The 72,089-nt window shown below is 37.9% G+C and overlaps 1 protein-coding gene, 1 long non-coding RNA gene and 1 pseudogene across 3 annotated transcripts; all 3 read left to right on the top strand.

The window, feature by feature from the left end:
- The first annotated feature begins 20,629 nt into the window (after positions 1-20,629).
- LOC149251520 (putative dolichyl-diphosphooligosaccharide--protein glycosyltransferase subunit 3B pseudogene) lies at positions 20,630-22,065 on the top strand (annotated as a pseudogene).
- A 10,576-nt stretch (positions 22,066-32,641) lies between these two features.
- Positions 32,642-60,973, top strand: LOC149251518 (putative dolichyl-diphosphooligosaccharide--protein glycosyltransferase subunit 3B). 2 transcript variants are annotated; one of them, XM_089459482.1, is made up of 2 exons: positions 32,642-33,771; positions 60,086-60,517. In XM_089459482.1, the coding sequence occupies exon 1, from the start codon at positions 32,717-32,719 to the stop codon at positions 33,746-33,748; it is 1,032 nt and encodes a 343-aa protein (XP_089315608.1). In that variant the 5' UTR covers positions 32,642-32,716; the 3' UTR covers positions 33,749-33,771; positions 60,086-60,517. The 2 variants fall into 2 exon arrangements, with proteins under 2 accessions (XP_089315608.1, XP_089315607.1); XM_089459481.1 differs by lacking the exon at positions 60,086-60,517 and adding an exon at positions 60,687-60,973 and having other exon boundaries at positions 32,643-33,771.
- LOC149251519 (uncharacterized) lies at positions 52,907-60,076 on the top strand. The gene is made up of 2 exons (XR_016266888.1): positions 52,907-53,673; positions 53,823-60,076. It is a non-coding gene; the product is annotated as an uncharacterized LOC149251519 (long non-coding RNA).
- Positions 60,974-72,089: the final 11,116 nt, after the last annotated feature.

Genomic DNA, 72,089 nt, shown 5'->3' with positions numbered 1-72,089 from the left:
GTAGCACCATAAGAAGTCTCAGACAATTGTGGAGGAGGCACAATTGGAGAAGTCAGCAGAGGGACAACATGCAACCATACCTCTAAGTGTGAGGTGGGGCGATGTGAAGTGATAGTCCCAAGAAGGTTGAAATAGGGGTAGGATCCTTGAGGTACCCAGCGTATTTTATTAGACCTTGCTACAGGAGCCCTGACGAGGAGTAGCAGGACTGGCTAAGTGGGTAGAGACGGATGTGGATGGAGCAGCTGAGGGAGCTTGAACATCAGAGGGTGTTTCTAGCCCAATAGGGAGGTCAGTTGGGAGATCAATTATTTACTTCTCAGTAAATGAGTTGCAGTGCAGTAGTGGGCAGTGCGATGCAACATGATGAGAGGAGGTGCAATGCGGATGCAGTGCTCGAAGAAAGGACCAGCAGTAGCACGAATGCAGTAGGAGGAATCAGTGTGATTGATGCAGTCAGAGATCAAAGTGACAGAGGCTAAAGCAGTCAGATACTGAAGAGCACAGAGGTGTAGAGTTTTTAGTCGACAGAGGCAATAGCAGTCAAAGACTTTGATGACAAAGGCATCATTCTGATTCAGGTTGGATACTTTTTTTGTTTCTGGAGTTGCTAGAGCAACAACACTTGAGAGAAGTGTTGCATGCAGAACATTCCAAAGGTCCAGGATTGGGATCGAGTTGAATTCCTTTCTTGCTGAGAGGGAGTTGAAAATAACAATAAGAAATGCTAAAAATAGCTTTGCTAAAGATAGCATTTTAGGATATATTCCAATTTTAATTTGTCCTTGAATTAAAATTTGAATTTAGTCTCAACAGTTGTTTGAAAAATAATTAATTAATTCATCTTGAGTTAATTAGTTGGAGAAATTCAAACATGAAGTCTTTGTGAAGACATGCAACAGTTATCCCTTTGATTGAGGAAATTATCCCTTAATTAAGGAGATAAGTGTGAGTTGTATTTGAGTTGTAATTAGTTAGCTCAGTTAACTGAGTTAAGTCCAGTTAGATTAGTTCCAAACAGTTTGTGGAACTAATTGTGAGTTCAGTCAGTTAATTCTTGCATGCATGCAACTAGTGTTCTCCAAATAATTGAATATTCTCTCATAAATAACTCATGCATGTCAGTTCAGACAAAGACCCAGTTGAGATTAAAGGCAGGGACAGTGTACTATCAGTTGCTAGGATTTTCCTATAAGAAAATCTCTTGCATGCAGAAGGAATTCATTCCTTCAGGATTGCGCAATTTCTACAGAGGTCAGAGCAGTGTATGAGGTGAGAATCACACAGGTTACAACTGGAGGACCCAGGGAAAACTGCACAAGGAAATAGGAGGCTTGGAGGACGGAGGAGAAGGCATATGTGTTGTCTATTTTGTCTATGAGTAGCAGTGAGGGATTGTACTGAGAGCTGGATAGTTGTGAGAGCTAAAGCTTTGTGTAATCCTGAGATATTTCCACTTGTATGATAATACATATACTGGGGTTTTTAGTTGAGGCTTTCCCCAGAGTATTCTTCTGTGCTTCATGTGTGATTGAATCTTCTTCTCTGTTATATGTGTTCTGTTTGATCTTGCTCAAAATCGATTAAGCTTCTGTAAGTTTGATTGTCGAAGTAGATTAAGTATTTTGCTTTAGTACATTGCATAATCAGTTTAATCTATAGTTATAATTTCTACACCATTATCTGAGCGAAACACCTTGATCTTCTTCCCTGTCACATTCTCCACGAGAGCTTTAAACTCTCTAAAATGATCAAATACCTCATCCTTGGTCTTCAAGAATTAGATCCAAGTTTTCCTAGAATGATCATCAATAAAGGTGATGAAATATTCGGCACTGCTGAGAGCTCTAGTGGACATCAGGCAACAAATATCTAAGTGTATAAATCCTAACACGCCATCAACTCTATTGTCACTTCTTGGAAATGTCGCCTTATCATACTTCCAGGTACACACCCTCTACACACATCATCGTGTTTAGTTCCAAGTTCAGGAACCCCTGTTACGGTTTCTTTGAGCACCTTGAGTGCTCCATGGTGTAGATGTCCCATTCTCCCGTACCATAATTCATTCAGCTCCTTCCCACTGTTACTGTTACTACCTATCAATGCCATTGGAGAATCGATTTGTAACTAGTACAACTTGTTACTTCGAACTCCAATTTGTCTTACCTTATTCCAGCTCGGGTGTTTGACATACACTTTCTTCCCCATGTAATGAATATCATACCCCTTATCCTATAACTGGGATACTGAAATTAGGTTCATACCCAATCTTAGAACATGCAATACATCTGAAGCGCTAGTGCTTACTCCTGAGTCCCCCAAAAAATCTATCGTACCTCTCCCTACTGGAGTACATTTCATTTTGTTTCCCATAGTAATATGGAAATCCATCTGCTCCTCTTTGTAGGTAGAGAAATATTCTTTAACCCTAGTCATGTAAGTTAAAGCTCCACTGTATATATACCAGACTCCCTGTGAAGTTGATCTTACTAAGTTAGCAAATTCGTCTTCCAATTTCGAAGACAAATCTGAAGTCTCCTGAATGTTACTTCTATCCATGGCAATACCTGAACAAATTTAGTGTGTTATTCCTCTTTTTCTCCTAACGCGTATTCTGCTCTACAGCCTGCGACAAAAACTCTCAGTGTCCAACCAGGATTCAACTCAGTGAAAATCTGAGCTAGAACTGCTCCCTCTAACTACTGGAATCAATAATCTGGGCAATTCGATTTCCCTGCCTCCTTTCAACTGAAAATTTGAACTATTGCCTTAGCAACTCGAACTGCCTGTTTTGGACTTTATGCAATTTCTCTAGGAATTTCGATAATCTACTCCCTCTAAATAGCAAAAATTCCTTTCTTTGCTTCTGAGCTTCCCGATTGATTAATTAAGCTCTGATACCATGTGAAATTTTATCTATTGCAACTATTGAAAATTATTCTTCTAACTCAAAAATTAATAATGCAGTTTATTTGCTAAAACAAATATCGAATAAAATCACAGCTACAATTTTCACCATAAAAATATTGCGGAAAATAAAATACTAGAAACTAAGAAATTCTGGAACACACACAATAAATTTGACCCAATTATTTTTGGACAATTGTACTCGGAAAAACCCCAACTTGGAAAAACCGATGTAGCAGATGAGGGTTTTACTATTAATGTTCAGCAATAATTCTGAGTACAATAATTTAGATGCCCACCTCACAATCTAATCTGAAGAAAATACTGGTAAAAATATTGTGAAAATTTTCTCACCCCATAACTGTTTTTTGCCTCTGAAATAGCTTACCCAACCTCTATGCTGAGATGCCTGCATCACCCTCTGCACAGTGCCTACGCTGGCCCTATGAAGATTTTAGCCTTCCCTCCTTCCACTCTTCTGGGAACAGAAAAACTTCCTCCTGGAATGATATTGCTCTCCTCTTCCACCTGCTACTCACCATCCAACTCTATCTTCTTTGTTGAGTTGCTGCTACTGAGAAAATCGAATTGCCTGGGCAACTGAGTATCTGCACTAGATGATCTCCATCACCACATCGACTTTCTTTTATAATCCACTATTGGAGCACCAACAACCAAGATTCAAACTTAATCAATGGCTAGGATAGTTTTGGGGTCGATCCATGTGAGTTTCTAGATGATTCATGCCTTATCTCAATTAATATTGATTAATTAACCATATTCCATAAGTTTAGACTTAGGAAATATTTAAAAATTGGTTAATAATCTAATTGAGACACTCCTAGGCGGAATTTCTAGAAATGATTTATGGGTTTTGGAGATCTCATGTATTCTAGCCTCTCCATAAAATTTTGTGGCTATATGACATCCGATGCTACAAAAACTAATACGATATCTACCAAAAGAGGTGATAGATTGCATAAACAATTATAGAAATGGAGCGTTCTCGAATAATGACAAAAGACAGACCCTAAACAAAGAGGGTGGGACTATGCAACTATCACCCTTGCTTTGTATGTTGTGTTATCCTTAGTTTGGATAATGTGTATGAAGCAAAACCTTACACTTGCACATGACATACAATGCTTGGATAGAATTTATACGTCTCCAAAAGCAAGATACATTGTTTGTTTAAAGTCGAGACTTAGGTTTATAGGGAAGATGGTTAATTGAGTCTGCGATAGTCCTTCAAAACTTCGTTTGTGATTCAAAACCAAAGTGTGTCAAGCTCACTATAAATACTCAGTTACATTGAGGTTTTTTTTTCTCAATGAAAAGTAATCTTTAAATATGAAGCTCACTACTGTAAATGTAGGAAACACAAAATTATACAGGGGATTTTTAGATCTCAACAAAAAATGATCTTTAAATAATGGCTTTACTAGGAAACTTAGATGAAATCACTAGGCAATATAGATGAATTGTGATAGGAAATTGTTCATTTATTTTTTCTTTTTTTTACCATGGGGAATTGGTAATTAGTTAGAGTAATTTGGGAAAGGCTCAAGATGAAACCTAGCGGCTGCTACTATAACGCAAAGAGTATATCCAACAACCCTTAAGCCAAATATAGAGAGAATTTATGACTTTAGAAGAGTTGAAACTCTACAAAAGTAAGGAAACCTACTACTCTTTGAACATTATTAATGTAAAATTATTCCATAACAAAGGCAAATAGGATCACAACCCTAGAATACCCATGATGAACCTTCTTCCTTTCAAATGTGCCATACATGTACTACATTGATTTAAACTATCAAATTTAGAAATGGTGCCACCGTTGGAACAAACACTCTAGAGCCCTTGAAGGATGTGGGTTGGGTTACTAGTTCTTAGAGCCCTAGAAAGCTTGCGTAGAGACTGATCTAGTTGGTGTTAGCGATTTCCAGGCCGTAGAGGTGGAATCACTGTGGTTGAGGGTTAAGGCGATTTGGCCTCTGGAAGCCCTGGTTGGTTTTGTTTTGGTTAAATCCATGAAATCCCACATTCATGCTTGGAATATGGTGCAGGCGTGATTGGTTGAAGAGAGATTTGGTTCAACCCAAACTATGGACGGGTGTTACATGTAAGTCCCTGACTTGGTTGGCATTTTCATATGTTAATAAGAGTTATTTTCCTATTGTGATTTATGAGCACTTGCACTGGTTATTTTGTTGTCATTGTGGCTGATTTGCCATAGATTCTATGTTGGTTATATGATGTATTTCATCTATTGATCTTGACATGTTTAGATAAGTTATTGGATGGTTGATGAATGCATGGGATAACAAGTGTTATTGCAGCTAGCTAGAGAGGGCTTAGAGCCTTCTTGGTGATTCTTAGATGAAGACTACTAGTTTATGATGAGATGTGCATTCATCACCTGTAGCTTACATGTTTGCCATATGTTTGACGAAATGTATATCATGAATTAAGCATGTCTAGGTCAAGTTATTGCTTCAAGTTTGAATCTTTGGTATTTTCGTCATGTTAACCATGATTCCGAAAGGTTACAGGCAGTTATGGGTAGTGGTCTTGAGGCTAGCTTGAAAAATTAGATTAGATCTCGGAACCGCTGGCACTAAACTAGAGGATTTAAGACCTAACCACATTGGACACAGACTTGTGCATGTGGTAGGGGCCTCATAACCACACTCTTGCCTTGTTATGCATGAAGTTGGGGGTTAATATTGTGAAAAAGTAGTTTCAACTCAGGATATGGTCATCATAGATTGTGCACTAGCTTCTCAGTGATCTAGTGAACCTGAGGGATGTCTTTAAGTGTCGTTGTGTCTATCCCACTTGCATAAATGGAACTTGGAGGTTGGGTCATGTCATAGTGACACTCGTGTCATGTTTTCCTTGGTGAGCTTGTGAAATTGGGTAAATGTGGGAGGAGGCGTTACAGGCGCGGAAGAAAAAACTAGGGGGTGGGGGAGGGGGGTGAACAAATCTCCATAATGTTTCTACATAGTGCGAAGTGCGGAGCTCCGAGGGAAGTTTTTTTGCTCTGCACCTCCACACTTTGCATAATGTATCAACGTTTCCTGTCGATAACGATAATTATTTTCAGTCAGTGTGTCATAGAAATGCCTTCGACCTTACTAATGAGAAGAGATCGAAGTCTGTTTATTTGTTTTAGTCGAATTATCGTGAGAAAGTAGTACATATAATATTATTTTACAAATTTACACTATGCCCAAATTTAAAATCGACATGCCTCAAATTCTAATATACGCATTGTTGTCTAGACAATCCTCTCTGTGGACAAAGACGATCCCTCTAGCCCAATGAGTGGGACTAGCAACCTACGTGACAATCTACTGGACACTTTCCTAAGTTACAATTGAAATAAGAGATGAAGAAGACAACCTACCTCATTCTGATGCTATCACGTCTTCCTTTGTTGAAGACCTTGAATTGCTTGCGTCACAGGATCGATCCTGCTGCTCACAGCGTTTAAACACCTGCACAAGAGATCAAGACACAACAAGGCATGAAAATATCAATAGCATACTCAAAAGTAACCTACTTAACAGATCAAGGAGAGTTAAGATAAGTGTCCAAGTCTAAGATAGGCTCTCTAAGCACTCCTTCTCCAAGCCAAATGAGTAGCATATAGGCACAATCTTAGCATAAGGGTGCAAATAGACAAAGACCAACCATTTGGGAATGGGAAAAGATGAATATATAGGCAGGGAAAGGGAGTTAGGATCTATCCAAAGATAGGAGGAGGCCCTCATCTCAAGGAGGTAGCTCATAGGGATAATACAAAAGGCCAAGTTGAGAGAACTCGACCTCATCCATGCCGATCAACCTCCAGCTCGTCGCTCTAGAAGCTTCTCATCATTTTTGGGAAAATTGCCTTTTAGGGATCATCGTGGGTATACAAGCAAACAAAGCGATGACATCATGGGACTAGTATAGTGAACCTAGTGACCATTGCGATTTCAGTATCATAAGAGCGATGATTCTAAAATTAGGGTTTTAGAGCCATTTCCTTCAGGGGAAGCTCAAGGCATTTTCCAATCAATGTTTTAGGAAGGATCTGAGTTGCATATCAGAATGAGTACACTACATGATGGTCATGTTTCGGGAAAATCGGGGCATGTCATAGGGAAGTGCAGGGGGTGTGACAAAACATTGTGTAACACACATTGCAAAGAAACACTCAATGTATGTTTTGTGGAGTATCTAAGGTTAAGGAGGATCACTTTAACTAAAATTAATAGTCGTTATTAAATTTATGAATATCGTGTCTGCTGTTAAATTCAGTAGTGTGTTATGGAGGCATGAGACTGTGTTTAGCAAGGAAAACTTTGTTCAATAGAAGCTCATGACTTTGCGTTGGAAGTTTTCTAGAATTCCACACCTCAACCCTTTCTCTATGCTTATGTGTCATGGGGAATTTGTGGGATTAATGATGTGTAAGGGACAATCGCTTCTATCTCTGGTTCAGATTGTGAAGGAAGTTCAGTGTGGGGAGGTCCTCCGCACTCAACACAATGAATTTACTTTGAAGACTTTGCACCTCTGCATTTCGTATTCCACACAACTATATCGTAAGAGCCATTGATCTCCATGCTCAAAGCCAAACACATGGTGGGTGGAACAATATACTTATTAGTAAGGTGATTCTTAATCAAATTCAATTTCGAGCTAGCGAAAATTTCCTTATGCATTGAATGATGGGCATGCTCACATGTACAAAGATCTAATGTTTAATTCCTATCTTGCACAACTCAAGTAAGACTTTGCAACATTGGATCTCCGATAGAAGAAACCGTTCCTCGAAGATGCACCTTCATGTTCTATTGGTTAGTAATTCTACAGACTTGAAAGAATGATTCTAGTTAGGGCCCTGGGCTTATCACTTTGAATATTAGTTTCAGATGCTCCAAATTAATGTTGAATAGATCAAATTCATGCATATTTAGTGATTTGAATAGCAATTTTAATCTTGCAGAGGTAACTCTTACGGATCTGGATTGTGAACACTCACTGATTTTAAACAATAGTTGGGACCAATTAGCCATGGAAGAGATTTGAAGGCAATGCAGGAGATGTTGTCATAGCAGTCGATAAACTTAAAGTTTATCTTCATCAATTAAGAAGGTGGCATGGAGGTTTGACCGACTGCAATAGGCTTCATAATTTGATGAACATGTTAGAATTTACGAGGTAGCTCGTTGAAATGAATGAAACAACTCCTAATAGTTTTGTGTTTATGTGAAATATTTCTTTGGATGCCTTATTCTCGTGCTTGTATACTTTCCTCATTACAATATTTAATATGATAGAGGATAGCTGATAGCTAGAGAGGAAGTTATTTACAAAATATTTGTTCAGGATGATAGAGAGCCATGCCCTAAATCACATGCCTATATTTCACAAGATATACGGATTCAAACCACAAAGGCATTTCACATTCCACACAACTATATTGTGAGAGCCATTGATCTCCACGTTCAGAGTGGAACAAATGAGTGGGTTTTTATTAATGGTTGGATTTGGGTCCTATTGAAGCTTAATCTAAAACTGTTTTTGCATGTTTGCATTGATACAAAATGAGAAATTAAATAAAAAATTACAACAACTATTTGCATATCTTGAAAAGCATTTATGTCGATCCTTCTATACAACATTAGAAGTAAAATAAAAAATTTACAGCAACTCTATGGACATGTCGAGAGCCATTGATTTTCGCACTCCCATTAGAAGAGAAAGTGGGTGTCAAATCTAGTAGATACACATTACATTTACACATGAAATGCTCATGAATACATGGCATGGAACTATTTCCACATATAGAATTCTTGGCAATACATGGCATGGAACCCCATGTTCTTGGGGAACAGTCTGCGCTAACCATGCTCAAGAGCTTGTTTGATAGCATATTTAACTAAGTTGCAAGAAGTTGGCACTAATAAAACCACCAAATATATGTGAAACAAGAAAATAGGTTTTAGCAACTCCAAATAGAGTAAAATCCCATTACGCAATGTTAGATCGTGAAATTTAATTTGCTAAAAATTTCCATCGGATTCATCCCTAAAATTACTCTGTAATGTTTTAGCTTATCCTAACCTGGCATGTTAAAGCTAGTGCATGCAGCTTATTATAGTGGATTCAAACACATGGTGTCTTGCATATTTAAGGGAATTTTAGTATTATAGTTCAAAGATTTTGTTGCCACATTTGCATTCCCACCCCAAGGGATGGAAATGTTATCCACATTTTGAAGTGTTGTGAAGTGTTTAGTATGGAGATGTGGAGGTAAGGAATTGAGGAGAAGCACCTCCACACTTCCACAAGGATTGTATGAGAATACGTGAGAATATTCTTGTGAAGTGTCCAGAAGCAGGAATAATGACATTGCAAAACTGATTGTGGAAATGGAATGTTCTCGAATAACAACAAAACAAGGACCCCACACTACCTTAATCGTGCCAACATATCTATGGCTAGCAAAAGAGGCAACAAATTTCATAAATGATTTTGATAGTTGCCAAAAGAGGTGATAGATTGCAAAAACGATTACAGAAATGGAGCGTTCTTGAATAACGACAGAACACGGACCCCAAACAAAAGAGGGAGGGACTATGCTACTATGCAATTATCACCCTTGTTTTATATGTTGTGTTATCCTTATCTTGGATAATGTCCATATTAGGTCCCTATAATACTAGTGATTACCCCATTACTATTGTAGTTGTATCCCTTATTAATATTGTTGTGCCCCTATTGTCCCCATATTGTTATTATTGTACCCCATAGAATCCCTTTATTGTTATTTTTGTGCCTTTATATTATTATTGTTAGGTCGGCTAGGTTATATTGTGACGCCTTAGACTCCTATATATAGAAAGGAGGTTTTGTCATTTGAATCATCAAAGAATCATTCATTTGTGTAATGCAAAGGAGTTTTCCTCCTCGAAGAGGCTGAATTCTAAGGTGTTGATCTATCTTTCCTATCTTTTTGTAAGCTGGTTTCATAACATTTGGTATCAGAGCTTTGAATTCTAGGGTTTCGCTGCTCCAAACAGGTCATTGTGGCATTTGTGCTATAACATTTTTCTACGACATTTCAGATGCTAAAAAAAAGGGTTGAAATTGTTCTGAATCACAGGTCCGAATTTCAGAGCTTTTCGCGCTATATTTGCGGAGATATGATCCGAGGAAGTTGGCATTTTTGCAGACTCTTGAATTACATTCCAAATAGGTGACCTGGGGAAAATAGTCATAACTTTTGTTTTGAGCATGAGATTGAAATTTCGTAAGAAGTTACAGAAAGAGGACGAACTGTAGTTTCTTGTGTATATTTTTCAGATCCTAAGGTTGAAACAGTGACACGTGGCACTTCCTACAAGTTCGCTCTTCTGAAAAGGTCTATAATCAGGTCATCTTGGGAGATTATACATAACACTGCCTTGGAGAATCTAAATTTGATCAGACTGGTGGCATTGGAAAGAGGACATAGAGGGCTACTGCAGGTCACAATTTCAGAACTGGATGATCCAAAATTACAGAGATACATCAGAGGCAATATCGAGCTCCTACAAAGTGAAAAAGGGTGTGTAGATTTTTTTAAATTTTTGCTTATGCTTGGTTTGAAAAATTATTTTGTAGGAATTCAAAGGGCATAGTAGAGCATTATTATCGGTAAATAATGCCCCGAGGAAAGAAAATGCAAACACCTAGTAAGCAACTTGAAAGCTCTAGCATGACTTATGAAGAAGAGGAAGAAATGCAACATGATATATCAAAATTACGAGACCAAGTGCAACAAATGTCACTTGCACAAAAGTAACAGAATCTAAGATGGATGGTTTAAAGAAAGACGTAGAAGCTAAGATGAATGACGTGGAAACTAAGATGGAAGATTTGAAGATAGATTTGAAGACAGACATGGCAGATTTGAAGACAGATTTGACAAATTTTCTACAAGAAATACTTACTAATGGTGAAAGGGTAGTAAGGGAAACTCATGATGAGAACAAAATAAATGTTAATCATTATTTCATAGACTCTAATGTTGGATTGAAGTATTCCAAAAATCAATATGAGGAAGTTTGATGGCAAGGATCCCACAACATGGATATTACAGATGGAGCAATTTTTCAATCTCTATAATGTGCAAAACACACAAAAGGTACGTATTGCAACTTTATATTTGGAACCAAATCAGTTTGTATGGTATCAATGGCTTTGCTCTAGTAAACAAATTATCACTTGGGCAATTTTTACGGAAGAATTGACAGCACATTATGAGGATACAAAAAGCAACACTTTTTTTTAGCTAATTGATAAGTCTCAAACAGAAGGGTTCAATAATGGAGCACATTGAGGAGTTCCAAAAATTGAACATAAGGGTAAAAAATATTCCAGAGGAGCATAGGATTGATGTGTTCATAGGGACTTTAAAGAATAATATCCAACATGATGTTCGCCTTTGGGAACCTGATTCATTAGAGAAGGCATTCATGTTAGCAAGAAAAATGGAAAGCAAAATTATGGCAACTAGGAAGCATACCACTCACAACTATAAAGATGGAAGTGTTGTTGCCCCTAGCCTTCCACAACCTATAAGGTTGACACCACAACAATTGGAAGAAAAAAGAGCAAAAGGGCTTTGTTACAACTGTGATAGCAAATACGCTAAAGGTCATAAGTGTGTTGAGAATAAATTATTCTACATAGATTGTGAAGAGGAAGAAGAAAAGGAGCAAGAAAGGTCAAAAGAAGAGGATATACTCCATGAATAAAGCCTAGATAAAGAAGAAATGAATCCGACCATATCTTGTAATGCATTGGTTGGAATTACCACTCCTCAAACCATCAAGATAGAAGGACAAATCAAGAAGAGAAAGGTAATAGTGTTGATTGATTCAGGAAGTACCCACAATTTTATCACAATTTTATTCATTGTAAGATAGCAAAAGAATTGAATTGCTTCCTATATCCAGCACCAGAGTTTCAAGTGATGGTTGCAAATGGAGGAATGATAAATTGTCCTAGAAAGTGCCATAATATCAAGCTATCCATGGGAGAATATGTATTGACTAGCTCAATGATTTCCATTCCAATGGGAGGTACTGATGTTGTACTAGGAGTCCAATGGCTACAATCCTTGGGTACAATAGCTTTTCATTTTCAAGAACTTTTCATTAATTTTTTTGCGAAAGAAAAGGAAGTTGAATTAAGGGGTATTGTAGGGAAACCGGGAAAGATAATCAGCTCTAACGGTATGACAAAGCTTCTAAGAAAGGAACAAAGAGGTGTAATTGCACAATTATGTTCATTAGATGTTTCCACATCGAAATCATCTATTTCTCTAGATCTCCAAAAAGTCTTGGACAATCATTCCAAGGTATTTGAGACTCCCAAAGGTCTCCCACCTATTCGTGATCATGATCATGTTATTCATCTGATTCCAGGAAGTGTTCCTCCAAACATCAGGCCGTACAGATATCCCTCTGCCCAAAAGAGTGAAATTGAACGTATGGTTGCAGAAATGCTAGAGGCGGGTATAATTCAACCTAGTCAAAGTTCTTTCTCTGCCCCAATAGTATTGGTGCACAAGAAGGATGGATCATGGCGCATGTGTCCGGATTATAGGGAGCTCAACAAGCTCACTATTAAAGATAAGTTTCCCATTCCTGTCATTGATGAATTACTGGATGAATTGCATGGATCAATTTACTTCACCAAGTTGGATCTTCGTTTAGGATATCATCAAATCAGAATTAAGACTGAAGACATTCCGAAAACAACATTTAGAACTCATGAGGGTCATTATGAATTTTTGGTCATGCCTTTTGGCCTTACCAATGCACCTTCTACATTTCAAGGTTTGATGAATTCCATTTTCAAACCCTTCCTTAGAAAATTTGTGTTAGTATTTTTTGATGATATACTAATCTACAGCAAGTCTTGGAAGGATCATATTGAACATGTTGACACGGTGGTACAACTATTGGAGGAGAAACAATTATATGCAAAAAGATCCAAATGTTTCTTTGGAGTACAAGAGGTGGAATATCTGGGTCATATTGTATCTCATGAAGGAGTTAAGGTAGACCCTAGCAAAATTAAAGCCATTAAGGAATGGAAAATCCCCACATCCATAAAGCATCTGCGAGGATTTCTCGGGTTGACAGGGTATTATCGCAAGTTTGTTAAGAATTATGGGAGAATAGCAGCACCTCTAACAACATTATTGAAGAAAGATGCATTTTCATGGACTCCATAAGCGACAAAGGCCTTCGAACATCTTAAAGAGGCAATGTGCCAAGCACCGGTCTTAGCTACACCGAACTTCACAAAAACCTTTATTGTGGAATGTGATGCTTCAGGAAATGGAATTAGTGTTGTTTAATGCAAGATGAAAGAACCATTGCTTTTGAAAGTCATCCAATCAAGGGAAAGTTTTTATACAAAGCTATTTATGAGAAGGAAATGTTGGTAATACTACATGCACTTAAGAAATGGTGACCCTACCTAATGGGAAGACACTTGAAGGTAAAAACTGATCATGATAGCCTTAAATACTTTTTAGAACAAAGATTATCCTCTGAAGAGCAACAAAAGTGGGTCACAAAGATGTTGGGTTATGACTTTGAAATCATGTACAGAAAAGGGAAGCAAAATGTGGTGGCAGATGCACTCTCAAGAAAGGATGAGGATGTGGAAGCATTGTTGTGCGCCATTTCTATTATCCAACCAGATTGGATAAACGAAGCAAGGGAGGAATGGAAGAATGATGAAAAAGTGTGGGCACTTATTCGGTTACAAAAAGATTCCAGTACATCTGATACATTTAGCTGACAAAATGATTCGTTATGGTACAAAGATCGCTTATACCTCTGTAAGAATTCCCAACTCAAACAAAAGATTCTTATGGAATTGCACACTTCTCCCTTAGGAGGGCACTCAGGGTTTTTAAAAACTTACCACAGGGTTAAGAAGGAATTTTTTTGGGATGGCCTTAAATCAGATATTCAAAATTTTGTGGCGGAATGTTTGGTTTGCCAACAAAATAAAGTTGAAACAATTAAGACCTCGGGTCTATTACAACCTTTATCCATTCCAAGCCAACGTTGGGAGGAGGTTTCAATGGATTTTATCATAGGTTTACCCAAGTCTGAGGGAAAGAGTGTCATCATGGTGGTAGTTGACAAACTTACCAAGTATGCACACTTTTGTGCATTATCACATTCATTTAAAGCCAGTACAATTTCTACTGCATTTATGGAAACAATTCAAAAGCTACATGGAAACCCAAAGATTATTGTAAGTGACAGAGATCCCATTTTCACTGGAAATTTTTTGACAGAATTATTTTCTTGTCTTGGTACTCAGTTAGCTCATAGCTCATCTTATCATCCTCAATCTGATGGGCAAACTGAGATAGTAAACAAATGTTTGGAAGGATGTCTTCGTTGCTTTGTATCTGATAAACAGACACAATGGGTCAAATGGTTGCCTCTGGCTGAATGGTGGTATAACAGTTCCTTCCATACAACAAAAATGACCCTATTTATGGCACTTTATGGATATCAGCCACCATCCATCACATCATATTTAAGAGAAAATTCTAAGGTTCAAGTAGTGGAACATCACATCGAGCATCAACAACAAGTCCCCCAACTCTTAAAGGATAGCCTCGTGTTGGCGCAGAATAGAATGAAACAACAGGCAAATCAACATCACAGCAAAAGAAGTTTTGATGTAGGTGATTGGGTATTCCTACGGCTACAACCATATAAACAAATGTCCCTCAAGCAAGCTAAGAAGGATAATAAATTATCACCAAAGTATTATGGTCCATACAAGGTGTTGCAAAGGATTGGTACTGTGGCATACAAATTGGAGCTTCCTGCAGCTTCTCGAGTGCACCCAATTTTCCATGTTTCATGTTTAAAGAAGGTTATAGGCGACAAGCTCCCAATTCAAATAATATTGCCAGAACTTGACGAGGAAGGAAAAATTATATTGGAACCGGAAGTAGTCACAGAAACAAGAACTCGACAGCTATGAAATCAATCAATTTCGAAGTATCTCATCAAGTGGAAGAACTGATCTGTTGAAGATTCCACATGGGAGGATGAGAATTTTATACAGAAGCATCTAGAACTACTCAAGCATTGAGGACAACACTTTTTTGAAGGAGAGGGGCATGTTAGGTCCCTATAATACTAGTGATTACCCCATTACTATTGTAGTTGTATCCCTTATTAATATTGTTGTGCCCCTACTGTCCCCATTTTGTTTTTATTGTGCCCCATAGAATCCCTCTATTGTTATTTTTGTGCCTTTATATTATTATTGTTAGGTCGACTGGGTTACATTGTGACTCCTTAGAATCCTATATATAGAAAGGAGGTTTTGTCATTTGAATCATCAAAGAATCATTCATTTTTGTAATGTAAAGGAGGTTGCCCCCTCGAAGAGGCTGAATTCTAAGGCGTTGATCTATCTTTCCTATCTTTTTGTGAGCTGGTTTCATAACAATCCATGAAGCAAAACCTTACACGTGACATACAACACTTGTACAAAATTGATATGTCTTCAAAAGCAAGATACATTGTTTTAGAGTATAGGCTTAGGCTTATAGGTAAGATGGTTCATTGAGTCTCCTATAGTCCTTTAAAACTTTGTTTGTGTTGCAAAAGCAAAGTGTGTCAAGCTCACTATAAATACTCAATTACATACAGGTTTTTTTTTTTTTTTAATCTCAATAAAAAGTAATCTTTAATATGAAGCTCACTATCTTACATGTAGGAAACACAAAATTGTGCACAGAATTTGTAGATCCGAACAAAAAATGATCTTTAAATAATTACTTTACTAGGAAAATTAGATGAAATTTTATAGGAAATTGTTCATTTTTTTTTTTTTTAATTATTATTTTTTTAATCATGGTGAAATGGTAATTAGTTAGTGTAATTTGGGCAAGGCTCAAGATGAAACCTCGCGAATGCTACTATAACACCACGAGTATCTCCAACAACCCTTAAGCCAGATATACAAAGAATTTATGACTTAAGAAGAGTTGAAACTCCATAAAAGTAAGGAAACCTACTACGCTTTAAACATTATTAATGTAAAATTATTCCATAACAAAGTAAACTAGTATCACAACCCTAGAATACCCAGGATGAACCTTCTTACTTTCAAATGCGTCGTACATGTACTACATTGATTTAAACTATCAAATTTAAAAATGGAGTCATGATTGGAACAAACACTCTGGAGCCTTGGAGGGTTGTGGGTTGAGTTACTAGTTCTTGGAGCCTTGGACAACTTGGGTAGAGACTGATCTAGTTGGTGTTAGTGATTTCCAGACCGTATAGGTGGAATCACTATGGTTGAGGGTTGAGGTGGTTTGGCCTCTAGAAGCCCTGGTTGGTTTTGTTTTGGTTAAATCCATGAGATCCCATGTTCATGCTTGGAATATGGCGTTGGGGTGACTGGCTAAAAGAGAAATTTGCTTCAACCCATTCAATGGACGGGTGGTATGTGGAAGTCCCTAACCATTTTCATATGTTGATAAGAGCTATTTTCCTATTGTGATTTATGAGCACTTGTACTACTTATTATGTTGACTTTATGTCTGATTTTCCATGGATTCTATACTGGTTATATGATGTATTCCATCTATTTCTGTTGACATGTTTAGATAAGTTATTGGATGGTTGGTGAATGCATGGACTAACACGTGTTATTGCAGCTAGCTAGAGAGGGCTTAGAGCCTTCTTGGTGATTCTCAGATGAAGACTATTAGTTTATGATTAGATGTGCATTCATGACCTGTAGCTTACATTTTTTCCATATGTTTGACGAAATGTCTATCATGGATTAGGCATATCTAGGTCAATTTCTTGCTTCAAGTTTGGATGTTTGGCATTGTCGTCATGTTAACTATGATTCTGGAAAGTTACAGGTAGTTTTGGGTAGTGGTTTGGAGGTTAGCCTGAAAACGTGGCTTAGATTATGGAATCGCTAGCACTAAACTGGAAGATTTAGGGCATAACCGGATGGAAGCAGGTTTGTGTGTGTGGTTGGGGCCTCATAACCACACTCTTGCCTTGTTGTGCATGTAGTTGGGGGGTTAAGCTTATGAAAAAGTAGTTTCAACTTAGGATCTGGTCATTAAAGGTTGTGGACTGACTTCTGGGTGATTTAGTGAACCCGAGGGGTGGCTGTAAGTGTCAATGTGTTTGCCCCACTTCCATAAATGGAACTTGGACTTTATTTTACCACTTTACACTATGCACTTATTTAAAATCGACATGCCTCAAATTATAATATACACATTACAAAGAAACACTCAATGTATGTCTTGCAGAGCGTCTATGTTTAAGGAGGATCACCTTAACTAAAAGTAATAACTGTTATTAAATTTATGAATATCGTGTCTGCTGTTAAATCCGGTGGTGTGTTATGGGGGCTTGGGACTGTGTTTAATAAGGAACACTTTATTCAACATAAGAATGTGACTTTACGTTGGAATCTTTTTGGAATTCCATGCCTCAACCCTTCCTCTATGCTTATGTGTCATGAGGAATTTGTAGGATTGATGATGTGTAAGGGACAATCACTTCTAGCCCTAGTTCGGATTGCCAAGGAATTTCAGTGTGGGGAGGTCCTACGCACTCAACACAATGAACTTAATCTGAAGAGTTTGCACCTCCACATTCCGTATTCCACACAACTATATCGTAAGAGCCATTGATCTCCATGCTCAGTGCCAAACGGATGGTGGGTGGAACATTATATATATTAGTGAGGCGATTCTTAATCAATTTTAATTTCGAGCTGACGAAATTCCCTTATGCATTGAACGTTGGGCATGCTCTTATGTACAAAGATCTATTGTTTAATTCATATATCACACAACTCAAGTAAGACTTTGCAACATTGGATCTTCGATAGAAGAAACCATTATTGGAAGAGGCATCTTCATGTTCTATAGGTTTGTAATTCTACAAAATTGAAAGAATGATTCTGGTTAGGGCCCTGGGCTTCTCACTTGGATCTTTAATTTCATATGCTCCTAATTAAGGTTGAATATATCAAATCCATGCATATTTAGTGATTTGAATGGTAATTCTAATCCTGCAGAGGCAACTCTTACGAATTTGGATTGTGAACACTCATTGATTATGAACAACAATGGGGACCAATTAACCATGGAAGAGATTTGAACACAATCTAGGAGACGTTGTCATGTCAGTCGATAAATTTAAAGTTTGTCTTCATGAATTAAGAAGGTGGCATGGAGGTTTGATCGGCTGCATTACACTTCATAATTTGATGAATATGTCAGCATTTACGAGGTATCTCATTGAAAGGAATGAAACAACTCTTAACAATTTTGTGTTTATGTGAAATATTTATTTAGATGCCTTATTCTCGTGCTTGTATAGTTTCCTCATCACAATCTTCTATATGATAGAGGATAATTGATAGTCGGAGAGGAAGCGATTTACAAAATATCTGTTCAGGATGATAGGGAGCCACAAAACACATGCCTATATTTCACAAGATATGTGGATTCGAACTGCAAAAGCATTTCGCATTCCACACAACTATATCATGAGAGCCATTGATCTCCATGCTCAGGGTGGAATAGATGGTGGGTTTTTATTAATGGTTGGATTTGGGTCCTATTGAAGCTAAATGTAAAAAAGTTTTGCCATGTATGCATTGATATAAAATGAGAAATTAAATTATAAATTAAAACAACTATATGCATATCTTGACAGACATTGATGTTGATGCTTCTATACAACATTAGAAGTAAAATACAAAGTTACAACAACTCTATAGACGCCTTGAGAGCCATTGATCTGCGTGTTGTCAATGGAATAGAATGTGGGTGTAAAATCTAGTAGATACACGTTACATTTACACATGAAATGCTTATGAATACATGGCATGGAACTATTTCGACATATTAAATTCTTGGGAATACATGGCATGGAACCCCATGTTCTTGGGGAATGGTTTGTGCTAACCATGTTCAAGGCCTTGTTTGATAGCAAATTTAACTAGTTGCAAATGGTGGTTTTATCAGTGTCAACTTCTTGGTGTGTGTGTGTGTGTGTATTTTCAAATGGGTGAAACAAGAAAAGAGGTTTTAGAGATTCTGAATAAAGTAAAATCCCATTACACAATATTAGATAGTGAAATTTAATTTGCCAAACATTTCCATTAGATACATCCCTAAAATTACTCCTAAATGTTTTAGCTTAGCCTCTCCTGACCTTGCATGTTAAAGTTAGTGCATGCAACTTATTATAGTGGAGTCAAACACATGGCGTCTTACATATTTAAGGGAGTTGTAGTATGATGGTTCAAAGTATTTGTTGCCACATTTGCATTCCCTCGCCAAGGGATACAAATTTTATGCACATTTTGAAGTGTTGTGAAGTGTTTAGTGCGAAGATGTGGAGGTAAGGAAGTGCAAAGAAGCACATCCACATCTCAACAAGGATTGTACGAGAATATGTGAGAATATTTTCGTGAAGTGTGCCGAAGCAAGAATAACAACATTGTAGAAATGATAGTGGAAATGGAGCGTTCTCGAATAATGATAAAATGTGGACCCCACACTACCTTAATCGCGCCAACATATCAATAGCTACCAAAAGAGCCGACAAATTGCATAAAAGATTTCGATAACTGCCAAAAGAGGTGACTGATTGCAGAAACGATTACGAAAATGGAGCACTCTAGAATAATGACAAAACACAGACCCCAAATAAAGAGGCAGAGACTATGCTACTATGCAACTATCACCCTTGTTTTATATGTTGTGTTATCCTTATTTTGGACAATGTCAATGAAGCAAAACTTTACACTTGCACATGACATACAATGCTGGTATAGAATTTATATGTCTCCAAAAGCAAGATACATTGTTTTAAAGTCTAGGCCTAGGTTTATAGGGAAGATGGTTCATTGAGTCTCCTATAGTCCTTTAAAACTTTGTTTGTGATTCAAAACTAAAGTGTGTCAAGCTCACTATAAATACTCAATTACATAGAGGTTTTTTTGATCTCAATGAAAAGTAATCTTTAAATCTGAAGCTCACTATTGTAAATGTAGGAAACACAAAATTATATAGGGGCTTTTTAGATCTCTATAAAAAATGATCTTTAAATAATGACTTTACTAGAAAACTTACATGAAATTACTAGGAATATAAATGAAATTTAATAAGAAATTGTTTTCATCTTGAGCCTTGCCTAAATTACTCTAACTAACTACCAATTCATCATGATATATATATATAAACCTCATAACTGCTACTATAACACCAAAATTATACCAAAAACGGTGAACCTAGATATACAAATATTTATGACTTATAAGAAAAGTAAAAAATTCTAATATTTATGAGTTATAAGAAAAGTAAAAAATTCTAATACTCTTTGAACATTATTAATGTGAAATTATTCCATAACAAAGTCAAATAGGATCACAACCCTAGAATACCCGTGATGAACCTTCTTTCTTTCAAATGTGCCATACATGAACTACATAGATTTAAACTATCAAATTTAAAAATGGACTAGTAAACTTGAACCTATGTTTATTGGGTAGGGTTAGTCGTCTATGATTACAATAAAAAAATTCGCTTTGATATATTTTTATTTAATTACAGAGAAAGAGTCAAGAGTCAATGTAATGTTTTATTTATGCTGGTTCGCTCGGTGCTGAGAAAGGGGGGACGAAGGGGAAACAGAGAGCTGGAGTCGATGGCGAAGAAGGCGATGGGCGTGTTGGTGGTGGGAATGGCGTTAATGATTTTAATGGCCACCGCAGTCAAGGGAAGGTGGGAATGGGAAAAGAACGAGGAAGAGGAGGAACTGGTGAATTTACAGTCGAGGTCCAAGGCCGGAGTCATCCACCTGGACGACTCTTCGCTGGAGCGCTTCGCCGTGAAGGCCAAGTCCAGATCGTATTCCCTCATCATTTTCTTCGACTCCGCGCAGCATCGGGAGAAGCCGGAGCTCCGCCTCGATCTGCTTCGCACCGAGTTCGAACTGGTGGCCTCATCTTTCCTAAAGAACAACCAGGGCCAACCCTCGGCCACCAAGGTCTTCTTCTGTGACATCGAATTCGTAGAATCTCAGGCGAGTTTTGGGAAATTCGGAGTGAATACGCTACCTCACATCCGCCACGTTGGCCCCGGGAGCACCAAACTGAAGGACGCGGAGTCGATTGAGCAGAACGAGATTGCGAGATCGGCAGAGGGCATTGCTGCATTTGTGGAATCGAAAACCAAGTATCGCGTGGGGTCGATCGAGCGGCCACCGCCGATTTCAAAGAAGCAGGTGATCTTTGTCGGCGGGGTGTTGGTCTTGGCCGCCCCCTTCGTTGTCAAGAGGATCTTGACCCAGGACACGCCCTTGCATGACCCCAAGGTTTGGCTGGCCTCAGCAGTTTTCATCTATTTCTTCAGTGTCTCCGGCGCTATGCACAACATTATTCGGAAGATGCCGCTTTTCATGACGGACAGGAACAATCCCAACAAATTGGTCTTCTTTATCCAGGGCTCTGGCGTCCAGCTGGGCGCCGAGGGTTTTGCCGTAGGGTTTTTGTATACGCTGGTAGGGTTGCTGCTCGCATTTGTCACGCATTTTCTGGTTTATGTGAAAAGCCAGAACGCGCAGAGGTTGCTCATGCTGATCACAATGGCTGTCTCCTTCTGGGCGGTGAAAAAGGTCATATCTTTGGATAACTGGAAGACTGGCTACGGGATCCACGGTTTCTGGCCTTCTGCCTGGTAATGAACGGAGCTCCTTATTGCTCGCAGGTTTTCTTCTGCTTCACAGAATCTTTGTTTGCTACACACAGTGGAATCTTGTAATTCTGCCGTCGTCATTGCTTTTAAATAAATATTTTTCGCTCGTATTTAAGTTTAAACATTCAAAACATGCGAGGTATACGATCTGTATGGCATTTCCTTCTGCCTTTTGCCAGATTGTTTGACTCGTCCATTCAACAAATTAAAGAAGATCGTTGCATGAATAGTACAATCTTCTTTTCAACAATAAGTTGAGAATTTAATTTTGGAATACTGGCCAACATTGTTTACCTCTACTCAAGGCTCTTTTTCTGCATTGTCTCCTTTGTTTCCTGCCAATGTTCTTTCAACGACTATCATGTGGAAAGTGTTTAAAAAATATTGTACAGCAGGAAGTGGAGTGCTCGATAGCCAGGGGTAATGGCCTTTCTGTCACATGTGTGTTTTCTGGGTTTTAGAAAAACACAAATTTCATTGGACCTCCGAGCGAATCGAAGGCCAAATTTAGTTGGTCATGCAGCAAAAGCAAAACCATATTCAGTCTAGAAATTTATTTGACATATGTTTGGGTCACTTATGAAGTTAAAATACTATTTGTATTTGTTCTTTGTTTGGCATATATGAAGTTAGAATTGAGGTCACTTAATTGTCTTTGTTGAATTTAGTGGCTAATGTGGGGGTGATACGAACTAAATCAAATGAAAAAAAGAAAGAAGCAATCTTTTATATGATAACTCAAGGGATTCTTTTTTATAATCATGGATGACATTACTACTAAATTTGTTGGCCTAGACGAATGCACCTAAGTCAATTCAAACCAGTTTACTTTTGTTGGTGTTCATAGCGAATGTGCCTCCACTTAGCAATATTAGAATGTGGCAGAGAAGTTCATGATTGGATCCCTAGAGTTAGAGTTATGTTTAGTATTTTGTGGAGAATGTTGTTGTTGAAATGTATGCTAAATTTGGGAGCACAATGAATATACCCAAAACGTTTGACAAAATGCCTAAGCGAGATGTTGTCTTATGGAATACGATGATTGTAAGATATTTATATAGTTACAAGATGTACAAAAATAAAATACACTTAATTTTATAATGGCCTCATCACACAAAAGCAACCTTGGTCAATCTTATATATCTCCTCCCTTGACGTGATAAACAGTAGATACCAAGAAAGAATGGTTTGTTTATGAGACTCTATGGAGAATGAGATCTATTGATGATGTAATGAGGTGGTTGGTATCATAGTTGTTGGACTTGGTGACTACATTGAGTGTTTGTAAATTAGATTGACTTGTTGGTTAGTTGAAGCATCTTGCGAGGTACGTTACACTAGTTGATGGCTTAGTCAAACTTGTTGAGTTTAAGCAAGATTCAATATGTATGTTGAGAACATAACAAATATGTAAGCAAAACTTGACCAATGGTGTATAAAGTTGAAAATCACTTTCATTAACTCATTTCTGTCAAATTTCTTTGTTGATTTTAATGGGAGCAAGGATTTCTTGCAAAAGAACTTGAAGAGAATATCTATGAATAATGAGGGGACATACTTAAAGTAAAATAATAAACAACTGATGGGATAAATGTTGTTTTTCCAATTTGTTTAGAGGGATAAACCTCTAACGACATCTACATATAAGGCCATGGATAGGTCCAAGGAGTCCATTTGAGTCACATTTGAAAATTTGGGGATAGGGAGGATAAATACATATATATGTTGGAAATCATCGACTTTAGGTGGTAGGTTAAGCTTCATAAGCTCTTGCATGCAACTAGGTGTTTTCTTTCCTTTGAAATAAATCATTGGGAAACTTTTGGGCACTTCCTCCCATTTTGAGGATGGTACCTATTGTGAACTTTAAAGTGGGCAATGTAGTCTTAGTGCTAATCCTAAATTGAAATGAAGACTTACATAGTGCATTGGATTATCAACCATGTCTTGCCAACAATTTCACCAATTGATTGAGATAACCCTTAGGGCTTATACAACAAGGTTTCATAATTGTGTTAATCTTGATTCGATCATTGATGGTTTTATTGTTGGTGGCTTTCAAGTTGCATGTTCTTTGGCAGACTTCATCATATTGTGTAACTTATGGTATTAGCATGTGATGAAGCTTGTTTGAAGGCTTGCATAACTCCATTGTACAATGCTTTCATTTTCCTTTTCTTTTGCTAACTTGGCTAGATTGGACAAGGTGAATGAAGATATATCTTTGAAAGTTGAATTTTTGGGTAAATGGTTTCTATGGTAAAAATCTGTTTTGTAGTTTGTGATTGCTTTGTGATTGTTGATGTTACTTCTCTAGCTATGGGTCTTTTATATTGTATCATAGCAAGTCACACTTGGACTCTCTAGTAAGAGTAGTTTGATGTTGGGGCCATGGAGTGAGAAAATGGTATGTGGATAATGGACTATGCACAAATTTAAAATCGACATGCCTCAAATTATAATATACACATTGCAAAGAAACACTCAATGTACATCTTGTGGAGCATCTAAGGTTAAGGAGGATCACTTTAATTAAAAGTAATAGTCGTTATTAAATTTTTGAATATCGTGTCTGCTCTTAAATTCGGTAGAGTGTTATGGAGGCAAGAGACTGTGTTTAACAAGGAACACTTTATTCAACAAAAGCATGTGACTTTGTGTTGGAAGTTTTGTAGAATTCCACACCTCAACCCTTCGTCTATGCTTATGTGTCATGGGGAATTTGTGGGATTGATGATGTGTAAGGGACAATCGCTTCTATCTCTGGTTCAGATTGTGAAGGAATTTTGTGAAGGAAGTTCAGTGTAGGGAGGTCCTCCGCATTCAACACAATGAACTTACTCTGAAGACTCTGCACCTTTGCATTTTGTATTCCGCACAACTATATCGTAAGAGCCATTGATCTCCATGCTCAAAGCCGAACGGATGGTGGGTGGAACATTGTACTTATTAGTAAGACGATTCTTAATCAATTTCAATTTCGAGATGACGAAAAATTCCTTATGCATTGAACGATGGGCATGCTCATATGTACAAAGATCTTATGTTTAATTCCTATCTCACACAACTCAAATAAGATTTTGCAACATTAGATCTTCGATAGAAGAAACCATTCCTAGAAGATGCATCTTCATGTTCTATTGGTTGGTAATTCTACGGACTTGAAACATTAATTTTGGATGCTCCTAATTAAGGTTGAATAGATCAAATTCATGCATATTTAGTGATTTGAATATCAATTCTAATATTGCAGAGGTAACTCTTATATGGATATAGATTGTGAAGATTCACTGATTTTAAACAATAGTTGGGACCAATTAGCCACGGTATAGCTTTGGCAATGCAAGAGACGTTGTCATAGCAGTCGATAAATTTAAAGTTTGTCTTCATCAATTAAGAAGGTGGCATGGAGGTTTTATCGACTGCAGCAGGCTTCATAATTAGATGAACATGTCAGCATTTACGAGGTAGTTCGTTGAAAGGAATAAAACAACTCCTAATAATTTTGTGTTTATGTGAAATATTTCTTTGGATGCCTTATTATCGTGCTTGTATACTTTCCTCATTACAATCTTCTATATGACAGAGGATAACCGATAGTCAGAGAGGAAGCGATTTACAAAATATTTGTTTAGGATGATAGAGAGCCATGCCTTAAAACACATGCCTATGTTTCACAAGATATATGGATTCAAACCGCAAAGGCATTTCACATTCCACACAACTTATCGTGAGAGCCATTGATCTCCACGTTTAGGGTGGAACAAATGAGTGGGTTTTTATTAATGGTTGGATTTGGCTCTTATCGAAGTAGAATCTAAAAATGTTTTGCCATGTTTGCATTGATACAAAATGAGAAATTAAATTAAAAATTACAACAACTATATGCATATCTTGAAAAGCATTGATGTCGATGCTTCTATACAACATTAGACGTAAAATAAAAAATTACAACAACTCTATGGACATCTCGAGTGCCATTGATCTGTGCACTCCCATTAGAAGAGAATGTGGGTGTCAAATCTAGTAGATACATATTACATTTACACATGAAATGCTTATGAATACATGGCATGGAACCCTATGTTCTTGGGGAACAGTCTGCGCTAACCATGCTCAAGGCCGTGTTTGATAGCAAATTTAACTAAGTTGCAAAAGGTGGCATTATCAGTGCCAACTTCTATATATATATATATAGAAACAAGAAAAGAGGTTTTAGCGATTCCGAATAGAGTAAAATCCCATTATGCAATTTTAGATCGTGAAATTTAATTTGCCAAAAGTTTCCATCGGATTCATCTCTAAAATTACCCAGTAATGTTTTAGCTTAGCTTGACCTGGCATGTTAAAATTAGTGCATGTAGCTTATTATAGTGGATTCAAACCACATGGCGTCTTGCATATTTAAGGGAATTGTAGTATGATGGTTCAAAGATTTTGTTGCCACATTTGCATTCCCACCCCAAGGGATGGAAATGTTATCCACATTTTGAAGTGTTGTGAAGTGTTTAGTGTGGAGATGTGGAGGTAAGGAAGTGCGGAGAAGCACCTCCATAGGGATTGTATGAGAATATGTGAGAATATTCTTGTGAAGTGTGTGGAAGTAGGAATAATGACATTGCAGAAATGATTGTGGAAATGGAACATTCTCGAATAACGACAAAATGTGGACCCCACATTACCTTAATCGCGCCAACATATCGAAGGCTACCAAAAGAGGCAACAAATTTCATAAATGATTTTGATAGTTGCCAAAAGAGGTGACAGATTGCAGAAATGATTACAAAAATGCAGCGTTCTCGAATAACGACAAAACACAGACCCCAAACAAAGAGGCAGGGACTATGCTACTATGTAGCTATCACCCTTGTTTTATATGTTGTGTTATCCTTATTTTGGATAATGTCCATGAAGCTTGGGCTTATAGGGAAGATGGTTCTTTGAGTCTCCTATAGTCCTTTAAAACTTTGTTTGTGTTGCAAAAGCAAAGTGTGTCAAGCTCACTATAAATACTCAATTACATAGAGGTTTTTTTGGTCTCAATGAAAAGTAATCTTTAAATATGAAGCTCACTATTGTACATGTAGGAAACACAAAATTTATGCAGGGAATTTTTAGATCCCAACAAAAAATGATCTTTAAATAATTACTTTACTCAGGAACTTAGATGAAATTACCGGGAAATATAGATGAAATTTTATGGGAAATTGTTCAATTTTTTTTTTTTTTAATCATGGTGAAATGGTAATTAGTTAGTGTAATTTGGGCAAGGCTCAAGATGAAACCCCTGGTTGCTACTATAACACCAAGAGTATCTCCAACAACCCTTAAGCCAAATATACAAAGAATTTATGACTTAAGAAGAGTTGAAACTCCACAAAAGTAAGGAAACTTACTACTCTTTAAACATTATTAATGTAAAATTATTCCATAACAAAGTCAAATAGTATCACAACCCTAGAATACCCATGATGAACCTTCTTCCTTTTAAATGTGCCATACATGTACCACTTTGATTTAAACTATCAAATTTAAAAATGGAGTCGCGGTTGGAACAAACACTCTGGAACCTTGAGGGTTGTGGGCTGAGTTACTAGTCCTTGGAGCCCTGGAAAACTTGGGTAGAGACTAATCTAGTTGGTGTTAGTGATTTCCAGACAATATAGGTGGAATCACTGTGGTTAAGGGTTGAGGTGGTTTGGCCTCTAGAAGCCCTGGTTGGTTTTGTTTTGGTTAGATCCATGAGATCCCACATTCATCATTGGAATATGGCACGAGGGTGATTGGTTGAAAGAGAAATTTGTTTCAACCAAATCAATGGACGGTTGGTACGTGGAAGTCCCTGACTTGGTTGACATTTTCATATGTTAATAAGAGCTATTTTCCTACTGTGATTTATGAGCACTTGTATTACTTATTATGTTGACTTTATGTCTGATTTGCCATGGATTCTATGTTGGTTATATGATGTATTTCATTTATTTCTCTTGACATGTTTAGATAAGTTATTGGATGGTTGATGAATGCATGGGCTAACAAGTGTTATTGCAGCTAGCTAGAGAGGGCCTAGAGTCTTCTTGGTGATTCTGAGATGAAGACTATTAATTTATGATCAGATGTGCATTCATGACTTGTAGCTTACATTTATTTTCATATGTTTGACAAAATGTCATCATGGATTAGGCATATCTAGGTCAAGTTCTTGCTTCAAGTTTGGATGTTTGGCATTGTCGTCATGTTAACTATGATTCTGGAAAGTTACAAGTAGTTCTAGGCAGTGGTTGGAGGCTAGCTTGAAAAAGTGGCTTAGATTTCAGAATCACTGGCATTGAACTAGAGGGTTTAGGGCATAATTGAATGGAAGCAGGCTTGTGCGTGCGGTTGGGCCTCATAACCACACTCTTGCCTTGTTGTGCGTGCAATTGGGGGTTAAGCTTATGAAAAAGTAGTTCCAACTCATGATCTCGTCATCAAAGGTTGTGGACTGACTTCTGGGTGGTCTAGTGAACCTGAGGGGTGTTTGTAAGTATCGATGTGTTTGCCCCACTTCCATAACTGGAACTTGGAGATCGAGTCATGTCATAGTGACACTTGTCTCATGTTTACCTTTGTGAACCTATGAATTTGGGTAAATTTGGGAGGAGGCGTTACAGGTGTGGAAGCAAAAACGAGGGGGTGGGGGATGGGGGTGAACAAATCTCCATAATATTTCTACATTGTGCTGAGTGTGGAGCTGCGGGGGAAGCTTTTTTCCTCCACACCTCCACACTTCGCATAATGTATCAACATTTCTTGTTGGTAGCGATAATTATTTTCATTTAGTGTCATAGAAATGCCTTCAACCTTACCAACGAGAAGAGATCGAAGTTTGTTTCTTTGTTTGACTCGAATTATCGCGAGAAAGTGCTGCATATAATATTATTTTACCACTTTACGCTATGAACTTATTTAAAATCGACATGCCTCAAATTATAATATATACACTGCAAAGAATCACTCAATGTACGTCTTGCAATGCATCTAAGGTTAAGGAGGATCACTTTAACTAAAAGTAATAGCAGTTATTAAATTTATGAATATCGTGTTTGCTGTTAAATTCGGTGGTGTGTTATGGAGGCTTGGGACCGTGTTTAACAAGGAACACTTTATTCAACAGAAGCATGTGACTTTGCGTTGGAAGCTTTTTGGAATTCCACGCCTCAACCCTTCCTCTATGCTGGGGAATTTGTGGGATTGATGATGTGTAAGGGACAATCGCTTCTATCTCTGGTTCACATTGCAAAGGAAGTTCAGTGTGGGGAGGTCCTCCACACTCAACACAATGAACTTACTCTAAAGACTTTGCAACTCCGCATTCCGTATTCCGCACAACTATATATGCTTTTATGTATAAAGATTTAATGTTTAATTCCTATCTCGCACAACTCAAGTAAGACTTTGCAACATTGGATCTTCGATAGAAGAAACCATTCTTGGAAGATGCATCTTCATGTTCTATTGGTTGGTAATTCTACGGACTTGAAAGAATGATTCTAGTTAGGGCCCTGGGCTTCTCACTTGGAAGTTTAATTTCAAATGCTCCTAATTAAGGGTTAATAAATCAAATTCATGCATATTTAGTGATTTGAAAGGCAATTCTAATCTTGCAGAGGCAACTCTTACAGATCTGGATTGTGAACACTCACTGATTATGAACAACAGTGGGGATCAATTAGCCATGGAAGAGCTTTAAAGGAAATCTAGGAGATGTTGTCATGGTAGTTGATAAATTTAAAGTTTGTCTTCATGAATTAAGAAGGTGGCATAAAGGTTTGATTGGTTGCATTAGGCTTCATAATTTGATGAACATGTCAACATTTACGAGGTAGTTCGTTGAAAGGAACGAAACAACTCTTAACAATTTTAGGTTCATGTGAAATATTTCTTTGGATGCCTTATTCTCGTGCTTGTATACTTTCCTTATTATAATCTTCTATATGTTAGAGGATAACTGATCGCCAGAGAGGAAGCGATTTACAAAATATCTGTCAGGATGGTGGGGAGCCACACCCTAAAACACATGCCTATATTTCACAATATATATGGATTCGAACCGCAAAGGCATTTCACATTCCACACAACTATATTGTGAGAGCCATTGATGTCCACGGTCAGGGTGGAACAGATGGTGGGTTTGTATTAATGGTTGGATTTGGGTCCTATTGAAGCTGAATGTAAAAATGTTTTGCCATGTATGCATTGATACAAAATAAGAAATTAAATTAAAAATTACAACAACTATATGCATATCCCGACAGACATTGATGTTGATGCTTTTATACAACATTAGAAGTAAAATATAAAGTTACAACAACTCTATAGACATCTCGAGAGCCATTGATTTGCATGCTCCCAATGTAAGAGAATGTGGGTGTAAAATCTAGTAGATACACGTTACATTTACACATGAAATGCTTATGAATACATCGCATGGAACTATTTCCACATATTAAATTCTTGGGAATACATGGCAAGGAACCCCATGTTCTTGGGGAATGGTCTGCGCTAACCATGTTCAAGGCCCTGCTTGATAGCAATTTTAACTAAGTTGCAAATGGTGGTTTTATCAATGCCAACTTCTTGGTGTGTGTGTGTGTGTGTATATATATATATATTCAAATGGGTGAAACAAGAAAATAGGTTTTAGCAATTCAGAATAAAGTAAAATCCCATTACAGAATGTTAGATCGTGATATTTAATATGCCAAAAATTTCCATCAGATTCATCCCTAAAATTGCTCCGTAATGTTTTAGCTTAGCCTCTCTTGACCTTGCGTGTTAAAGTTAGTCCATGCAACTATTGTAGTGGAGTCAAACACATGACATCTTTCATATTTAAGGGATTTAAGGGAGTTGTAGTATGATGGTTCAAAGATTTTGTTGCCACATTTGCATTCCCACACCAAGGGATACAAATTTTATGCACATTTTGAAGTCTTGTGAAGTGTTTAGTGCGAAGATGTGGAGGTAAGGAAGTGCAGAGAAGCACCTCCACATCTTAATAGGGATTGTACGAGAATATGTGAGAATATTCCCGTGAAGTGTGCGGAAGTAGGAATAACGACATTGTAGAAATGGTAGTGGAAATGGAGCGTTCTCGAATAATGATAAAATGTGGATCCCGCACTACCTTAATCACGCCTCTTGACCTTGCGTGTTAAAGTTAGTCTATGCAACTATTGTAGTGGAGTCAAACACATGACATCTTTCATCTTTAAGGGATTTAAGGGAGTTCTAGTATGATAGTTCAAAGATTTTGTTGCCACATTTGCATTCCCACACCAAGGGATACAAATTTGATGCACATTTTGAAGTGTTGTGAAGTGTTTAGTGCGAAGATGTGGAGGTAAGGAAGTGCAGAGACGCACCTCCACATCTTAACAGGGATTGTATGAGAATATGTCAGAATATTCCCGTGAAGTGTGCGGAAGCAGGAATAACGACATTGTAGAAATGATAGTGGAAATGGAGCGTTCTCGAATAATGATAAAACGTGGACCCCACACTACCTTAATCCGACAAATTGCATAAACGATTTCGATAACTGCCAAAAGAGGTGACTGATTGCAGAAACGATTATGCAAATGGAGCATTCTAGAATAACGACAAAACACAAACCCCAAATAAAGAGGCAGAGACTATGCTACTATGCGGCTATCACCCTTATTTTATACGCTGTGTTATCCTTATTTTGGATAACGTTAATGAAGCAAAACCTTACACTTGCACATGACACACATGACATACAACGCTGGTATAATTTATATGTCTCCGAAAGCAAGATACGTTGTTTTAAAGTCTAGGCTTAGGCTTATTGGGAAGATGGTTCATTGAGTCTCCTATAGTCCTTCAAAACTTTCTTTGTGATTCAAAACCAAAGTGTGTCAAGCTCACAAGCTCACTATAAATACTCAATTACATAAAGGTGGTTGTTGTTGTTTTTTTGTTTTTGTTTTTGTTTTTTTCATCTCATCTCAATGAAAAGTAATCTTTAAATCGGAAACTCACTATTGTAAACGCCGGAAACACAAAATTATATAGGGGATTTTTAGATCTCAACATAAAATGATCTTTAAATAATGACTTTACTAGGAAACTTACATGAAATAGATGAAATTTAATAGGAAATTGTTCATTTATTTTATATTTTTATCATGGTGAATGGTAATTAGTTAGAGTAATTTGGGCAAGGCTCAAGATGAAACCTCGTGCTACTATAACACCAAGAGTATACCCTAAAACAACACCAAGAGTGTACACAAAAACCCTTAAACTAGATATATATGACTTAAGAAGAGTTAAAACTCCACAAAAGTAAAGAAAGCTAGTACTTTTTCAACATTATTAATGTTAAATTATTCCATAACAAAGTCAAATAAGGTTTTATTAATGTGAAATTATTTTATAACAAAGTAAAATAGGATCACAACTTTAGATAATATAAGATAATTATATTTATGTCCAAGTAATGACCACACTATTAATAGAAAAGACTCTTAAATACAATGATATGCATAAAATAATTTCCTTGAAATAAAATAAATTGCATTAATATAAAAGTACAATACATGAACATAAAAAATACAATGTATGAGTATTTTATTCATGTACTACATTGATCTAAACTATCAAATTTAAAAATGAACTAATAAACTTGAACCTATGATTTTTGGGTAAGGTTACAATGTAGGAGTATTTCATACATGTACCACAATGATTTAAACTATCAAATTTAAAAATGGACTAATAAACTTGAACCTATGATTTTTGGGTAAGGTTAGTGTTCTATGAAGAGATGCTTAATTACAAAAAAAAATCACTTGATATATTTATTTAATTACATAGAAAGAAAGGAAGAAGGATTGCTCAGTGCTGAGAGAGGGGACGAAGGGGAAACAGAGAGGAGAGGCGATGGCGAAGAAGGCGATGCGCGTGTTGGCGGTGGGAATGGCGTTAATGATGTTAATGGCCACCGCAGTCAAGGGAAGGTGGGAATGGGAAGAGGAAGAGGAGGAACTGGTGAATTTACAGTCTAGGTCCAAGGCCGGAGTCATCCACCTGGACGATTCTTCGCTGGAGCGCTTCGCCGTGAAGGCCAAGCCCAGATTGTATTCCCTCATCATTTTCTTCGACGCCGTGCAGCTGCGGGAGAAGCCGGAGCTCCGCCTCGATCTGCTTCGCGCCGAGTTCGAACTGGTGGCCTCATCTTTCCTAAAGAACAACCAGGGCCAACCCTCGGCCACGAAGGTCTTCTTCTGTGATATCGAATTCGGAGAATCTCAGGCGAGTTTTGGGAAATTCGGAGTGAATACGCTACCCCACATCGTCCACTTTGGCCCCGGGAGCACCAAACTGAAGGACGCGGAGTCGATGGAGCAGAACGAGATTGCGAGATCGGCAGAGGGCATTGCTGCATTTGTGGAATCGAAAACCAAGTACCACGTGGGGTCGATCGAGCGGCCACCGCCGATTTCAAAGAAGCAGGTGATCTTTGTGGGCGGGGTGTTGGTATTGGCCGCCCCCTTCGTTGTCAAGAGGATCTTGACCCAGGACACGCCCTTGCATGACCCCAAGGTTTGGCTGGCCGCAGCAGTTTTCATCTATTTCTTCAGTGTCTCCGGCGCTATGCACAACATTATTCGGAAGATGCCGCTTTTCATGGCGGACAGGAACAATCCCAACAAATTGGTCTTCTTTATCCAGGGCTCTGGCGTCCAGCTGGGCGCCGAGGGTTTTGCCGTAGGGTTTTTGTATACGCTGGTAGGGTTGCTGCTCGCCTTTGTCACGCATTTTCTGGCTTATGTGAAAAACCAGAACGCGCAGAGGTTGCTCATGCTGATCACAATGGCTGTCTCCTTCTGGGCGGTGAAAAAGGTCATATCTTTGGATAACTGGAAGACTGGCTACGGGATTCACGGTTTCTGGCCTTCTGCCTGGGAATGAACGGAGCTCCTCATTGCTCGCAGGTTTTCTTCTGCTTCACACAATCTTGTTTGCTACACACACTGGAATCTTATAATTCTGGCGTCGTCATTGCTTTTAAATATATTTTTCGGTGGTAGGTACTTCTCGTATTTTAGTTTAAACATTCAAAATATGTGAGGTATACGATCTGTATGGCATTTCCTTCTGCCTTTGCCAGATTGTTTGACTTGTCCATGCAACAAATTAAAGAAGATCGTTGAATGAATAGTACAATCTTCTTTACAACAATAAGTTGAGAATTTAATTTTGGAATACTGGCCAACATTGTTTACCTCTACTCAAGGCTCTTTTCCTGCATTGTCTCCTTTGTTTCCTGCCAGTGTTCTTCTTTCAACGACTATCATGTGGAAAGTGTTTAAAAAATATTGTACAGCAAAAAGTGGAGTGCTCGATAGCCAGGGGTAATGGCCTTTCTGTCACATGTGTGTTTTGGGGGTTATAGAAAAACACAAATTTCGTTGGACCTCCAAGCGAATCGAAGGCCAAATTTAGTTGGTCATGCAGCAAAAGCAAAACCATATTCAGTCTAGACATTTAACTTGGGTCAATTATGAAGTTAAAATACTATTTGTATTTGTTCTTTGTTTGCATATATGAAGTTAGAATTGAGGTCACTTAATTGTCTTTGTTGAACTTAATGGCTAATGTAGGGGTGATACGAACTAAATCAAATGAAAAAAAGAAAGAGGCAATCTTTTATATGACAACCCAAGGGATGCTTCTCCAAAATCATCGATGGCATCACTTGTAAATTTGTTGGCCTAGACCAATGCACCTAAGTCAATTCAAACCAGTTCACTTTTGTCGGTGTTCATAGTGAATGTGCCTCCACTTAGCAATATTAGAATGTGGTAGAGAAGTTCATGATTGGATCCCTAGAGCCAGAGTTATGTTTAGTATCTTTGAGGAGAATGCTGTTGTTGACATGTATGCTAAATTTTAGAGCACAGTGAATGTACCCAAATCATTTGACAAAATGCCTAAGCGAGATGTTGTCTTGGAATAAAATGATTGTAAGATATTCATATAGTTACAAGATGTTCAAAATAAAATACACTTAATTTTATAATGGCCTCATCACACAATAACAACCTTGGTCAATCTTATATATCTCCTCCCTTGATTTGATAAACATGTAGATGCCAAGAAAAAATGTTTTGTTTATGAGACTATATGAAGAATGAGATCTATTGATGATGAAATGAGGTGGTTGGAATCATAGTTGCTGGACTTGGTGACTACATTGATTATTTGTAAATTAAATTGACTTGTTGGTTAGTTGAAGCATCTTGCGAGGTACGTTACACTAGTTGATGACTTATTCAAACTTGTTGAGTTTAACCAAGATTCAGTATGTATGTTGAGAACATGACAAATATGTAGACAAAAATTGACCAATGGTGTATAAATTTGAAAATCACTTTCGTTAACTCATTTCTGTCAAATTTCTTTGTTGATTTTAGTGGGAGCAAGGATTTCTTGCAAAAGTACCCAATGAGAACATCTGTGAATAAGGAGGGGACATACTTAAATTAAAATAATAAACAACTGATGGGATAAATGTTGTTTCTCCAATTTGTTTAGAGGGATAAACCTCTAACGACATCTACATATAAGGCCATGGATAGGTCCAAGGAGTCCATTTGAGTCACATTTGAAAATTTGGGGATAGGGAGGATAAATACATACATATGTGGGAATCATTGACTTTAGTTGGTAGGTTAAGCTTCATAAGTTCTTGCATGCAACTAGGTGTTTTCTTTCCTTTGAAATAAATCATTGGGAAACTTTTGGGCACTTCCTCCCATTTTGAGGATTGTATCTATTGTAAACTTTAAAGTGGGCAGTGTAGTCTTAGTGCTAATCCTAAATTGAAATGAAGACTTACATGGTGCATTGGATTATCAACGATGTCTTGCCAACAATTTCACCAATTGATTGAGATAACCCTTGGGGCTTATACAACAAGGTTTCATAATTGGGTTAATCTTGATTGGGTCATTGATGGTTTTATTGTTGGTGGCTTTCAAGTTGCATGTTCTTTGGCCGACTTCATCATATTGGGTAACCCATGGTATTAGCATGTGATGAAGCTTGTTTGAAGGCTTGCGTAACTCCATAGTACTATGCTTTCATTTTCCTGTTCTTTGGCTAACTTGGCTAGATTGGACAAGGTGAATGAAAATATATCTTTGAAAGTTGAATTTTTGGGTAAATGTTTTCTATGGTAAAAAATTGTTTTGTAGTTTGTGATTGCTTTGTGATTGTTGATGTTACTTCCCTAGCTATATGGGTCTTTCATATTGTATCATAGCAAGTCACACTTGGACTCTCTAACAAGAGTAGTTTGATGTTGGGAGCCATGGAGTGAGAAAATGGTATGTGGATAATGTAGGTATATTTTTCGAGCATCACATACTCGTGCATGTGATTGTAAGCATTCATTTTGGATTTCTAAGATAATCACATCATACATGTAAATGGACATATGGTTGTAAGCTATATGTCAAAAGGTTCGTCAAACTTTAACCAAATTTTTTTTTTGAGGTTCGACGAACCTCATCAAATTTCGTAGCCATTGACCAAGTCCATAGATCAAAACTCATAACCTCATGTCACAACTCAAGCTTTTAATTTATCCTTGCAGTCTCCATGTCCGTGATAGCATTTTTTATGTTTATTGATGTTGATTTCTAACTTTTGTATAGTATAGTTCATTTTAAATTTATATATATAGAAAATGTATATAGACGAACCTATTGGCGAACCTCATCCGAACCTTACCTAAAAATTCAAACTCAAACCAAACCTAATCATTGCTGAACCCAAACTCGAACTTGAACCGTGTGACATAGGTTGTAAGACCTATTTTGACATGTGTACCCTTGGTTTGATGAATCATCATTGTAAAGTCTAGACGTAGACTTAGGTAATAAGGGGCATGTTGTATTTCTAAAAACTTGGTTAATAAAATTTGAAGAGGGTAGATGGTTATCCAAGTCAAGTTTAAAGGAGGGAATGTTGGGTTAATCTTGACTTGGTCATTGATGGGGTTATTGTTTGTGGCTTACAGCCCCAAGGTATATTCCCATGGTATTGATATGTGATGAAGCCTATTTAAAGGCTTGAAAGACTCCATTTTAAAATGCCTTAGATAACTTGTTCTTTGTAATGCCCTCTTCTAGTTAAATTGCCCAAGGAAGGATGAAGTAGCTTATCTAACCAGTTAGGCTATAGTCAATTGTAAGGGGGGAACCCATTATTTGATATTATTGGGTTAACGTTAGAGAATTTCGGGTAAATGGAGGGAAACTTGCAGTAGAAGTCAAATTTGGGGCAAATGGAGGGAAACTTGTGAGTCATTCAAAATTTAAATCAGGAGGGAAAAACCCCAAAGGGAATCTATAAAAAGGAGGGAGCAAAGTCATTTTGATCATCATGGATTGTGGATCTTTTTGATTTTTGAGTTGATGCTCTTGGAGGGTTTTAAGATCCCTTTCCTCTGATTGGTTTTGTTTGTGAAAGATGTTGAATTTTGTAGCTATGGTCGGTCTTCATAATTATTATTATAACCATTGATGTACTTTATAAAGCACGTTCTTCATGCTATTTGTCAAAATAAAAAATTCTAAGACATGTTCTTCACATTTTTTTCAAAAGAGGAAAAACTGAATTTTTTAAATTGAATTCATTGGGTCCTAAGAAGCCAGGTCGGCCCTCCTCCTAGTCAATTTGGCCTCAATGAAGAGGCAACCATTTATATAGCATAAACACTATAAATATGTGTCATTCGATCTTCTGCAAGGGCAAGCAATTCAGATCTCCTTTGAGGAAAAGACGAATTTGAGGCAAGGACAAATTAAAGATATATTTCTGTTGAAGAAGGTCGAATATTTGTTGAAGAGGGGCAAGATTTTTGAGATACTCCCGAGGCAAAGTGCAGATCAAAATTACCATCTTTGTGGCAAACACAACTGAGGCAAAATCAAAATTATCATCTCTGTGGTAGATCGAAATGAGGCAGATCATTCAAAGTGCAAATTGAAATTATTATCTCTGTGATAGACCAAAATTTTGAAGTTGCATAAGGCTGGGTTTCTGAGGTGAGCTGAGGTTGTAGGACCGAGCTTATTGGGTGTAGGAGCAGGCCTAACCAAATCAAAGTTATTAGGCAGTATTATAACTTGACTAGGAGGTTGTGGATAGGGTTTGACCAAGCATTCTTAATGACTAGATGATCTAGGTATGTCTCTTGTTAAACTGAAGAATTTCTCTAAGGAAAAGGTTGTTGGGTTTTCCCCCCATGTGGGTTTTCCTAGAGTAAACTATTGTGTTTCTTTTGTTTCTTCATGATCATATTGTCATATATGTTATATGGTTGATGTCTCTTGTGTAATTGTTTAACTATGGATAAGAATAAGAAAAATAAGCTAATCATCAGAAGTAATTATTAGTTTAGAAGATCTAATGAAAAATCGACATGGTTTTAGAGCCATGGTGAGAGCGCAACCTTAAAGTGAAGCCTAGATTTGTCTTATTGTCCATGATTTGAAAAGAAGCCCTAATATCTGATGGACCGAGTTTCATCTTTGGTGGAAAATAATACCTCTATTTACGAAGCTAAGATTCATAGTAGGGATGACCATGATCCAACTTTAAAGCGTTCACATCTATAGAGAAGACATAAGCCCTAATCTAAAATTTTGAAGAAGGTCAAGGTTCTTTTTTTAAGAAGGTTTAGAAAGGTCAAGGTCTGCCTCATATAGGTCGAAAAGTCTTAGAGTCCAGACCATCTATTAAAGCACTGAAAACCTCATAGGCCGAGTAACTTCACAAATGATCTCAAATTTTTTTGGATTAACTCGGTCAAAGACTACATTTTGTGATTTGATCAAAGACCATCATTGAACATACCTTGTTTAGAAGAAGTCTAAACCTTGTTAAAAACGCCGAAGCTTGTGTCATAGGATCGAATGATCTTAGACCATCCTTTCTAGTTTCTAGATTGGTTGTCAAAATCCCAGGAGGGTCGAAGCACCACAAATTAGGCCACAAGTCTCGTAGAATCCGAAGGAGGCCCCAATAGAACTCATGTTGTTTGCCAAAAGATCTAGTAACTTCATTAAGCATACTTATTTGAGTTCGTAATCCTCTTGGACAAATTGAGTTATCTCAAAAAGACTAAAATACTTCAGAGACTATATTTGGGTACAGAAGGCCGAGAACCTCTAAATTATCCTAAAAAAAATTCACTAGGGTCGAAGCATTTGAAGATTCATTTTTATGTCTATTCAAGATTGTGATGATCCCTTCGATTGAATTATCTCAGAACTAGAAATATCTTTGTGCTAATTACTACTGTGGTTCTAAAAAGGTCTTAGAAGGTGGTCAGGAAAAATTCTTGACAAGCTAAAGAATAAGACAATTGCAAAAGCTATTATTACGTCGAGATAGGGTTGAAGAAGTCTTAAACAATCTCCCGATTTCTTAAGAAGTCAACATGGTAGCCGAGCTAAAGGAGCCAAAAAGGAAGTTTTTGAAAGATAAGCATGAAATTTGCCTTTAACCTTTGAACTATGGAAGGCATTGTACTGAAATGAAGGGATTGGATTGATAACAAGTTTGAAGAAGGATTGATGCCTTAAGTGGCAAGGTTGAAATGTTGGAGATCTAAGCAAGCATTTTTTTCTATACAAGCACACTACAATGATGAGTTGGAACAGAAGACTAGCCAAGCTAGAAGTTTGCGGTTCAAATGTTTGGAATACAAGGTATGTATTTGTTAACAATGATTTTGTTTGAGATCATGTTCCCTTGGCAACATTCTTCAAGACCATTTCTGTCAATGAGGATCTAGTATAGGTCTAAGTTTCAAAGTTTTGAAATTATTGACCTCTAGTCCAACAGAGTAAGACTAAATCTCAGTACACATTCAAGGATCAATAACTGTAATCTACTTCTCAGTCAGTCCTTGAGATTGTGGCAAAGATATGATCTATTGTCTGACAATGGTTATAAACAAATTATTAAAGATAGCCATAATAACTGTGAATGTTAAAGGAATCCTTTTTCAAGAATTTTGAAGCATAATCTTGATACTTCAAGGAGTAATGACAATATCAATTCTGGTTGTGGCAAGACAAAGCCACTCAAGGGAAATATGTGATCTATACACATATGCTAAATGTTTGGAATATATGTCATGAACTTGTGCTATTCTTTGTAGATGTTGTAGTATATATTCGGAAGCAAGACATTGTGAAGCCATTTGTTGCAATGAACCTTGCATTGTTGAGTAAAAGTTCTCTAAAGGAAGATTAATGATTTACCGAACTCAATGTGTATAGGCCAATGTTTTAAAAACCGGCCGGTCTGAACTGGTAACTGGTCAAACTGACCAGTTAGCTAGCCCATCGGGTCAAACCGACAGAAAAACCTGGTTTGACCCTCCATTTCACCAAAAAAGTGGACAAACCGGTCCTAATCGGCCGGTTTAGGACAGAACTGATCGGTTAGCTGCCACGGTCGCGGAGGACCCACACAATACTGTTTTCCAAGTGTTTAGGGTGTTTTGGAGGGAAAGTAAGGGTTCTTTCCCTCCAAAAACACCCTCTCCAAGCCTTTAAAAGGCCCTTCTCCCTCTCATTTGTAGTATTTGTGAGTTTGATTGGGAGCTTGGAGAGTTTTGAGATTTTGCTGGAGTAGCGTAACAACAGAGAGTTTAAGCTTAAGAAGTAGTCATCATACCTCTAAAAGCCAAGGATACTGCATGGGCTCATTGTGATATGATTGATGGCAAAATGATTTGCAAATATTGCCAAAAATCTATTGGAGGGGGTATTAACAGGTTCAAGCAACACTTGGCTGGGATAGGAGGCCATGTAAAGCACCAAATGACTCAATAGGGCATATTAGGGAAAAATACCCTCAGAAGTTTGAGACTCAAGTCACTGAACCAATTGAGAAGTTTGTGACTCAAGCAGTTGCAAAGTTTGGGAGTTGAGACTCAACCAACTGAGTTTGATCATGGTGACTCATGAGAAGTTTCAAGTGATAATGTTGATCACTATTATCATATATGTAGACTTGTAGTAGGCTAGTGGCCCCATAGTTTGTAGGCTTTGTTTTTGCACTCTAGAGGCCATTTAGAGCCTCATTGCTTATGTATTTTGTTGATGATATGTATTACACTCGGTGCCATTTTGATATATTCACATTTACATGGTATATAAATGAGCAATCTTTGCATATTTTGTCTCTATTGGCTTGGAATCATGGTTTTAAATCTTAAAAATAGTTTTTTTTCATTAAAAAACAATTATTTAATGTATTTTTTTAAAATCGGTTCGTTGAGACCTAACTAGTCCCAGTTCCAAACCCGATTCATTAGGTGGATTGGTCCGGTCATTGGTTTCGGTTTTTAAAACATTGGTATAGGCTACTTGGGTTGAAAGGCTCAAAATCAATTTTTAGCCGAATTGCTAGTAATGCTCAAGTGTGATTGGACAATGGGACATGGAAAGAAGAATGTTATACATTTGTTGAACTCACAAGAGGTGTAAGACAAATTTGTGAAAAACTAGGGTTTGACTTTGGAAGACTAAGAGTCTTGAATATGAATTTTCTAGGCTTTTGCACATTTGGATATCTAGGGTTTGAAAACCCTAGCTAGTTAAAAGGGCTTGAGTACGCAAGCTTTAGGGTTTATGGACAAAACCCTAGAACTAACTCAACTTTTTTGATGGAAGAAGAAACCCTAGTCTATGCAAGGAAGGAATGACATCATAAAGTTGCGAGATGGATGCAAGGAAGCTAAGATCAAGATGGAGTTGACATTTCCGAATACTCCATAAAACATAAACATCTTATATCTCTCTTATTTGATTATTACTATTGTTATTGTTTTTACCATTAGTTAATCTCTTATCTTTGTATCATTTGCTTGGTTGTAATTTTTCTTCCATGGACTCCTAGTGAGGATTGCAGGTACATGTTGAAGGCTGCTAAGGCTTTGGCAGCAGATGGAAGAAGTGGAAGAATGAAGCAAAGCGTGTGACAAGAGTGTTAGTATCCTATGTTATAGTAGTAAAAAAAGCAAGTTTTGTCTTTTCAAATTATTTTGGCAAATGTATAAAGGTTTTGCTACGATCTTTTAGAGATCAAGCTATTGGTCTTTGTAAGCAATGTAAGATTTGATTATTGATGTAATTATGTCAGAGTGTGTGCAAGATTATGTAAAGATAGTTTATGATTGCCTAAAGGTTGAGTTAAGTGAGTCTAGGGTCATGTATCATACAAGATATGGGTGAAGTCATAGTGTGTCTTGTCTTCTCATCATTGGCACAAATTAGTGGGGTTAGGATAGTCAGTTAGGGTGTCAAATCATATTGTGCCATGACATCACCACCAGTACAACGGTTATGAGACATATGTTGCGCTTCTTTCAGTTGTTGCACTTTCATGATTAAGGCTCCAAATCGCAATGATTGTTTTTGAAAGTCGGGTTTGGTCACCTTGGGAGTTCAAAAAACTTGTTTAAGCATCTAAAATACCAGAGATCCATTATTTGTTCCATTGAAAGCTTGCTAGACATCGTTTGAGGTGCGCTGCGCTTTGTCTGCAGGGGTTTGCTGCGCTTCTGCAAATTGGAGGCTTTCTTGTGCCACGATCACTCTCAAGTTCCAAAACTCCCTTCTCTAAGATAATTCACGATGTATGTTGTCAATTTCATCTTTAGTAATTGAGAAGAAACCTTAGAAAAGCTCACAACCCTCACAAACTTGAATGCGTTGTGCTACTGTCAAAGGCATGAAGTTTTAGTTAAGGGTTATGTTTTTGGCACTATTTCATGCATGGAGGTTCAAAGAAAGTTTTGGAGGTTGTCAGCATCACCTATAAACCATTTTTCTCAATCAAAGGTTCAGTATCTGATCAAATCATTCAAATGAAGGTTCGCTGCGCAAATGCACTGCACTTTTGCTGTGAGGAGTAATTTTGAAGTATGGAGGTCTGTGGTTGGAGTAGAAGTCTTTTGACAGGTTTACAATGTTGTGTGAGTCATTTTCCACCTGCCCAGTACTTTTAAAAGTTTAGAGGATGACCGGAAGCATAAGAACTTTGGAGTTGCTTCGCTTTCTTGTCGTGCTAATGCTGCAAACGTATTTTCACCATATCTCTTAAACCCTGTACCCGTTTGCCATGAAATGTTTACAGGAGATGCATGAGGATGATATGAATAAACTCACTCAATTTCAAGTCAAAGTGCTTCATAGTTTTCGAGAAACGAGACACTATCATTTACAACCATTTTTGGATTTTCTCGAAATCCGTGAGTTGGATTCAACCCAATTGTTTTTAGAGAATTATGATGATATTATCATGCGAAGAAAAATCAGCTCAATCCGGTTCACCGTTTAGTTGATATTTGAAAAGATTTTGCTGTAGGGGAGTTGCTGCGCTTTTGGACAGTTTCACTTCAAAATCAGTTTTTGACCTAATGGAGATGAATTTTGAAAAAGTGAAAGATGTTTTTGTCAAACACGAGATAAATTATAATAATATCCTTCAGTTTTGTAACAGGTGTCATAGATTGGAAGATTCGAATGAATCTTTACAACCTATTTTTCAGATTTCGTCATTTCTTGTTTTAGTCATGATCTTTGGGTGCGATTCCGAGGAGCTAGAGAAGAATTTTCGAAAATTGAGAGAGGTTTCTCTTAAGCACACGTTCATAAAGAAAAACCACCTTCACTTTTGTAACAACTGGCATGAATTGAGAGATGTGATATAATCTTTGACCCTTATTTTCCAGAAATTTTGTCCGTATTCCTAGCAGGCAGTTCCAAATTTAATGTAACTGATTCTATCTTTGGGAAAATGGTTGAGCTCGACCCCCTAAGTCCAAGGATGAGCTAATTGTATATATTTCATGAATTTCAATGTGCAAAAGGTTGGTTGGTCAGGTTTTAGAAGAAGAGACATTGTGTACTGCATTTTCTGATATATTTTTCAGTGAATGAAAAGACAAAGGTCTGATTTTACAAGGATTCCTGTGTTAGTTTCTATGGAGATGTGCTTCTTTGTTTTGTAAGTTATCTTATGTTATCAATCATGCTTTGAATGTGTGTCTTCCTATTTAGCTAAACAAAGATTTGTCTCAAAATTTGCTTTAAAAGTGCTCTGATTTAGTTTGCTAAACAATTTATGTTTTCTTCTTGAATGGCATTTAGAATTCATCCCATTGTTTGATGCTCTATATGTCATTTCCACCTATCTTCTACTCACCCTCCTACAACAAATTTGACTGAAAAACTCCAAAAGACTGCCTACCTTGCCCCTGTAGAAGATCCCTCTTTCTCTTCATCCTATCATTGGAAAAGAATCAACTTATATGACCGTATTGCCCAATGGATCTGTCTTCGCCCCCACCAACAAACCTTTAAAATTTGTTCCTTTCTGAGCACCATACCTGGCCTAAAACTTAAGTGACTGAAGATTTGGACAGAGAGAGCCCTCTCTAAAGCCGGAAGGGCTAGATTCCAGCCTCAAAGTGGTTTGTGGTAAGCTTTGGGTTCCTCTCCTCAACCTGGAGGAATTACAAAGTGCTAACAAAAAGGACTTTCCTAGAATCATGATTTGTGGTGAGAGATATTGTATTAGATGAAATCCAAGCTCAGAGGGAGCTAATAGATCAACAAGTTTGAAGTATGGCTCGATAAGTCAATAATAACTTCCAAAATAGATCTACAAGATTTAGCATGCAACATTTGGCAACAAAGAAGCAAGATTTTAGAAGGTTCTCCTAGATAGAGGGAGAGGATCATAACAAGACATTTGCCCTAGTTACGAGGTATACTTCTATTATCATTGTTTTGAGAATTGCACCATGTTGATGCAAAGATTGCTTTACTCAATAAAATAATTAAGGAGAAAGAAGTGTACATAGAGCTATCTCAGGTTTTTTGAAGTGCATAAGAAGAAGTTTCATGATTGAAGAAGACTTTGTGTAGTTGCAAGCCAACATGTTGGGCTTGATATTTTCCGGTTAATGGAGTAAGGATGATCCTATATGATTTGTCCCTGATGGAAGCAAAAGGATTCATGTGTTAGAAGGAGCAACTATGGCAAAAAGAATTGCTTCCGTAATAGAGGGAGTAGTCAGAGAGTCATGTTTTAGCTTCAAAGGGAGTTGACCTTTGAGTTTGAGATGATGGACTTCCTTTGACTGGATAATTGATATGTTGGAAGACAATAGTAGCAGAGAAAGCAACCAAAATTACCACATCAAGATATGTTTCAGTGTGAGAGGGAGCACCCAGTCAGGGTGACAGGAAAGTAGCTGTGGTGATGGACCTAGTGTAAGGAAGCTTATCGATTTTATGGGCTAAGGTATGTTGCTCAACATGGGTTGGAGTACCAACATGGTACATTTGATCATGGCAAAGACAATTATGATATGAGATTTGTTTCAAAAATGGAGTACAACTACAAATTCAAGTTGGGTAGAAAGTGTTGAAGATAGAATCATAGAAAGAGTTCATCAGGATATTGCTTCAGTTTGGGCTCCATTATAATTTCTTTTATGAGCATGAAGCAAACATCTGTCACACTCAGTTTTGCAAAGGTCATGTATATTGTAGCCAGATTGGCAAGTTGAGAAGCAATTTGACTTCAAAGGCTACTTGCAGGACTATCTTAATAAGGTATAGGTGACGATCATGATGACAGGTCAAAGCACAAAGATCTAGTTTCAAGATATGGTACATAGAGAAGCATAGTGGCTTCAGTATTATAGCAGATTTGTTGGCATAACCTCTGTTCTTAAATGAAGTCTATATATACTTCAAGGACAAGCTTGAACTTAATGAGAATGCCTCTCTCAGTGAGAGGGAGTGCTAATGAGATAACATCATGGATTGACATTCTCCCTATGTCATATATGACCAGAATTAGGGAGAATGGTCCAACATAGGACTGCCATTCTTCTGGTGTTATGCATGTTGACCTAAGTTACGAAGAATGGTCTTGGAGCATCAAGTTCATTTAGCATCGGGACCCGGATTACTCAGATAGAGTGTGGCCTTTGGCAATTCACCATGTGTCAAAGATATTGGTCAGAATGATGGTGAACCATGACTAGTCTGTATACCATGTGTCAGATAGACCCGAATTATTGTGACTGGTTGATGCTAAATGATGCACCATGTGTCTGAAGTATTGACTTGAATTATGGTAAGGATATACCATAGGTCTAAAGTACTCACCCGAATTATGGTGAGAATGTACCGTGTATCTGATGCATTGACCCGAATTATGGTGAGGATATACCATAGGTATAAAGTACTGACAGGAATTATGGTAACTTGTTGATGCTATAGACTTACCATGGGTCAAAGATGTTTGACCAAATTATGGTAATTGGTTGATGCTATTGATTTACCATGTGTCACAATTGTTGACCCGATTATGGTAACTTATTTTACCATGTGTCACAATTATTGACCAAATTATGGTAATTGGATTTTGTTATAACCTTTTCTTGGAGAAATTTGTCAACATGAGAGCATCTAGATAGTCATTATGAATACCTCCCTAGTTAAGAGGGAGTGTTGAATTTTGTAGCTATGGTCGATCTTCATAATTATAATTATAACTATTGATGTACTTTATAAAGCATTTTAATTCTAAGACATGTTCTTCGTGTCTTTGTCAAAAGAAGAAAAATTGAATTTATTGGCTCCTAAGAAGCCAGGTCGGTCCTCCTCCTAGTCGAGTCAGTGAAGAGGCACCCATTCAGATAACATACACACTATAAATATGTGTCATTTGATCTTCTCTAAGGGCAAGCAATTTAGATCTCTTTCGAGGAAAATACGAATTTGAGGCAAGGACAAAGCTGAGATTTATCTTTGTTGAAGAAGGTCGAATATTTGTTGAAGAAGGGCAAAATTTTTGAGATATTCCTAAGGCAAAATGCAAACCGAAATTACCATCTCTGTGGCAAACCGAATTGACGCATAACCGAAATTATCATCTCTATGGTAGATGAAACTATGGCAGATCATTCAAAGTGCAAACCAAAATTATCATCTTTGTGATAGGCCAAAATTTTGAAGCTCCATAAGGCTGAGTTTTTGAGGTGAGTTGAGGTTACAAGACTGAGCTTGTTGGGTGTAGGAGCAGGCCTAACCAAATTGAAGTTATTGGGCAGTGTTATGACTTGACTAGGAGGTTGTGGACCACTTTTGACCAAGCATTCTTAATGACTAGATGATCTAGGTATGTCTCTTGTCGAAGTGAAAAATTTCTCTAAGGAAAGGGTCGCTGGTTTTCCCCTGTGGGTTTTCCCAGGGTAAACTCTTGTGTTCTTTGCTTGGCCGTCTCTTCATGATCTTACTATCATATATATTATATGGTTGATGTCTTGTGTGTAATTGCCTAATGATGGATATGAATAAGAAAAAGGATTTAATCATTAGAAGTAATTATCAATTTAGAAGATCCTATGAAAAATCAACAAAATATTCCACCCTAGCCAATCCACCTTTCTCTTTATTCTGTTTAGCATACTTTTTAAGGTATCCTTCATCTATTTTGTGGCAATAAGGGTTTTTGAGGGACTAAGTTTGTAGCAACAAGGTTCTGTGGCATTATCCGGGCAATGATGGACAATTCAAGGCTCTTCTAGAACAACGAGGGACATCAAGGGGATGTTTGGGCAGTAAAGGACTAATTTGTGATAGCGTAGGCTAAGGCTTTTCTAGGGACAACAAGGGACAACAAGTGATCTCTAGGCAGCAAAATAGCTTTAAGGCCTTACTCGAGACAACGACCCATTTGAAGGAATCTTCTTGTGGTAGCGCATTAGTTTTTGAGGTTAAACCTTTTGGCAACGAAGTTTCCTAAGGCTAGATTTGAGGCAATGAAGTTTTTGAGGCTAGATCCGAGGCAAAAAAGTGTTCTTGAGGTCAAATCTAAGGCAATGAGGGGTTTCTAAGGTTTAATTTGTGGTAGCGAAGGCTTTTGAGACTCTACTTGATGCAACAACCGATATTGAAGGTGATATCTGTGGGAATATCTCATTTCTAAGGCAACGAGGGGTTGCTAAGGTTTAATTTGTGGTAGCGAAGGCTTTTGAGACTCTACTTGATGCAACAATTGATATTGAAGTTGATATCTGTGGCAATATCTCATTTCTCAGGTCTGATATGTGGTCGTAGGGTATACCTGAGGCATTGTAGCGGCAGTGAGTTACCTATCAAGCCTTGGTTGTGGCAATGAATACTATTTGAGGCTTCTCTTAGGCATGGTTTGTGGCAACGAGAGTCTTCTAGCAACCTTGTATGTAATTGATGGTGACAGTAGGGTTGAAATTCCCTTTGTGAAACAACAAAACAACGTTGTCAAGGCAGCAAGGAAGGAAGGGAGAAACTAACATGATCGTAGATGGCTGTAAGGTCAGATTAGTAGTTTAGTGACAATAACGTTTGCTAGATTGGAAATTAAGCTACATTGCGTTATTGTAAGGATCATAGGCTTGTAACTGTTGAATTGGTTTTATTTCTATGAGTTTTGGTGGAATCCAATATTTGTTACATTGCTTGTGCATTCAATTTTATCTCCATTTGCAAAATATTGAAGGAATATTGTGATACTAGTTAAAATACAAATTTTGGCGTGTGCTTTTTTGAACCCTAAGGGTAATTTTCCCATAAGGGATATTACAGTGGTATCAGAGCTGTGCATACTGCGAGCTTGTGAGTATATGAATTCTAGGTGCTTCCAGAAGACATAAAATGTTACAGCTGAGAAGATGAAGGGTAACTACAACTCAGTCATGGTAAATTGAGATCGCTCTTCCCAATTTGCCATGATTGAGTTGTGGTTACCTTGGGAAGAGCAGTCGTTTGATAGTAGCCATAGTATCAGGCCTATGATTTTGGTGTTCAGTACAAGAAGAATGTTGTGAAACCAACCGCATTTTCATTCATGAAAATCACTTGAGATTATTGAAAAGCTCACATCCTGGTAGAGTATTCCAAAAATAAGTTTGCTTTTGAGTTGATGGGCGAACTCATCCAGGATGACAATTATAGAGTAGAAGATGAGATCATATTCTATAAAGACAATATATATTTGGACCCTGAATCTACACCCAAGGAGGAGATCTTGAAGGTTGCACAAGACACCTTGCTAGCAGGACACCAAGAGTTCTTGAAAACGTAGAGGCGGATATGAGAAAGTTTTTCTTGGAAAGGCTTTAAGGATGATGTGTTAAGGCATGCAAAGGAGTGCATGACTTGCCAACAGAGCAAGTCAGAGCATACTCCTCCTCCAGGTTTGCTACAGCCCTTGCTAACTCCATAGTAGAGGTGGGATAACGTATTGATGCACTTCATTATAGGTCTATCTAATGCACAAGACAAAGATTGCATAGTTGACAGGTTGGCCAAGGTCGGACATCTCTTTGCAATCTCAGTAGATTATGAGGCAACACAAGTGGCAAAATTGTTCTTCAAAGAGGTGTTTAGACTCCATGGCTTATCTAAAAGTACAATTAATCATCAAGGTGGCAGGTTTATCAGTTTATGTTGGGAAGCACAGGTTTGTCTTGAGATGATCAACTGTCAAGTGCTACCCCTTATGCAATAGACAACTTAGCTACTAGGAAACATCACTTACCTACAACAAGGAAAGGTGTTATTGTAATAAGTCAATTAAGGGACAAGTCATCCAAAGGTTTCTTAGGTTTAGATACTAGTCGTCCAATAGAAGCAAAGAATCCTGGTGCTTAGAGAGGAAAAACTACTACAAAGCGCGTGAAAGAATAAGAATTGTGTGGAAAGACTTTAGAGAGGAGATGTAAAGACAAAAATTTTAAATGTGGACTAGAATTTGGCAAGACCGAATCTCTCAAGTTGATGAATTGTGATATACGCTGCTTCAAATTTGGTTTTTGCCATGAATGCTCTTGTATTCTTTGTGGGAAGGCTATTGATTGGAGTGTTACAAACCACTGTTCTATCAAATGTGAGGGAAAGCTGAATGATGAATTTGTTCGTGGACATGTTGATCACCTAGAGTGTGCTCTACTTTGTCATATGGTAAGCATGGAGCAAAGCATGGGTTTAGATGTGGAATATTATTGTAGGCCCTGTGATAAAAGGACCAACTTGATGATGCTTGTTTCCAGCATACTTCATGCATTGAAATCTCTTAAAGTGCGAGTTGATGTTGAGAAGAATACGTGTCTTGCTTTATGTATCATGGAGGGTATGAAGCAGATTGTGGGTGAACCGAGGAAAGAGACTGCGAAATTTGGACAAATGCTAACTATTACAAATGAGTTTGGCCGCACTCTAAAAGATATTCACAGAGACTTCTTTGAAGTAGTGATGGAAGAAGGAGAACAATTCTTGTAGCAATGTCGAGAAGAGGGGACTGTAATGTCTTCTTCTAATTAAAATTGCCCAAGGGTGAAGTAGTCTATCTAACCCCATAGGCTATAATGAATTATAAAGGGGGAACCCATTATTTCATGTTATTGTGGTAACATTAAATTATTTGGGGTAAAAGGAAGGAAACCTGCAATAGAAGTCAAGTTTAGGGTAAATGGAGGGAAACTTGTGAGCCATTCAAAATTTAAATTAGGAGCGAAAAACCCCAAAGGAAATCTATAAAAAGGAGGGAGGAGATTCATTTTGTTCATCATGGATTGTGGATCTTTCTGATTTTTAAGTTGAGGCTCGTAGAGGGTTTTGAGACCCCTTTTCTTTGAATGGTTTCTATGGTGAAAGATTCTGCCCTAGCCAATCCACCATTTTGTTTAGCATAATTTTTGAGGTTTTCTTCATCTATTCTGTGGCCACAAGGGTTTTTGAGGGAATAATTTTGATGCAACAAGGTTTTGTTGCATTATCTGGGTAGTGAAAGACAGTTAAAGGCTCTTCTGGGACATTGAAGGACATCAAGGGGAAGTTTGGGCAACGTAGGACTAATCTGTGATAGTGTAGACTTGTTCAAGGCTTTTCCAGGGATAACGAAGGGCAACAAGTGATATTTGGGCAGTGAAATAGCCCTAAGGCCCTACCCGAGGCAACGACCTATCTTGAAGGAATCTTCTTGTGGCGACACATTAGTTTCAAAGGTTAAAACTTTGGCAACGTAGTTTCCTGAGGCTAGGTTTGATGTAGTGAAGTTTCTGAGGCTAAATCTAACGTAGTGGAGGGTTCCTTAGGTCAAATTTGAGGTGGTGAGGGGTTGCTAAGGTTTAATTTGTGGCAACGAAGGCTTCTGAGGCTACCTGATGCAACATACCATATTGAAGGTGATATTTGTGGCAACATCCCATTTCTAAGGTTTGATTTGTGGCCGCATGGTATACCCGAGGCACTGTAGTGGTAGCAAGTTACCTCTCAAGTCTTGGTTGCAACAGTGAGTACTATTTGAGGCTTCTCTTAAGCCTGGTTTGTGGCAGTGAGAGTCTTCTAGCAAATGGTGGCAATAGGGTTGGAATTCCCTCTGTGAGGCAACAAAACAACATTATTGAGGCAGCAAGGAAGGGATCTCGAGCAACCAACAAGATTGTAGCTGGCTATAAGGTTTGATCGGTAGTTTAGTGATAGTAGGGTCTTCTAGATTGGAAATTAAATTAAAGTGGGTTATTGGAAGGATCATGTACTTGTAACTGTTGAATTGGTTTTATTTGTATGAGTGTTGGTGGAATTAAATACTTGTGACACTATTTGTGTGTTCAATTTTATCTGTGTTTGCAAAAAATTGAAGGAATGTCATGATACCAGTTAAAATACAAATTTTGGCATGTGCTCTTTTCAACCCTAAGTGTAATTTTCCCTTAAGGGATATTACATTCCTTGGTTGGCTTGGCTAGATTGAATGAAGATATATCTTTCAAATCTAGTTGCCTAGTATAGGGTTTTCAACGTAAAAATCTCATGCATTTTGTGATTGCTTTGCGATTGTTGATGTTATATCTTTGGCTATGGGTCTTTCACTTATCTTAACCAAGCTTTCTTTTATGTTAAGACCTTCAATGCTTGTTTTTTTGATTAAATGCTAGAGGAATCTACAACTAGGTTGGGCTCGTACTTGCGTGACATAGGATTGATTTTGATCGCTACAACTTAATCACTAGGTGTCATTGTTGAATTTTGAGCAACTAGGGAGAAATTTCCTTAGAAATCACTTTAAGTGGTTAACCCCTTTCACCCTTGAAGCGAATAATTTTTCGTAAGAGCAAAAGTTATTTCAAAAGTATTTTATAAAGGAATTAGACATGTGCAAAATAAAATCACTTAAGTGATTCAATTAGACATGTGCAAAATAAAATCACTTAAGTTATCCAATTTGAATGGATCACTTTAGGAGCCTCTAAAACACTTAATTCGAGGTAGGGATTTTGCCTCAAAATTTTCTATATATTGCAAGGAAGGCATCATTGTGATCATCATCGAGTTCTCTCTCTCTCTCTCTCTCTTGTATTGGTGCTCAAATTGTTTGGCTTTCGCATTGATCTATTATTTGGTAGATCTATTGTTTGGCCGATCTATTGTTTGGCCAATCTATTGTTTGGTAGATCTACTGTTTGGCAGATCTATTGTTTGGTAGATCTACTATATGGCAGATCTATTGTTTGGCAGATCTACTGTTTGGCAGATCTATTATCTGGCAGCTCTATCATTTGGCAGATCTATTGACAGATCTCAGAACTCTCAAGCTACAACTCTCGCACTTGGAGGATATTTCTCTCATATTTTTGGTTAGACCTCTTCTCATAGAGGCTTATTACTATCTTGCATCTGTTGACTGAAAGGATCATATTACTCTCGTTTTGAAGCTGGTTGATCTCACATTCAAGAGGTATCATTTCTCTTATATTGCTCTTGCATCAGAAGAATATTGCTCTAGTTCATCTCTCGCACTAGTGGTTTCTGCTCTTGTTATTTGCTGCTATTAATGCTCTCGCTCCAGAGGTATATTGCGTTAGTTTTGTTCTCAGATCAGAGGTATAATTATTGTTGTTAATACTCTCGCTCTAGTAGTATATTTCTCTTGCTTTCCTCTTGCATCAGAAGTATTATTGCGGTTGGTATTGCTCTCGCACCAGAAGTATTTAGCTCTTGTATTGCTCTCGCTCCAGAGATATTCTATTCTTGACATTGCGTTCGCACCAGAGTTTCATTGTTGGTACATTGCCCTCGATTTAGTAACATTATGATCTTGCATTTGGAGAATATTGCTCTCAATATTTATCTCTCGCACTTGTGCACTTTGTTCACACACTCGTGTCTACTGCTCTTGCTTTGGAAGCCTTTGGAGGCTTGTGGTGGTATTTTTAAGCTGTCATATTAAAAAGTGTTGTTACCACTGTTATTTGTAAAAGGGGTTTTGTACTCTGATTATGTATCTCTGTTGAACATTTGAAGACGATCTAATAGAAGAGCATTTTAAAAGGGTTTTCCCCCATAGTGGGTTTTTTCCCTGGTCTTGTACCAAATCTTGTGTCTTGTTGTTCATTGACTGTCTTCTATGGTTTATGATCTCATAAATTAAATTTTAAATTTGCAAAATTTATCGTGGTATTAAAGAGATGAGGAGAAGACAAGTTCAAGGACAGTGAGTTGAAGGCTATTATCTGCTAGAAGATTCAATTTGCTGCTTAATACACATCAGTGGATTGGTTCAAATGGCCTCATCCTTTTTCAAGGATAGCGAGAAATTGTCGGGGGCTTCAAACTATGTTGCCTCGAAACTCAGGCTGAACACCAACTTGGATGGGAAAGATGTTTTGGAATATGTTCAAGGAGGTGTACTTGAACCCCCAGAAAATGCACCTGCTGTTGCTAAGGCTAAATACAAGAAAGGTGAGATCAAAGCCCGTAAAATTATCATTGGCTCATTGAAAGATCATCTTCTTACCTGTATCTCCAAATTGAAGACATCCAAGGAAATGTGTGATAAGTTTGTGGGCATGTTTGAAGTTTAAAATCTAAATCATGTCCTTGATATTCAGATGAGACTCCCTGGTGATGGCTTCTTAGCCTTTATTTGGCTGAGCTTGGATTCAGGGTGGTAGCAATGGCTCTGCTGCCATGAGTGTTCTTTAGATTCAAGAATATTCTGCATGAGCCATGATGATTTGACAGGTACAACAATTTTGGCTTTATTGATGGAAATTCCTACCTAGTTGAGAGGGAGTGTTAAATTTTGAGCAACTAGGTAGAAATTTCCCTAGAAATCACTTTATGTGGTTAACCCCTTTCACCCTTGAAGCGAATTATTTCCCAAGAGCAAATTATTTTACATAAGAGCAAAAGTTATTTCAAAAGTATTTTAAAAAGTAATTAGACATGTGCAAATAAAATCACATAAGTGATTCAATTAGACATGTGGAAAATAAAATCACTTAAGTTATCCAATTCAAATGGATCACTTTAGGAGCCTCCAAACACTTAATTAGAGGTAGTGATTTTGCCTAAAAAAATTCTATATATTCCAAGGAAGGCATCATTGTGATCATCATCGAGTTCTTTCTCTCTCTCTCTCTCGTATTGGTGCTCAAAATATTTGACTTTCGCATTGATCTATTATTTGGCAGATCTATTAATTGGTATATCTATTGTTTGGCAGATCTATTATCTGGTAGATCTATTGTTTGGCAGATCTATTGTAGGGGGATTTGAACAAAGTACCTCATCACTCACAAAACTTTACATAACATGGGTTTGCCAAGGCTACCCCTGAGGGGCTGTCAACACCTTCAATGTTGATTCTAAGGATATTGCCCAATATTCCTTCAACAATTCTAGAAGTATAACACTACTTGTGGCTTTGTTCAATATGATATGCTATTTTCATGGAAGGAAGACAACCATATCAATTTTTTTTCTTTGTTTTAAATAAGATGGTTCCTTAGTACTTTAGTCGCAAACATCCAACATACGAAGAGGTGGGATGTTGCTTACATCGTACAACTTCTCAATCCAACTTAATTTCCTTTATGTGGTTTAGAGAGCCTCTTGTGGTTAATGTTGGAAAATGTAACTAGGTTTGGTAGTCATAATTATCATTGTACTTGTGTTATTGTATATTTCATGTAAAAGCAAAAGAAGAAAAATAATTTTATTATTATTATTATTTTATTAGTCAAGCATATTCTTCATGGTTTTGGGGTTTATCGAGTCAAAATAAAATTTGTCATGAGTCAATCTATTGCACTTGAGTCGAGTCCCATTTGGACTTCTGAAAGAAGAAAAATTAATTTATTTGAGTCAAAAGAGCCATTTTGTCATCCATAAGACCAAGTTGTCCCTATCCGGACAAGTCGGCTCTGGAAGGGACAATTCGACCTCCTGGATGTGTATATATAGAGAACAATTCGACCTCATTTGGACACACATTAGCAACTTCGATTTATGTGCAAGCAAGAGCAAGAAGATAAGCAAAAGTCAAAGGAGAAAGAGCAATAGTTTAAAGGAGAGAGTGAAGGTCAAGAAGGAAGAAAAATTGAACTTTTGTCTGTATTTGTTCACACATGTGAAGTACTGGGGCAACTCTACGAATTACAAGGCCGAAATTATGTTTCTGCGAAGGTGCTAGGGCAACTCTGCAAAGTTGCAGGTTTGAAATTTTGATTTGAAGAGCTTTGACCATCATTGACTTGGTTGGACTTGACATGGTTGAGGAAGGCTTCAAGGAGGGTTGACTTGGGTCTTGTGGAAGGTCTTGGTCTTGGTTTTTGGGTCTTTGATTTCTCACTTTGATCTGATTCTATAAGAAGATGAGTTGGTTGGGTATTCCCCCTTATGGGGTTTTGCCTTGGCTTGGAGCCTATATCTTGTGTTCATTGTCTTTTGTGATCTTCATGGTTTATGTTTTGATAATTGTTTGATGAAGAAAACATAATAAAGGTAATAAGAAGCCATATATTCACAAGTAATTATCAAGAGAAATCAACCCTAGTTTGCTGCCCTATTGATTTCTCAACAGTTAGAGCATCAACTGCTTCTTGTGAGGAACCAAACTTGGTGGGGGCCAAAGCAGTGCCTTGTTTTCATTGATTTGACTTGCCTCCAAGTATCTTTTTTACCTCAATTTAATTTGAATTATTTTAATTGCAAGGAAAGCCTGATGTTTAACCCAAGGGATGCTTCACCACATTTGTGGATAACATCATAGCAGCCCTAGTAAACTTGTTGGTTTGACTAGTGTGTCTCACCCAAAGGGATTCAAACCAAGCACTTGCCAACATGAAACCAGCTAAGTGCCCGTCAACATTGAGAACAACTAGTTGGATCTTCTTATATCATAATACTTCATTTAACGAATGCCATATTGCACATACTAGGTGTATGATGGGATTATTTTAGCAATCTTGCACTAAGACCTCTAGAAAACTGTATTCAAGCATTGAGCTAGGCTTGCAGTGCTTTTAGATGTGAACTTATTCGGAGTATGTTTGAGCACATATCTCCAAGAAGTGCAAGTAGTTGGCATAAGAGCAAATGAATGATTTAGTGTTTGTGCACTTGAATCTTTGACTCTAACAAGCAATTGCAATGAATTAGGTTTGTTGAAGCCGTCAAACTAGACAAGTTAAAGGATTGTTAAGATTGAGGAGGCAACATATAGAGATGAAGACCTTAGTTGGCTAGATATCAACAAGGATATGGAAGTGGTAGAACCATCATGGTTAGGCTCTTGTTCATGAGTAGGTTGTTCTTGTTCTTGAGTTTGAGCATTGGTTTTATTTAGCTTTTGATCACTTTCATATTATGGTCCATCATTAATGAATTTTGGACTCTGGAATCTATGAAAGAAAATCACATGATATAAAAATTATTAAAACTTGAAGCCTCTCTACTATTGTGTAGTGTTTATACTTTGACCATTAATGACATGTAGACTGTATATTTATTTCGTTTGACCCTTTTCCTTTTTCTAATTTGGTGTTTAAATAATGAAGATTTGATGGAATGGAGAATCCCTAATTTTTCTTGTGAAACATTCAGTATTATTATATTTTCAATTTATTGAGTTGTTGCTGGGTTATTTGCTTAGTTGCTTTTGTCCTAAATTTGTCAAGTTGTCTAGCTGACTCTCCATTTTTGAATTGCCAAGTCATTTTGGATTTTGAGTATTGTAACTTTGGTTTATAGAATCTCTACGGGGATGAGCTTTGGATTGTTTCATAAAGTCAAGGGCTGGTTGGCAATAAATGGACAAAAGATGAGGTGAAGAATAATTCTTATCTACTTTCTATAGACCTTGTGTTAAAATCTAGCAAAAGATATAGAGGAGATCGAAGAATTTAACCTTGTGAAACCTTCTCAAGATAAATGCCCTCACCTTCTTTACCTTCTTTCCCTTACATATAGAACTTATGGCAACCCCAGTCAATGCTATAGTTCCTCTAGTTTTATGTGCTAATTTGAAGGCACCAAGAAAAATGGTTTGTTTAGAAGACAATATGGAAAACTAGATCTTTTGATGATGAAATAAAGTAGTAACAAAATGTCTAAAGTTGTGAGATTTAAATTGATATATACCTCAAAGGGTTTGCAGTGTTTTCAAAAAGATGAAGTACCTCTTCTTTCCTACTTTTTTTATTCATTTTGGGGTACATCTAGCTGCATCAAAAGTTAAGGAGAATAGATAACTTCTAACAGAGAAATCAAGTCGATGGAGCGATATTTAAGAAACTTTCGAGTTGCATTTGCCTGGGGATGGTTAAAAAGCTGTGTACGAGTGGTTTGTAATAAGGATTAAACTAGTGATTAAGGGCAGGTTACATATCCCTGCGAGTCATGGCTAAGCCTTATAAAGAGATTAGCATGCTGAAATTGATGAAGATTCTGTTCATGTTGTAAAAATTCCATTAACAAGATTTATTCCAGAATCCCAGAATTTTCAGTGTCATGCATAACCACAATATTCAGAAAGACACCCGCAAATATCTCAAATCTGTCCACCACTAGTCTTGGCAGGTTCAAGTAGAGAAACACTGCAAAATACTTACAACATTTGATGAATAGAACAGTCCTTTGGGAATGGTCTAATTGAGTATGCAGATTAGAAAATTACATTTATTATCAATGGAAATATATCAGCACTTTTCAGATCTGAAGTTTCATCTAAGGCAATCCAAATTACTCAAGGTTTCAGTGTTGCTGTCCCAAATTCCCAATAAGTCAGTACTGTATCAAAACAGTTGTGAAGCTTGCTCAAAACTCATGAAAACCAGATCTTTGAAGATTATTTATAACACTAAGGGCAGAAATACCCAGTTTTTTGTGTTGTTTCTGTCTGAGAATGGAGTAACTGGCATTTAGATAAATTTAATGGCCGAAGAAAAGTGAGTATTGGAAATGTTAGAGAAAAAGGCCTTTTTTTCTATTAAAGGCAGTTAAACCAAGAAGGTCACAAAGGTGGAAGCAGCAGCAACAAGAAGTGTCATTGTTGTGAGAAACCATGGCATAGTGCTCGACACTGCAAGTCTGATGTGCTGATGTACTCTGGCATGGAGGAAGACAAACAAAAATTGCAAAACTGTACTAGGTATTGACAACATAAATTCACACAATGAATACTATGGTGAATCTGATGATAATAAGATTATGACCTTTCGTTGTAATCAGCAGCTTGGCAAATCAGATTCTAAGCAACTGGTACTCGGGAAGGATGCTATTTAATTGATCAAGTTAGGGGAGTCCAATCAGATTCTACCTTCAGAGAAAAAGGTTATGGCAGTCTAAGAATGAGATTGTCTAGGGGCATTAATAAAAAGGGATGGTCGAATGCTTTTGATATATGGAAAAATGGTGGTCAAGTTTGCATTCTTGAGTGTGTGAGAACTATGCTGTCTGAATCAGATTATTCATCATTTGTTAGGTTGGGGAAGATGGTTCAAACTTCATATAGAGGTATTTGTCTACATGAACATGTGATTATTCGTCAATTCTATGTTTAATTATAGTTGAGTACTCATGCTTCTAATTCTGTGGATAGGTTCGGTTTTCTCTTTGTTTGATTTAGCTTTACTGTATATTTGACTTCCCAGGAGTGTGCAATCTGAAAATTACAGATTGGATTGTTGACACTGTTGCCATTTTCTACTCTGAATGGTTAGGCAACCATAACCTTTTACCTTGGTTTCATTTCTGTATAGGTAATGTTTCTGGCATAGGAATGCTTGAGAATCATTTGGAGGAGTTTGAGAATTATTTCCTGAGAAGATTCTAGGATAAGAATGCCCTTTCGACATTGTAAAAACATGTTGCTTAAAAATCTTTTTTAAAGGTCTGGGTGTGCCCTACAATTTGGAAACAGAAAACGAAGTTGTTGATAAAATGATAAAGAAACAAGATAATAATCTTATATGCACACTACTGTAAAAAATTCTTCTTGCCCATAGGTCAACAAACTGATATGCTATTTCTTTAAATTTTCAATTTGCTGTTTCTGAAACTCCTACTGTTTTGAAACCCATAACTGTTTCCCAGTTTCATGAAACATAGTTGAATGCTCTCCTCCTGTTCACACATGATCATCAGTGGAACCCTAAGATACCCTGCATCCTTATATTATTAAAGATACTGAGATGAGTTGGATGGCTGTTTGTGTATGGTTTCCTTTCATGTCATCCATGCAAGTTTACTATGATCTTCCAGATATAATTTAAGCTTTTGTACCAATGGATTTGGTCACTACACCCAACTGCTAACAATTGTCGATATACGAATAGCCTATTGTGGTCTATTTTGCCCCACACTTGAAATGGCTTTTTCAGCTAGAGAATTATATATAAAATAATTTTATTTTGGAGTTCATGAAAGCTATACTATAGTCTAGGAAGAGGTTTGAACACGACTCTAGCATGGATGTTACATTACAGTGAGATACACACTATTTAGATGTGATTCTATTTAATTGCTAGTCAATTGATATTGATTTTTGATTGGCTATATGACTTGGTGGACATACGAACTAACCTTAGAAAGTGGTAATGTTGGACAGTGTTAACAGATTGCATGTATGCTGAAAGTCGAGAACATTATTTTCATGCCTATTATTTTGAAGTGAAGATATGGAAATATGATTTAGAAAAATAGAAATTAGAAGGCTACTACATAAATATCATCAATTCTTGCAGCAAATAAGGACGTGCCAATGAAGTGTATTTCCCAGTTCAAATTGAAGTTTGTTGTGCATGATATAGATTATTTGATGAATTGGGATCTATCCCATGACATTTTAACTGACGTCAAACTCTAGCAGATCGTTTGTATGAACTCAAATACTTTAGGTGCGTAAACTTGCAACCTCCAATCAACCTGGGCACTTGCACCAAATTTCCAAAGCTGAATGATATATTGCTTGCTAGGATACTCGAATGGAAGAGGTGTATTATGTACAACACAAAGTAGCATGGGTATGGCAGGGTATAAGGTGTATGCAAGTGTGTTACTGGGTATGACGGGGTATCCGTATAAGGTGCATGCAAGTGTGTTACTGTGACATGGGTAAACATAACTGGGGATTGGATAATTCAAATGATGCTTCTGTCCATGTCAACTTATAGGAAACGTACCTGTACCTATACCCCCTGCCTACACCAATTGACTCGAAACATACCCATATCCATAACGAGCTGTACCCCTCCATACCCTACAACAGTTTCATGTACCTGTTGTACCTTGGTTGAATAGATTTATCCAATTTTGGGTACGTTGGCGCTGTTTTTAGCATAAAAAATATTTTTAATACTACAGAAGCTCCAATACGGTTGTATTTAAGGTGGGTCCAGCCCAAAAAGACTAAGTGATGCCCCTTCTTCTACGTTTAAACCGTAATTTCATGCTCACTTTTGGGATTTCAGTTTGGCAATGTGAGCTTGGAAGAGACCTGCAGAGGAGGAAGTAGGGCATCGTTCCCTTTTTTCAGGAAATTGGTGCTCAGGCCAGTGGTTCAACAAGCAGCATTTTATCTTGTCAGCCCCCACATTTCAGTTTCATCAAGTTTCAAGTTTTGATTTTTCTGTTTTTCATTTCACATTATGGCTAGAAGGAAGAAATGTCAATTTCAATGTTGTATGATGAATGTCAGTTGAAGAATGGTGGATGTTTATTTGATTCGAATCTAAAAGATATTCTGAATTACTGTTGATTTACGTTAATTTCAGTTTTTTTTCTTCATATATTATTGTGTATATAAAATTTGATATATGTACCCCTCCTGTACCCCATCTCCTGTTTAGAAAAGTGCTACTATACCTGTATACATTCCCATGTATCCGTGCCTTGGCAACTTAGGTATAACTAGCTGAAATACTTAAAAAAAGTCCCGACAAAAGAATTTAAGGGCCCTCCGAAAATAAAACTATGGAAAATGCTCATCTTTGTATTGCTAATCATTTCCAAGGTGAAATCATAGCGTGTACATAACTGTGTGTAAGCAATGCTAGCTTTTGTATGTATGATATGATTACATATTTATTCTCATTCTTGCATATATAATGCGCGATATTTTTGGAGTTGTAGTGGAAGTGTTCTTAATGCAAGTGTTTTTATGGAATCGAGAAGTGAAGCGCTACATTTTCCCTCTGTTAAATAGAATGTTAAAGCTTTCCGCGACTACAAGGTAACATCACAGGTTTTAAACATGCTCAAAATGTTTTGATGTAAAGGTGGCTCTTTTCAGGTAGACGCTTGTGAATGTTGATTTATCTATAAATATTAGTGTTTAGAAATTCTTAATATGACAGATATTTCAAATAAATGACCTTTTGTGCGTCCATTTCAACCCATCATCACATGATGAGCTTGTTAATCTAACTTTTATTCTGTATGAATCATCTTGAATGCATTGTATTCAGCACATGGTTTTGTATTGTACAATTTTGTGAATTGGTCATACATTTTGCATTGTAGTTTGTTCATTAATATATAAAATCAAATGTGCTTAATAATAAGCATTGAAATTTTCAACGTAGAGGATTGAATGGTCATGTGTTCAATATAGAAAATGCTCTAGAAAAAACAGAAGAGAGCTGCATGAGGCTATGAGGCCATGTTGCCATGTAATGCACTAACAAACATATCACTATTTAAGCATATTATGAATGGATTCACATGGCATTGGAATAACAATATGACAAGTATTAAATACCGTAAAATGCAAATTGCAACTCTAGAAAGGGAACCAAGTGTCAAAACACAAATTTCAGAATGGTTTTGGTCCGGGAAAATTTCCACAATTAGTTTTCTCGCAAGATTTAATTGGAGACAATCCAAAGACAAATCTATGCGAACTAAGAGGAAACTAAATCGTACAAAGATAGTCTCAAAATAAAGAAGGCATGGTAAAGTGGTGGTAAACAAATCCACTATATATCTCTCCATGTACAGACGCGTACTTCAATCTTCACTAATAGTGGAAAGTGCCCTAGACAAATATGGGAAAGCTACAATGCTAACCTAGCTTGATTTATGTGCAAAACTATTTGGTACAATTTTTTGATTTATAGGGTTCATCCTTACTGAAGAATGCAACTGTTTTATGAAATTCCTTTTTTGAGTAGAGATTTGACACAACTGGACTGGAAGATTTTTAAGTATTGCACAATTCTTGTGGTCAACAAACATGATCAAGAATAACATATTTAAGAATTTGCACAATTCTTGGTTGTAAAAACCCTCTACATGAAGTTTTGGAGCACACATTGTAGGGATCAAGATGCATCTTATATAAACAAGAACTCAAAAAAAAAAAACGAATTCATCAATATGACAATGAATAATCCCCATTTACAACCTCTATTTCCACATTTTTTTTTTTTTTTTATAAATATGGTCATCAGTCAAACTATATAATTTAAGGTACATGTTTGTTATTAACTTGAGATTATCCCTAGTAGCTTCAGCTTCAATGTTCTCATCAAGTTATGTGAACTAATGCCCTTTATTTGCTTATATTGATATATTTTATTTGTGTTTATGTGTAATGTGTAAAAAATTGAATTACACAAAAAATACTATTAGGGGTTATGTGGCATGTTGTGAAACTTCTTAGGACTAGGAAAACTGTTGCAACTTGCCTAGAAATTAAACAATGCCATTGAGGGCACCATAGAGAAGAAGAGGCTTAAATTCCCTTGCAAATTTTCCAAGGTAGCCATCTTACTCCTCAAGGCCTACATATGGAAGACATTCAACATTTTGTGGCTCAGTGGGCAGATCCACCACAACCCACCATTTTCACAACAATATCAAATCATGGCTATGAGGCTTGCACCCTGTAAGGGGGAATCAAGGAGTTCCTCCATTGGGGGCAATGCCTCAAGTGCCAATATCTGTGCATGGACAAGAGGTCAATATCTATACTCATGCCCATAATTACTATGCCCTAGATTTTGAAACCCTCAACCAAGAAGCACGCACATCTCAACTGATTAGCTCTCAATGCATAGAGAATCCATCTAATGATACAATGTCATGCCCACCAAAGTATATTTTATGAAGGTAAACAATAATCTTAATGCTTGATTTACTCACAATTTTGGTATTGTTAAAGACTTCGCTCAAGAACCTTGTTCCATGTCCACATTGGAAGTCCTTTAAAGTTACCCACAATAGTGCAAGGAATTGTTGATACTATTGGTGGGATTGACCCTTCAAAAGCTTGATTGATAACTTTTTACTTGTTCCAATCAAATCGTAAACTACCTCGTCACATTGCTTTTCATATTTGAGTGTTGGCATATGGTATGAACATATTCGATGCACCATGGATGAAAGGGATTTTACCTTTGTGATGTTCTTGTTTTGCATGAAGGCATTAGGCTCTCTAGTTCTACAACCCGAGAATCTATCTTTTAAATCAAATCCAAATGGAACCATATCCCATTACTTTATGCCCTTCTTGATGTTGCTCCAAGGATCTCGGTTTATTCGATGAGTTGGCTATTTCTTGGGATAGATATTTTCAAAATTTATCTATGGCTGGGATTTTTTTGAATGATATGGAGGACATGTTCTCGTGCGATGGTAAAACAAGTAATGGACATATCACGGGCATATAATTTATTACACTTGTGCGTCAAGGCATTGAGGTGCGAGGGTGGTTTCAACATATATAGAAGTGGAAGTGTCCACTCAAACTTAAATGTTTTGGTCGATTGACTTGGAGAAATAGGATCCTAACATGGGATAACTTTTGGAGGCAGAGATTCAATGGTCCAGGTAGATGCGTGATGTGTGTATCGGCTAATGAGGACATGGAACACCTATTATTAAAATTCCATTTTGCTATTTCCATCTTGATTGGAATTTTGGATATATTAAAGTTAATGACCAGCTGGAATATCTCCTCTTTTGATGAGTGTCTTCGAGACTGGTTCACGAGGCACAAGGCATGGCGCATTCTTCCATTCTATATATTTTGGGGAATTTGGCGTAGTAGGAATGCTAGAATTTTTAAGGAAGCCCCAACGACATCTATCAAACTTGCTTTCAGATTGCAACATATTTCAATGAGATTGGTCCTGTAGTGGACAAGAGGAGTGATAGACATATACATCACATACAAATTTGGGACAGGTTCTCTGTGTGTTTCTTTGACGGGGCATATTGCATTGGACACTATGGGAGCGGAGAATATATTATCATAAAGTTGGGTACGTACTATCACTTTATCTGAAACAGTGGCGCAAACACAAATACACGGGTAGAGACAATTGCCCTAAGGGGGATCATTAGAGTTCTTTTGAGGTAAAAAATGGGCCTCAAAACAAAAATTGACAACGAAAATCAACTTTATAAGAATCAATAGGATTCAAGATGATAATGTTAATCATGGGGGATGATTCACCATTTTTGGAGTAAAAAAGTGAAAAGATAAAAAAATAAATAGAAAAACTACTTGAAAATATGAGTTGAAAAAGTAGTTTTTTTCTTTATTTTTTCCCCTCTAAAATTTGATGATGTAATCTAATCTTATTGTATTATTTTCGCTATTATTTTATAATATTCTTGTTTACGGTGCTGGACTCACCAACATGTCAGGGAATCTCCCAGTAAGAAGTCCTAACTAGACCTCAGATTGTTTGGTGTAGGAGTCCTAGTAGTGGGGTAGTACGGTATCGCCTTTACGTGGTTGCGCGCAAAGGTAAGTAAGATGTCCTTGTTGGTAGCAAGGGTGTGACCTTTGCAACAAGTAAAGGAAGGTGCATGAAAGACTCTTAACACATGGAAAGCGAGGGATGAGTGTGCCTCTTAGAAACTTGTGATAACACGCAGCTTGAAAGAGAACACACGAGCAGAAATGCATCACAAGTTGGAAAACATGATAGCTGACGATCCAAAGTGATGGTTATACCAACAACACATTTCGATAAGATTCATACAAACATATACAAAATAGTTCATACATACATGCGTAAATAATAACTACATATATCATTAGAGTAACCAAGATAGTTGAACTACAATAACAACATATGCATGAAACATGATGGCTCTGTTATATTAAGAGAGTGAAAGATCCAATCATACATACAACCATGACCAACTACTAGTCCTGATAGCGCAACGTTACAATCATTGTTGCCTGCTCCTCCAAAGAGATGTACTAGCTCTACAATGTGAAGAAGCCAAAGCTCGTTACAATACACTCCAAGCTTTTTCTAAGTTACACCTATAGGAAGCTTGGCTCCCAAAAGCTTGTACAATGAGTTATGAGGTTCTATAAATAACAAAGGGTGGGGTGACCCTTGACATTCCCCTTTGTGACTCTTCACCTACCCTCATGACTCTTCAACTACTACATGATTGTTACACTATACTATTGACACTTGGTCTTTCACTTTTACAACATGTTACATTACAATTTGCACATGTATCCATGTGAGACAAAATAGGCTTGTGTAAGCCATGCAAGGCATCACTAAAACTCAGACAACTGTGGGAAGACCAACTCTTCGACATCCTCGCGGTGATCGACGATGGCGAATTGATGCCAAGCTTGGTAGTCCGTTATGGTGTTCGCATGCTCAATGGTGACATCTTGCTGAAAGCGAACTCTTGCCTCCGTTGCATCCGGGTACACTGATTTGGCACCTCTATCCAACTCATTTGATAACATGCACATCATAGTCTTGAGTGCAGCCGGACCAACAACATATTGATGCATAGTGTCTGCGCTGATCTCCAAGTTTGCACTGGTGGCTACGCGCATCAACTCATCAAAGTACATGCCAAGTTCCAGTCAGACTTGGTTCTTTGACTTCGCCTCGGTGAGTGTGCCAATAGATGGGATCATGTGCGTGCGCACAATGACATCCATGCTTCTGAACACCTGTGCATGTGAAGCTTGCAAACTGTGATGAGTTACAGGAGTTCCTCATAGTTCTGAATTTGACTCCGGATGTGTGCCTTCAACTCTACCGCCTTTGGCTTCATCATCTTTAGCAAATGTAATGGGGCTCCTTTGTACCTCATTGTCCATGTTTGCATGCGATCGACAGTGGTGTGCAGATTTGACAAGATGCATGCTCTCCTAGTAGAGCGCTGCCGCCAACTGTTGAGATGGACCACTGACTTATGCATGGTGACGAATATGGAGTATAACATCCGCATGACTACCTCGAGAGACGATACTTCATCCAGTATCGCTCTCCTCAACTCTACTTTGGTGGATGTTGTAACCTGTTCTCCTCCCTGCTTGACCGCTTGTAACTCCTTAGCCATACGCTTGTTCTCAGCTATCAAGAATCTAACACTCGAGTTGGTGGCTTTGGCATATGCTTTGGTAGCATCGACCAATGCTGCTGGATGCTTGCGCACATCAGATACGATCACTCGTTCTTCAAATTGTGTAGGAGATATATGGACATCCAGAGTAGGCACTCTGCGCGACTGCACAACTTTGTGTTGTGACTCGTTGAAAGATATGTTGTGCATCTTCGCTTCCAGATTGTCTTCAAGGATCTCTGTGTCTCCTTGATCGCTTGGGACTTGCTCTGCTTCTAGATCTGGTGAAGCCGGTGGGGTGACCTCTTGGTTCTGAGGCATGAGGTCAATATCCTAATCTGACTCTAGCTGAACCATATCTGTGTCCATCTGCTCTAACATCTGTTCAATCTCTTGAGCAAGGTCTTGCTCCTGCGACTGCTCACCCTGTCTGCTCTGTGCCAATTGCTCGGATGAGTCTATAACCTGTATGGGTGTAGTTTCATCAATTTGTGCATGTTGCGCCTCTTGTTGTACTTGTCCCTGCTACGCTTCCTTATCTCTTCTGCGCAGTTCTTGTTCTTCCTTGAGTTGCCGCTTCAACTCCTTTTCTGTTTCCTCCATCCTTTGTTTCTCTCTTTGCCTTTGTGCAATCCTTCTGTCGCGCTGTCGCCTCTTAGCCTCAATCTCCAAAGCTGCTTTCAACACAAGTGGATCTGCTTTGAACTTGCAGCTTTGCTCTACCTTTGCGCTGTCAACAACCTTTCTCTTGCCTTTGTCATGCACAGGTCTGCTACCCTCTACTACTGCTGATGAGGTTGCTTACTTCTGCTTTGCTAACCACACTACAGTTATGCTGAACGATTCATTGACCCTTGAGAAGTGATAACAATATCTCCATGGGTCTTCTTCAGGGCAATGACACACCCCGTGGATCCAAGGATGTTGCACTCTCGCACAATGGTCCTTCACTAAACAATGCCGGTCATACGGATTGAAACTTCTGGTGTCGAAGTTGAATCTCTTGAATTCCTCCATCTTGGCCTCAACATGTTTGAGATTCCGTATCTCATACAATCCGATCCGTAAAGGAAGAGCGGGCTGAGGTGCCTTGTTCTTCTTGTGCAGTCTAGTTGGCAACCTTGTTGAGATGCGATACAACACTTATTGCATGACGAGCTTGTCCATGTCAAACTTTTGTAAAATATGCGGAGTCTTCTACGTGTTGTAGATTCTTATGAAGGGGCTAAGGGGTGAGGCATAACAATCTGCTATGTCGATCTGTGCCTCCATCACTGCCTGCGACATGCAAGGTAGATCTTGCTCAAATCTCATCTTGTACACCGGGGTGATGAAGTGGTCTGATAATTGTATGATAACTCCACGAATGCTGTATTTGGAGAACAACCTGTAATAAGTGTGCACAAAGGTTTTCGAAGGTGTCCATTCCCCAACCCAAGTTTGGGAACTACTGATGGGCACAGATTGCACCCAGTGTGTAAGCAGACATGTATATCTTCGCTCGCTGACCCTTGGGCGGATGTCGGGCTTCTGTTACTAGTTACTTCAACTTGAGAGCCAAGATGTCAGATTAGTTGCAATGTCTTCCTTCGTTCACCAGTTGATCCAACACGATCACCCAACTCTGCGGGAAGGTCTCTGTGCTCTCTTGGCCATATAAGCGACATGCAAAGATGATCAAGAGCTGATATGCCTTCCGCAATATCTCATTCTTGTAAACTTGGCTAGGTGTTGTCCTGAACTTGGCTGGCTCTTTCACCTAGCTCTTCAAGATATCTCTTGAGTTTGCATTGTTGTTGGGTCTGCTGAAGGGTTTTTCCATCGTGATCACCGGTTGTGGTAAGTGATACATCTCTTGAAAGTCCTTCGCCTTGAAGGTTGCAAGTTGTGTTCCACTGACACTACTCAATATCATTGTCTTTGGATCGGTATGCGAGACAATCCAGTGGATCATGTCTGTGCATGGAAACACGAGATACTTGCGTGCAATCCAGTACAAGCGAGACTTGTGAATGTTGACATAGACCCTACCGTCTTCCAAATCTTCCTCAAATGTGCTTGAGAATGTGTCATTGATGTCCTGCCATTTCATCTTGATATCTTTGTCTATGAACATCTTGGTGTCTTCATAGATAGGCAAGCTCACAAACACTTGCTCAATTGCATCTCCAATTGCACTCTCAACGATGTCCTTTAACCTTGCTCTCTTGGAGGCCATTGTACCTTAACTGCGGAGAGACAGACGAACACCTGTGATACCTGGAGACATAGCAACACTCATGGCAAGTAATCTGTCAGTTGAAAACCAAAACAACTTTGTGGACTGACAAGCAAAATACCTGGGTGACTGATTGTGAAGATTGCGCAATTTTCATGGGGAGGCTAGGAGACTCACTGCCAAAACTACGCAAGGCACAGTTCGGGCTGTCAGGAGGCTGACTAAACGCCGGAACTGTGCAATGCACAGTTCAGCCTACCCTGCTGAGGAGTGAAATTGCGCAATGCGCAGTGTTAGTCAGTGAGCACTGCAAACCAGCAAATTGCATTTGCGTAGTTTTTGGGTCCAGGAAGGCACTGCCTCTCAGAATTGCGCAAAGCAAGCTTGGTGCCCTGTGCTGGGTTAGCTTTGCGCAATTTTTGGGAGGAAGGGAGAGCCTTCACTCTCAGAGATACGCATTTCTAGTCGGGCAAGGCAAGGTCCAGGCCAAGGTAGCCCAAACCCACCGACGGGCGACTGAAACATGAAAAGTCAAATGCATGGTGACACTGAGTGCAAACAAGAGTGAATGATCATGCATACAAACAGTGAGTGCAGGGTTCAAAAAATAGGAAAACAAGCATGTGTGTGAAGCGAGTCGCCGCAACGACGACCGTTAGTGCAGAAACAATGTCATGCATGCAACAACAGTGAGATGTAATGAAAAACCTGAAATAATGCTTCTACAAGCTAACATGCATTAAAACGATAGTTGGTGTTCAACAACATACACACAAAGCGAAATACAAAAAGCGACAGAAAAGCATCAAACGACATGAAAAACGAACTTCCGTGGAAAAATCTGAGCCGAATGTGCCGAGTGCTCCTGGATGCGATGTGGGATGTCAGAGCTCCAAGATCGATGTGAGGAATGAGCTCTGAAGCGTCGAATAAATAAGTTTGATAAAATCAAGGCTTATGACGCGCATGCCACAAATCTAAGAAAAAATGACACTTGGTGAGAGGTTTTTAAAACGACTTTTGCATGTAACCTTCAACGGCTAAAAATAGATCCCTAAAATCTAGGGATGTTTTTTTTTTGGAAAAAGAAGCCTATGCGTGCAAATCAAGATTGGTCACTCCTGGAGGGAACTGGTCAACCTGGGAGCACATGCAACAACCTGCAAGCCTGGGAATGAAATTTGCGTAGTTTTTGGGCTGAGCAAGTCTGGTTGTCCTTCATGCATTGTGCAGTTTCTGGACTGAAGCCCTAGTTGTCAGTGAGAATTGCGCAATTTTTGAGATGAAGCCCAGTGTTGGGCTGCATTGCGTAGTTTTCAAAGTGAAGGCTGCTTGGCTGGATTGCGCATTTATGGAGCCCAATAGGCAGCCCAGATGGATTGCGCAATTTCCAGAGGGAAGGCTGGTTCCCCTTCAGAATTGCGCAATTTCCTAGGTGAACATCACAATCAGAAAATGGTTAAGTCCCAGAGTGTCAGCTTGTGGATGGGAGGCAAACAAGTTGACAAACATAGACTGTTAATCGACTAAAACTCAACTGAAGCACTTGTACTTGGACAATGCAAGATATGTTGTTAAGGATGGTTGGTAAGGAGGCTCCAAAATGAAGCTAAGGCAAAATTTTGGAGGGTGGTTGTAGCCGCTACAATCTTTGGCGACATACTAGTAGAACTCCATCTCTCTGAATGGACCTTGTTTCTTGGAAAGCAAGTTTAACTCTTCTGGAAGTATTGTTTAGTTCTTAGATCATCTTGGTTTCCACACTAGCTTGATTGAAAGATGTAGCACCTGCCATGCTCTTGATCGGTCAGCACACATTCCAAACCAAGTCAACACAGTTGTTTCGATTGGGGATGAGGGGTATATTGGTGCACAAACAATATGATAGTCAGAGTTTAAGTTCCATCTCTGGTGTTGCTCTGCTGCCAACAAGCTTGGACAATACCCCGACGAAGTCACGCAGGAACACAAGTATCGCTTCGATGCCAGCGAGCATGATTAGTACCCTGGCGAAGTTACTTGCAGCACCTCTGCGTAGGAAGCCTTTCTCTTCTTTCGCCTTATTCATTTTTCAAAATTTTCACATTTTAATTTCTTTCATTTTTCATTTTTTTTAAGAATTGTGCATAGCACTTATTTATTTCAGAGGCAGAAGAGGGATCTTGACTTATTGAGAGCAGAAGAGGTTGTTCTTTCAGAGAAATATTTTGTATATACCTCTGACATACTTGTTAAGGTTTTCCCCCACCTTGGTCTACCTGACTGCGCTGACAAAGGTTAACCCAAAAACAACCGACTAAAGAAAACAAGTTCACTTCGAACAGAACGTATTTTCCGTTGGTGTATCATTCACTGAAGACAACAAGTTCTACATAAAGAGATATGACACCAGATAACCAAGTATTAATAGTTGTACAAGTGCTCTTGCACTTTACCCCGCTTGTTTCAAGAGTTGTGCACGGTTTCATGCGAAACTAACCTACGGATGTAAACAAGCAAACAAACAAGAAAGGAAAGAGCAGAAGTAAATGCAAAAGCAAGGCGAGTAAGCAAAGCAAGCAAACAAACACACAAAGCAAGAATAAAACATGCATGCAAGCAAACACTACTACTCCCAAGCTAACGGTGCATGGGCCTGCTCACGTAAAGTGATACTTCCAATGCAGCCACCGGCGCATTGGTCGACCCATGTTGGTGAAGGCATGGTTCGTGAACAACATAGTCAGGTGAACCAACAAACATGAAAGATATAACAATGAAGACAAACACACTCTGAGTTTAAATGTGTCCATAGAAAAGAAAAAAGTGAAAGTGCATGACATGCACTATGTGGACTTGCCATGGTGTTGTGCTACACTGCGTGCAGATGTTAAGCATATGCATTCTCTTGACTGTGACATGCAAGCAAACGTGAGAAACATAGACAACTTGCGTCGCGCAAGTGTGCTTGCTGTGTAAGATTCCTCCAATGCATGAGTGATGGGATCATGTAGTTCGAGTGGAGGAAGCAAAATCTATGTGTTGGATTGATCTTCAATGCATACAGATGAGTGATGAGGAGCCTTGGGTGTTTCAACAATTTCCTGATCAAAAGTGAAACTAACCTCAGGACAGTGAGGGCCTGACATAACCATCAACTCGGGCTAAAGTGCCTCGACAACCTGCGGGGTTTCGACTTCATCGACAGATAGATCATCATAAACAGGTGGCTTTGAAAAATCAACAGCGATAGAATCAACATCGTGATCAAATATGAGAGTAAATGGATCACGACAACTACGATCAGAAAAATCAATGATTTCATCGGCATCCTCAT

Source organism: Pinus tabuliformis, chromosome 7, assembly GCF_031772625.1.
Source record: "Pinus tabuliformis cultivar Carrire ecotype Pingquan chromosome 7, CPIR1, whole genome shotgun sequence".
Lineage (NCBI taxonomy): Eukaryota > Viridiplantae > Streptophyta > Pinopsida > Pinales > Pinaceae > Pinus > Pinus tabuliformis.
This window is presented reverse-complemented; position numbering and strand designations above follow the sequence as displayed.

Coding starts and splice junctions, on each gene's coding strand:
- LOC149251518 (XM_089459481.1), top strand. CDS start 32,717: ATGGCGAAGAAGGCGATGCGCGTGTTGGCGGTGGGAATGGCGTTAATG.